Genomic DNA, 72089 nt, shown 5'->3' on the forward strand with positions numbered 1-72089 from the left:
TCCTTAAATACCACTGATCTTAACAGATAGAGCGGCCTTGTTTGGTGTGTTCTCTTAATCAAAAGTTTACGCTTACTCACAACACCTTTCTTCCCCTGCCAAATAAATTCATCCATTATCTTTAAATTCAGCTTTACTCGGGTTCTTAGGACAAAGGAAAAACAAACAAAACAAAAAAAACAAAACAGAAGCTGGATTCTTGGCCAGACTATCACACCAACGACCTCCATCCCAGCTCCCAGTAGACTCCCTATCGACCTCAAGTCAGGCCTCCATTTCCCACCTTTCCTCTCAGCATCCTTGCCTTCTGAGCTCCCACCAGTGGCCATTAAGCCCTACCTACCTCCAGCATTTAATGGCTTTTCTAACCCAAAGCACCAGACTCTTCCATATCCTGCCACAAAACAGTTGCAAAAGCTAAAGAACCACACAGTCAGGTTTTTCCACAGTGACCCCCAATTCTCTGTAGTAACTTCCATTCCTAGTTTACTTTCCTGTTTCTGTAGTAAAATACACAGACAAAAGTTTAAAGGAGGGGGATTTATTCAGGGATATAGTCCACAACAGAGGGCAGTCAAGAAAGCATAAACCTTGAGGTGAGTAATGGGTCAACACATGCATGTCTGTGTGTAGCCCAGAACCCACCCACAATTAAGATAGGTCTTCCCACATCAATACTGTAAGCATAGACATGCTCAGAGGCCCATCTTCCAGGTGATCCCAGATCTTGTCAAAGTGACATCATTAACTTATAATGTGGTTCATCCAAGTGGTCCTGTGCAGCAATTATTAGTCCTGACTGCAGATCACAGTCTGTCTTGTGATGGCTATGATTTATGTATGCACTCTGGTGATGCGTGAGACATTAGATTTATCTCTAGTGTTTGACTGTTAGATTAGTGTGGCTGTAGACATTTTAGTATATAAATATATTCATGAATATAAGTATATTTCTAGGGGCTGGAGAGCTCAGTGGTTAAAATCACTGACTGCTCTTCCAGAGGTCCTGAGTTCAATTCCCAGCAACCACATGGTGGCTCACAACCATCTGTAATGGGATCCGGTGCCTTCTTCTGGTGTGTCTGAAGTATGCTCATATAAATAAAACAAATAAATATGTTTTTAAAAAGTGTGTTTCTATTGAGTGTGTGTCTAGGTGAAGAACTGGTTGGTAACATGGTGTGAGTAGGCTTAGCTTCAAAACTTCAAGGTGTAGTAGCTATGACCTCTGTGTCCTTTTTGTAGAAAAAAACTTGTCAGCTCCCCTCCTCTCCATCCCTCCCTTCCTTCTCTCTCCTCTGATTCTTGCCTGTGTGTTTTATGAAGGCTACTTATATCTTACAAATTCTCTTCAATTTCTGCCTGCATCTGGGTCCTTAGAAGCACAACTTTGGCATCTCCTGGCTCTTGCCAGAAATGTGAAGTTGCAGGCTCTTCCTCCAACCTGAATCTTGGACTCTTTTGTTTTCTTTCTTTCTTTCTTTCTTTCTTTCTTTCTTTCTTTCTTTCTTTCTTTCCTTCTTCCTCTCTCTCTCTCTCTCTCTCTCTCTCTCTCTCTCTCTCTCTCTCTCTTCTCCTTCTCCTCCTCCCTCCCCCTTTTTTTAAAATCAAAACCTGGAACTCACTATATAGACCAGGCTGGCCTCATACGCCGAGGCTTGCCTCTGCCTCCTCAGTGCTGGGACTGAAGCCATGAGCCATCATGCCCAGCTTAAGAAGCATTGCTTTTTTAAGCTTCTTCTATCTATCATGCTGACACAGCTTTCACCTCATAGGGGACAAGAGATAGTTTATTCTAGAGCCATTTTGAGTGACATAGCTGGGTTATCCCAAATTCTGTATTCCAAAGTGGAAGCAGTTTCATGAAATTTTTATAGTTTTACAGAACAAAGAAAGTAATAAATTAAGGCAAGATTAAAATACACTGGTGGGTACATCAGAGAGGCAGTTACAGCAAGATGGGAGGAGGCTTTTCTATAGTCCAAGGATGCTAGCTAATGACATTCTTAATTTTTGGGTTGGAGGAAGCTAGTGGTCTGCTAAGTTAATAGTTTCTAAAAGGATTTTATCTTTAGTCAGTGTATTTGGGGATCCAGCTGTGGTTCCTCATCTTTCACTTCCTCCCTCTCAGGGCGTCCAGAGGGCTGCTATATACCAGGCTAGAAGGATGAAGCAGAGTCTGGAACAGGATCCTGGTACAGCTGGGAGTGAGTGCCAGGGTGTGGGGGAGAGAGAGAAGGCCTTCTCTGATGGTCTTAGTATTACAGCTCTTTTAGATGAAGGCCTTCTCCAACAATCTTCAGTGAAACAGCTCTCTTCAATGAGGTTAGCTTGTGTGCATACTTTTATGCAGGGTGGGCTTGTATTTGGGGTGAACGCTTTTATTTGGGGTGAACCAGGTATAGTGCATAGGGACCTTGGAGAGTGAGAAGGGGTTTTCAGGGTAAATGAAAATTACGGGCTAGAGTTTAAAGTTCTGTGAATGCCTCATTTGTACCGGAAAGGCATTCTAGGAGTCTTAGGTACTTACTGGGAAGGTTCTTATCATCAGGAGAAGAGGAAGGGGAAAACAGGAAGTTGAGCTTGTAGGTCTGCCAAGGACTTCTGAACCTTCCCCAGGTAAAGGGTGTGGGAGTGCTGGGTCCCCAAATGAGGTCTGAGAAGGGGGAAGCTCTCTTGGTAATGGGAGTCTTCCATTTTACACTGAGCTCAGAGAAGCTCTCTGGTCATGGCAGTCTTCCACCTTAATTAGCAGGGCTCCCCACATTAGTCATAAGATGTTAGTTTAGACACAGAAGTGGGTAAAGAATGGCTGTTCCAGAGGGCTGGAACTAGCCCCAAATAATAGCCTTTTGGATCTGTAATATTCTAATCTCTCCACAGAACTGAAATTCTAATTGGCAATTTATCTCTGTACAAACAGCCTCTTTTCAGGAGTTTCTGCTCACAGTCAGCATTTATTAATTGTACAAAATAACGAGTTTCATTGTGAGATTCTCGTAACGCTTGTGACTCGGTTGTTCTCACTCCCCCTTATCCTCCTCTCACCCCATCTCTGTTTCTGTGTTTTCTGTAACAACCCACTGTCTCTCTTTGAAAGCATAGCATGCAGAGTAAAGAGTAATTCTGAGTACAGGGCAGTTCTATGGTTGGTCTTGGGCTGGTGCACTTCTAACCAATAGTCCCCCAATAACTGTCCGTGGCAGCACAGAGCCCTGCGGTCTTGGGGGTCTTGTTGGAACTTCCTAGGCTTTGTTAGAGCATCTCTGGAATCAGGGTATCCTCCAGTGCTTTGGTCATGTAAGTCATATCCGAGGTTAGAGTGCTGTTCTCTGGAGTCCCTGATTGAGCTGTAAGTGGAACATATACAACACACACAAACAGGATTACATCTGCTCCCGAGCTGGTTTCCTGAGCCTTGGCCTTAAGAGCTAGCAATGGGCTTCTGTTGTCCCCTGGTGCCTGTAAGTAAGAATCTCACTTTCTGTTTTCTTCTGGCTCTAGGCTATTCTACCTTGCTGGACTCAAGTTAGGAACCAGTACAAAGTGTACATATTTTACAGAAAACATTACTCAAAATACCAATGCATGATGAATAAGTCATCAGAATGCAGTGTTGTATCAGGGTTCACCAGAGTGCAGTGCTGTATCAGGGTCCATCAGAGTGCAGTGCTGTATCAGGGTCCATCAGAGTGCAGTGCTGTATCAGGGTCCATCAGAGTGCAGTGCTGTATCAGGGTCCATCAGAGTGCAGTGCTGTATCAGGGTCCATCAGAGTGCAGTGCTGTATCAGGGTCCATCAGAGTGCAGTGTTATATCAAGGTTCACCAGAGTGCAGTGTTGTATCAGGGTCCATCAGAGTGCAGTGCTGTATCACCGTTCAGGTAAAGAAATACTGCCAGTGTGGCTCTTGCTCAACTCTGTTGCTACCTATTGCTGTGCTGTGACAAAAAGCAAATTAATGAGGTGGGGGTAGAGGTGGGGTAGGGGTGGGGTAGGTTCATTTGACTTACACTTTCAGGTCACAGTCCATGATTAAAGAAAGTCAGGGCAGGGGCCTGAAGCAGAGACCATAGTAATGCTGCTTTCTGGTGCTCTCACTGGGACACTCACAGGCTTATAAGAAGCTCCTTAGAGCATTGAGGACCGCTTGCCCAGGGATGGTACGGTCCAAAGTACATCCATAATATCAGTTAGTTCAATCCTATCAAAACAGTCCTCTACAAACACTATACAGATCAGTCTGTTAAGACAGCCCTCTACAAACATCGCACAAACCAGTCTGTTAGGCAAGGATTTAGCTGAGACTACTTCATCCCACTCCAGGTGATGGGGGCAGTGTCTAAGCTGTCAGTCCACCTCAGGTGATGGGGGTGGTGTCTAAGCTGTCATCCCACCCCAGGTAATGGGGGTGGTGTCTAAGCTGTCATCCCACCGCAGGTATTGGGGGTAGTGTCTAAGCTGTCAGTCCACTCCAGGTGATGGGGGCAGTGTCTAAGCTGTCAGTCCACCTCAGGTGATGGGGGTGGTGTCTAAGTTGTTATCCCACCCCAGGTGGTGGGGGTGGTATCTAAGCTGTCATCCCACCCCAGGTGGTGGGGGTGGTGTCTAAGCTGTCATCCCACCCCAGGTGGTGGGGGTGGTGTCTAAGCTGTCATCCCACCGCAGGTATTGGGGGTGGTGTCTAAGCTGTCAGTCCACCCCAGGTGATGGGGGCGGTGTCTAAGCGAGTTGACAGTTAATTCTACCTAGGACAGCTGCCAATGCTCCGCTCATGAGCTTCCAGAACAGAACCCCCAAAACTGGGCTATTTATAAACAATAGGAGTATATTTTAGTGTACAGTTCTCAAGGCAGAGAAGACAGGTCAGGTGCAGGATCTGTCCAGACTCTGGTGCCGCCTCGTGCCATTTCCACTCATGGTAGAAATGTGAAGGGAGACAGGCGTGTGAGAGAAGAAGCTCCAAGAGCTGGGCTTGCTTCATAACAACCACTAATCATGAGAGCTGGACCCACATAAGAAAGGCACACTCTACTCACGAGGGCTGTTCCCCTGGTCCACGAGGGTCTACCTCTCTTGTACAGGACTATCTGCTGAGGCGAGGCAAACCACCCCTCAACCCCCCACTATCCTGCTCCTCCTCCCACCAGTTGTAGGAAATTGTGCCCTAATCACACAACCTTGTGGCCTGGGGTGGGATGGGGGTGGGGCTATTAGGAAGAGGGTAAAGAAAGTCAATGGAGGATTAAGGGAGGATTTTGTTTATACAGCAACAGGCAGGAAATCATCACCCATGGGGGATGCAGACCATCCATCGTGGCAATTTACCAGTCACCCATGCATCTGACCGTAATCCTCCATCCATTGCTCTGTGAGCCCAATGAACTCACTGGTTTCCCAGAGTGAACTTTGGTAGAATTGGTTTGTCTTGGGGGACTTTAGAAGGAGGTGGTGGGCATTATTTACATCTTTCTAGGGGAAGGAGTTTTTGCCACATCCCAGTACCTCTGTTTTGAGGAAGGGAGGCTTCAGCTTATGCATGCTAGTGGTGGTACACACGCCCTAGACATCTCAAACACAAATACTTCTATCTTTCCAAAAGGAATGGACCCCTAACACTCTCATTTTTTATTTATTTGCTGGTCTTGAAATTTCCATATTTGGAACAACAATGGCATGTATTTTTTGAGTTTTGCTTCTCGGATTCAGGATAAGTAAATTATGAGAAGATGAGTCATCCATATTGTGTATGACTTAGTTCGTATATTAAATGAAAACAATTTATTTTATGCATGTGGGTGTTTTGCCTGCATGGATGTCTATACACCAAGCTTGGTACCTGCAGAGGCCAGAAGAGGGCATCAGGTTCCCTGGAACGGGATGTTACAATGGTTGTGAGCTCCCAGGTGCATGCTGGGAAAGCTCAGGCCTGTGGAAGAAGAGCCAGTGCTCTTAGCCACTGAGGCACCACTCCTCCAGATCCCTACTTGTTGTCTTTAGGTGGTGTTTATGTAGAAGAAACTCAAAGTGGTAGTGTTGGTGTTATAAAGGACTCACTAATAGATTTGCTTTGGAGACATTAAGTCACATAAGTGGAATTTAGTCAAAGAAGCTCTGCCTCCAAAATATTCCAAGATAAGAAGTAATATGCTAGCCAGGTCTGTCAGAGATGAATTTTAGGATACTAGGAGGTAAATGTTTACTTTCCAGGATTGATCATTGACTGGACTGATTCCCATGACAAAGGAGATAGCATTGTTTTATGACCAGCCATTAGGTCCTGATTCCCATACCAAAGACACACCTCAAACTGACATCCTTGGTGGGGGTGGGGTGGGGAGAGGCTTGCAGGGTCACAACGGTCATTAAGTCTCCTGCAGCCTTATCAGGAAAAACTTAATTCTGCCAAGTGGGCAAGATGATCTGGGTAACAACTATTTGAAAAGGAACAATATTGGAGTACTTAAAAAATAATTTTATTTTTTTATTTTTTTATTTTTTTGCTGTGTGTGAATCTCCTATCAGCCTAAATAAGTGGCCAGACTTGTCTCTTTTTAAATTGTTCAACATATACCCTGGGGCCAGGACCATAAGGATGACTAGTTATATGAAATACAGAAGCCTAAGGCATATATAAGCTAACACCATCTTCTGTTGGTGCCGACTGTTACTTGCGTTTATATAAGGAGCATTCCTTCCTCCTTAAGTGGAGTGATTCCTCACTAGACGTTATGCTGTTTCTAGAACAGTGCATGAGCGTGTGCGCGCATCTTATGCACCATGGTTCGTGGCGTGGAGATCAGAGACCAACTTTGTGTAGTTAATGTTTTCTTTCCAACCCTACATGACTTCTGGGGATCAAACCCAGAACTGAGAGGCAAGCACCCGCTGACCCATCTTGCTGTCCCAGTTTCTCAGTTAAGAAGCGTGCTATTTGGTCTATAAGGACCTACAAATGGCATGAAGACCTTTGTTTCGCACCAGTCACCTTTATTCTGAGTCACCTGCCTGCCAGCATGTTGACCATTGCAGGAGTATTTATCAAGCAACGCAACCTAGCTCAGTTCCCTCATGGCTGAGGCATGAAGGTAACTGGACCGTCTCTGTCAGCTCCTTGCATGCCCTGCTCCTCTTTTTTTTTTTTTTTTTTTTTTTTTTTTTTTTTTTTTAATTTTTTTATTTAATTTAATTAAACTGTAGCTGTCTTCAGACACCCATATGAGGGCATCAGATCTCATAATGGATGGTTGTGAGCCACCATGTGGTTGCTGGGATTTGAACTCATGACCTCTGGAAGAGCAGTCAGTGCTCTTAACCACTGAGCCATCTCACCAGCCCACATGCCCTGCTCCTTATCCCTCAAAGGCACATAAAGTCTCTGGGTGTCCTAAACCCAAAGTCACCTTGGATTCTAGGAACAGCAGAGCCTCAGAGACAGACAACCCTTCAGAAAAGGGCCGTTATCCCTGATAGGCTGTACCCTGGGGTTCTTGCAATCACTTTCACTTGGTACCTCAAGCAATAAGGACTTCTTTGAGGCCCTTGACAGACAGAACACAAACAATGATCAGCTCACCACACCCTGAGGATTTCTCAAAGACCTTTCTTCCCTTGCTCTCACTTTATCTAAACTTAAAGCTCACATCTGTATCTGAAGAGGAACTTGGGTCAACTGACCCTCCTATCTGTTCAGCTCAGCTTGTGTTGATTAAAGCTCCGTGATCCCACGCAGCTTGTTACTGCTACTCAACTCTTGTGTGGCTATTGGGATGGGTAGCCAAGCCTGTGGGGGTGGCAGGTGATGATGCCGGCTACAAGTAGGCCAGCGAGCGTCCTAATAGTTGTGTGTTCTATCGTAGTAACCATGATACATTTTAGTGTTGTAAAATTTTGTTTGCAAATGTTTCTTCAGAAACATTTTTGCCTTTTATAGTCACAAATTGACTTTAAAAAAATTATTTTGTCCTTTTCATAGATGTTGGGAAAATACTTATAAAATGTTGACGATCTATTTCCTAAAAACTTACAGAGTTTACTTGTAAAAGGGGCAATGTCTAGAGTGTTGTGGGTTTTTGGAATATATACTGTTTCAGTTTTGTTAAGGGTTAATATTCGGTTAAGACTTTGTGCTCTCTTTTCAAAGTGAAAAACGACTATTTAGGAGAGTCCAAATTGTAATTTGGAAGTCAGGAGTGTAGCTAGCTGAATGAGTGTTCAGAAGAACACAGAGGGGGAAAAAGGAGACCGTTTGTGAGATCCTGAGTGAGATCGTGAGATTGTGAGTGTAGAGACGGAACAAGGCCATGTGGCTGATAGGAGATACAGAAGAAAAGGATAGAAGATAGAAGATAAACAGGAGGGAAGGGCCTATAAAACAAGAGTCTGATAACCTTTTGATGAACATCTTGAGCCTCTGGACACAATGTCGGAGCCTGTGGTCCAGCGGCAAAGATGACTGGAGTTCATAGCCAGCACCTAAGTCCTAAATAAGTTCCACATTGATGGCTTCTTGACTCCATTTCAAAAAGCCCTTTCAGTGGTGTTTTGCCATTGTTATTATTCTGTCTAAACTCCACCCCCACAGAGGACAGTGACCCAGCAATGTCTCGGATTTATGGAGCTTGGATTTCTGCCCTGTGAATTGTAAAGAAATAAATTTCCGTTTTTGTTTTTTTTTTTTTTTTTTTTTTTTTAAACAAAGGCCCTCACAAACGAATCTGTGTTTGGCCATTCACCTTCACACAAGAGAATGAAGTGGATGTGAACATGCCCCAACAGTCCTTGCATGTTCTTCTTATGCTCCTGCACTTCTGGGGTCACCGTGACAACATGCCTGAGTTAGGTTGCAAGTGGAACAGAGACAATTCACTCTAGTGTTACTGGAGACTATCCAGGCTTGGCCTAGGTCACTGAACAGCCAGCCCTGAGACATATAAACCTAGCCAAGGTCAAAAGAGCCACCTCAACGGGATCTGCTGACTACAGCAGCCTTATTTCTGAATAATATGTAAATATATCACAGTGTTCAGCTGTGACACAGGATCACTGTGGTAAAAGAAGGCAGTTTCAAGGTGATGATCATGACTGGCTAGCCTTTGAAGAGGGAGAGGGAGTCTGGAGGGGCTCAGGTTGTGGGAGAGTGTTGTGTGTTGGGGGGTTCTAGTAATTTCCTAGGAGGCTGACTTGAAAGGCTAGCTAAAGAGGAGGCCTAGAGCCACTGACAAGAAGCCTGGCCCTGAACAGTCAATAAATTAAAGACAGGGTTAGAGAATCAGATGTGACCCTGTGACTCCTTGTTAGGGTCATAGTTATCCTCTGGGTGTGACCTTGCCACCTCCTGGTTATACATGTGAGTGGGTCATGTAGTATTATCTGACCTATATTATCTGTCCCTGCTTAGTCCCACATTTGCTTGCTGGAAGGACAGCCATCATCAGAAGTGGGTCCAGATTCCACAGTGTATCTCTGGGCTTCTTATTAATTGCACCCAGGGCTCCTGGACACAGGATAGAGTAAGGTGATCTTTGGACATGCCAGGCATCCTACTGAGTCATGACTTTTGGCACTGTAGAGTGAAAAATTATAAAGACCATTTTATGAAATATATATAGGCTTTTTCTTTACCCTAAACCTGAGTAAAAGAATGCAAGTTCCAGAAAGCAGAACTGGATGTAAGATTTCAGGCTTTCACTGCCCCGAGACACATTCCGGGTAGAGGGCATTATCCCTGAATCAGAGGACACTTGCTGGATTAACATTCCTCAAGCCTCAGGGTGGGGCTATGGCAAGTGAGAAATAGTTAACCTGAAATAGTTGGTAATGACAGGGTAGGGCACAGTGACATGGAAAAACTACATTCTTGAGAAGAATGAGTGTGTAGAGTGATTTTCATGACTCTAAATCATTTAGGGTGGGTTCCTCTGAAATGTTCCACTGTTCTTGGTTACCCCCCCTTGAGGTTTTCCCAGTGTTACAGCCTGCTGATGTTCAAATTTTGTAAAACAACCAATTGTGTAACCGCACGAAAATGCAACCAATCATGTGTAACCATGCGAAAATTCCTTCCTTTCCCCACCCCATGCTATAAAAAAGACCCCTCAGCTTGCTGGCCTTTTGTCAAAATTCTGTTCCTGTGTGGATGAGCAGTTTTGACCTTGGCTAGCCAACTCTCCCCAACAAACCTCTGCTGATTGCATCCAGGTATGATTTCTTGTGATTTTTGGGTGGTCGTGATTTCCTGAGACTTGAGGAAGGGGCTCCCGAGTCTGGGGGTCTTCAGCACCAGCTGCCTCCTCTGACTGCAATGCTTCCTTTCACTGACTCCCGAGGCTCAGTTCTTTAATGTCTTCAGACCTGTTCTTGCAGGTCACCATCTGCTGAGAGCTCTCCCGAGTTCTAGGGTGTAATCTCCCCATCCCTACCACTTCCTATTGCATTCTCTTTGCTTATTCCTGTGCAACCTACCACAGGTTTTATTTAGTGTATTATGTGTCCCCTAGATATTGTTTAATAAGAATTCCATGGAGGCTGAGATTTTTTTTTCTTGTAAGTGGTTTTATTCTTACCTGGCATATGGCAGGTGCTCAGTAAATATTATCAGGTGCATGCATTATTTAGTGATCTCACCTAGGTTGTTTGCTGTTGGTTAGAGAACACTGACTGGTCAAAGGGTGTCAGAAGGCATGAAGATCCCTCCTGTGCAGGTGGAGTTCACAACAAACACAAGCTGGTCTACCAGGGTGACCACAAACTTAGAAATAAAAGCTCTTAAAAGTATCTTTCAGCAGCCAGGTGGTGGTGGTGGTGCACACCTTTAATCCCAGCACTTGGGAGGCAGAGGCAGGCGGATTTCTGAGTTCGAGGCCAGCCTGGTCTACAGAGTGAGTTCCAGGACAGCCAAGGCTATACAGAGAAACCCTGTCTCGAAAAACCAAAAAAAAAAAAAAAAAAAAAAAAAAAAAAGAAAAAAGAAAAAAGAAAAAAAAATCTTTCAGTGTTCCACTCTGAAATGGACTTATGGCAGATGGCATTAGGGACACACACAATGAACTTACAGGTACAAAACAAGAGGAAAGAGTTGGGAAGGAAACATAAGTCAGTCTTATAAGGACTCAGCATTGGGGTGGGATGGAGAAGGATGCATTATGGGAGACAGAGAGGGAAGCATCCAGGGGGATGGAGAGGACTGTAGCTTGGGAAGAGAGGCAGGATGTGTTGTTAGGCGGTAGAGCATTGACCCAGGTCCACAACATCAGCCTCTGACTGCAAATTTACTATGATGCTTTCAGGACTCATTTAGGCTTCCTGTCAATGACTTATAGTCGTTAGGACTTGGTGGTAGTCAGAGCTGACAGACTTCACTTCCCGTGAGTGCCTTGATGTGACCAGCTTCCAGACCTGTGTCCTATAGTTGGGACATTGAGATCTTGGCATTGAGATTGGTGGCTGGTTAGTTTCCAGTTTTCTCAGGTCTCTTTCTAAGTCTTACAATTTGGCCAAGCTGAGAAAATATCCTTGAGGCAGATACATTCCAGAATAACTCCTTTGTCCCCGGGACTGACGAGAGGGGTTAACTCTCAGTTTATGCTATCTGAAGATTAAATAACTCATCACTGCACACAATGAATATACACCAATAAAAAGGTTAAATAACTGAATACAAGTTTGAAATGTGTTGTAGACAACTAGGGCTGCCTGGCTGATTTTTCTGAGGTTTCTTGCTAGGCGTAAAACTGCTATCCAGGTAGCAGTGTTCTACCAGGAAGCAATCAGTGATTCCCTTATGTTATCCTAAGATGGAGGTTAGTAGGCTTTCCTGTAAAGGTTAAGGTAATAAACTTAGGTTTTGTGAATCAAGAGGCAAAACTGAAGATATTGGATGGCACTGTTCACATAACGCCGTAAAATAGTATTCGTTTGACTTTTCCCCATTTTTAATTTGTGGGTGGTACTGAGTCAGGTGGCAGGCTGAGTTCGGCTGGCAGAATTTTTGGACCCCTTCTTTTAACCATGCCTACTTTCCCAGTCTTTCATGCACGGCAGTCATGTGACCTACCTCTGGCCATTTAGGCCCTGTGTGAGAGCTGTAGGGGAAGTATGGCTCTGGGCCAGTTAATGCTGGGTGACAGGAGACAGGTGCTAGCAGCTGTGCTTTATTCAGTTCAGAGCCTCTCTGGTCTTAACCTTGAACAACATGCCATTGGTCACACACAGGGCAACAAAGGGGAAAAGCTCTCAATGAAGACTATAAAGCAGATGGCACAAGCGTGGCAGTTCCAGCAACCCATTTACCCCTTGTCAGGAGAAAGGTAATGCCATGGATTACGCAGGTGGTGATCAGTGTCCTTCATAGTCACGGTTTCCTTAGCTGATCCATCATGCTGAGAGATGTCACTATCTTCCACCCGCTCCTCCCACTCTCTGAGCACCCCTCCCTTCTCCCATGCTGGTGTACAGATGGCATTTGTCCTCTGTGACCCTCCTACTCCTATCTGCCTTGCCTGCTGTTAAATTTGACCTCATATTAGCTGACCTGTGAGCTGGCCAGTGACCCATGACCTCTTTGGCTTCATTCAGTGGATGAATGGGACCAATCTGATTCTCTGATTCATTCTCAGGCAAAGGAACTCTCAGGTGACAGGATGATTCAGTGGGAAAATGTGCTTGCTACATGAGCCTAAGGACGTGATTCTGACCCCTGAAACCCATGTAAGAGGTGGAAGGAGAGAACTCCAGTTATCCTCCAAATGTACGCACGCACGCACGCACGCACGCACGCACACATGCACGCACGCACGCACACAGAGTAAACCTCCATTTGGTCAAGGCATGTTATGAAAAGAACAGAAAAGGACCTGGGACTTTTCCTTTGGTTCCTGGAAGGGTAGAAAGGAATGAACGTAAACTCGGATGGAGCCAATGGGTGGCAAAAGAAAAGTTGTGCAGACAGAGCAGCTCCAGTGCAGGTCGATGCTTGCAATGTGTGCTTCCTTCCCACCCTTGTCTTTCAAAGCCCAGCTTGTGTGGCTCCATTTCCGGACTCCTTATTGATACTCCCCACCTCTGATCCTGGGGATTGAAGCTAGGGCCTTATGCATGAAAGGCACACACTCTTGCCATGGCCACTCCCCTGAGCTCCAGGTCCCTCATCTCCATTCCAAATGTATCCTTCAGTTTTCCGGGGGTCCTTTCAAACCAGTCACTTTAGAATGTAGGTCTCTGCCCAGGTCACATTTCTTAGTTCCCTTGTTCTTTTTGAGGTTAAGTTTCTCGATGGGGGAAGGGAAGACAGGAAGCCCAGACCACTGGAGGGCAGCACCAAGCTCCTTCTCAAAAGGCCCTGTCTGCACCATGTGGTTCTCTGTGAGCTATTTCCAGGCCGAGAGGCTGAGGACTGATTTAGCCTTTTGGAGCATCTGGATTTGTACTTCTCTGGAGCCACAAGAAGCGGGGCAGGACGGGGGCCAACTAAAAAGAATTCTTTCCAAGCGGACAGACGGTGACCATGTAGTCCCCTGGGGGTATAAAAAGATGGGAATAGAATCAGGGTCAAGGGGGGCTCTAAGGAGTCAGAACTGATACAAGGAAGGATGATGGAAGTTTCAGACACTTCCCCTTGGCCTGTCAGCGACTGGAACAGGAGGGACCCAGGGACTGGTTGGTGATGGAGGCCTGAGGGGGTGGGGTTGGATGACTGGAATGTGGATCATGTGCTATCATAGATGTGTAGGACATATCTGCTCTTGGGGACATAAGGACTCACATCGAACTGTAGACAGGCTGGGCGTGAGCAACCTGAGCAGCTGCAGTGTGCTTGGTGCCTGTTCAGAGCTGGGAATCTGTGAGGGAGATCTTGGAACAATGCCGAACCAATATGTTGGAGAGAGGAGGAGGCAGGGCATGCTCAGGGGGCTTTGTGGGAAGTAAACGGCCTTGAGGAGTACCTAGGAGGTTGAACACATATCTGGAGCTCAAGATATCAAGACCTGGACGTCATTTATGTGTGATCACTGACAAGTGAAGTGGATGAGATTATGTGGGGAGTTGAGAAGAAGAATATAACCCTGGGGAGCACTTAAGGGTAGACAGGGGAGTCTGTGGGGGAAGGAGGAGAAAGGAGAGTGACGCATAAATATGGATACCAGCCAGCTCCAGCAGACTGCATACATCAGAGAAGAGGTGGCACCAGGCTAGATGTCATTAACATGGGGGATGAGCTCAGAGAAACTGGAGGTCCCTGACAAGTTGCAAAAGCATCCCAGGAAGCCTGTGGGAAGGAAAGGTGAGTGGGTAGATGGCAGTGTCCTGGGGTGGGAAGCAGGCTAAGGACAGGGATGGGACGTAGACAAACCGCTTCGTCCTTTAAAGCTTGCTTCAGTCTTTGTCACATCTAATAGGACCATCCTTCACCCATCATAGATGCCTCAGGACTTATCTATCCTTTAAGGTCACCTGAGGGCAAAGGCCTCGTCTTACCTGTCAGGGACAGTTTCTACTCAGACTCCTAGGATGGGCTGAGAGGATGTAGGAGGACCCAGGGACCCAAGAGATGGTGCGTTCTCCCTGTTTTTCCTGAAGTCACTTGTGATCTCCCGCCCACCCCAAGGGCATCACAATTCCACCCACTCCTCTCGGCTGAGATCCTGTCATTCAGGAGTGAGGTCAGCAGCCATACTTTATTAGCTACAAAAACAAGATCCCTGGAGGCCTCTGCTGAAGAGACCCTTGCTCTGGGCTCTGCAGCCTTCTGCACCTCCTTCACACTCAGTTCCCGGTGTGAGCATCAGCAGTGTGCCCAGGGCATAGGGCTGAAGCCTGGCCATGAAATGACTACTGTGCTTGTACTGGATGGGACCTCAAAAACCCTGGCTCTCTTCTACCTCAGAGGTCAATGCTCAGTAAGTTGACACCAGGGGCTACCAACAAACTGATTTCTGACTTGACCCATGGATCCTTCCTCTGTGAGAAGCCTGTCCCCTAGCTTCCAGAAGGCCAGTATATACAAAGGGGCACTTATGTTGGTGTAGGTAGCACACTCCCAGTGCCTGCTATAACCACTTCTCTGTACCTGGATGCTTAGGGAAGGCCAGCTTTGAAAACTCAGACCCCAGATTCACTTTGTAAACCATCTCCTTCCAGTCCCTGCTACCCTTCCTTTTTGATCTTGTAAAGTTAGCGTGAAAGGTTTGGACTTCAGGCAGACCACCTCCTTAGTGAGGGACAGAAACTTTTGGTTCACAACACTGATCCTTGTTGGTGCCAGTCACTGGTTCTTCCAGTTTCAGGTTTTTGTTTGGAAAGCTGTCCTTCTGAGGGATGATTGTTCACAGTTATCAGTCCCATGCAGGTTAGATACGTGTGGTTGATATTTTCTTTTCAGAGATTAATTGGAATGACCCTTGGGATGTATGTCTCTACCACAGCTAAGTATGGCTTTTCTCGCCATTCACAGGCTTGTGAGTGGACATCCCCTGTGATGTTTTGTCACTTGCATGATGGAGCCACTATGCTCCTCCAGGCCCTCAGGGCATCACAGATACATCTGGGGGAGGGGGGGGGCTGATAGAAAGTCTGTGCTTATGTGACTCTTAAAAGCCAACAAGGCTCCGAAATCCTTTAGTCTTGCTAAAAGAACCAAAGGACAGTAGTGACCCCATGAATAAAAGAGAGAACCAGTGCCCAAAAAAATGTTTCTGACCTATGTGCCCCTCCCTTCACAAGCTAGCAAGCTGAACATTGACTGTCCTGTGATGGTCTAAGGATTTCAGAAGGAGGAGGTTCTATATGCATTACAGGCCAAAGATGGACAGTTTGCACAGTCTGAACAAAATATAAGTACTCTTACCAATAAATAGGTTTCAGAATGATAAATAAGGCTCTCCCCTGTCGGCAGCCTGGAATCCCAGTGAGAAGTGATGGGCACAGACAGGCACAATGAACTATGTACACAGTGTAAACAGTAAGACCCCGGGGAGGGGCGATGGTGAGGGGTACATACAGTTAGGAGTGTGGGGAAGTGGGCAGCGGGCCCAGGGAGGGAAAAACAACAGATTTGTATGGCAAGCATCCAATATGCCACCAAAGTTTGCTGTTTGGCAGGTCCTACGGTTGGTCCGTTGACTTCCTCCAGGTGGCAGTAAGGAGTAGAAACTGTCTTTTGTTTGGGAGCAGCAAAACAAGAATTTGTACCTCTTCCTCCCCAAGGGGAGAAGCCATACCTCAAGTCTTCTGCCTAGACATCAGGAGCTGACCAAGCAGTTTCCTAGAGTGGATGAGAAGGGCGAATTCTGCAGACCTTCCCTTTCAGGAAGAGCTCTGGACAATTATGTCCAGCAGGCGGCACCATAACTCACCACCTTCAAAGTGCTCCGACCCCAGGTCCAGCTCCGGTTGCTCTGGGGTGAGATGGAGCAACCACCCTGGTAGTCTTGGATCCGAAGGCAATATCCCACAAAGCACCCCACCCCTGGCCCCAGCACCTCTCCCAGCCTGAGTTTCGGTCCTTAAATGTCAGTCTCCCGGAGGTTGCTGTAGTCGCCCGGCTCACAAGCCTGGCAGATGACAGCCTCTGCCCCATCTTGGGGAACATTTAGGGACACTGCTTCTACCTCTGAGCGCAGGGCGCACGCAGTCTCCGCGCGCCGCGCTCCCCCAGAGCGAATCTTATGGGACAGGCTGGACATCTTCGCACGCAGCTGGGTCGTGGGTCTCTGTAGCGGCCCGAGCAGCCTCCAATCCAGGAGGGCGGAGGCTGGTTTTCGACTACTGGAGACCGAAGCCTGAGCCTCTGGCGTGTCTGCGGAGCCCGGGCCCGGGTGTGCAGTGAGGGCTAGGGGGGCCCCAGGGGGCGCGATGCGAGGGCTGGGGGCGCAGTCGGAGCGCGGGTCGCCGGTCGAGGCTCGCCAGTGGTGGCCATAGACTCGCCAGAGGCGGCGGCGACGGCGGCGACATTGGCAGCGCAGGAGGCGGAGAAAGGCGCGCTTGAATTCGCGACTGGAGCAGGGGTAGATTAGCGGATTCACACAGCTATTGAAGTAGCCCAGCCAGAAGATAACCTTGAAGACGCCCTCTGATGGTTTCAGCTGAGGGAACAGAGAGCCTGCAGGGAACAGAGAGCAGGGTAGTTAACTGATGGGGTTAGGAGGGAGGTTGACAAAGGACTGCTGCCGACCTCAGAAGCTGAGTCACGAGGTAGGTGCTATCAAGGGGACGGGAGTGTCTCTATTAACGTAGATGGGGGAAAAAAAGAACCATCTTCTTCTTTTCCCGAGTCCGACCTGATAGAAAACTATTTGGGCACAGGCAACAAATTCCAACCAGAAAGAGACCACAAACAACTTGCAACCAGTTTCGTGTAGAAACTGGAGACTGCGTGTGTCCTGAGCTCCAAAGTTGGAAGCAATGTCCCTAAACGTTCCCCAAGATGAGGCAGAGGCTGTCATCTGCCAGGCTTATGAGCCGGGTGACTACAATAACCTCCGAGAGACTGACAGAAATCTTTGCTGTGGAGCCTAGATACTGCTGCCTGTGTGGCAGTCTCTCTGCTGAGGGCAGTCTCTAGAAGACACCAGCAGGTCTTGTTCTTTAAGATGTCGATGTGGAAGCACAATTCTGCTACAAGTCTCATGTAAAAATATTTTGACAACCTTTTCCAGGAAATGAGTCCATTTGCAATCTTTTGTATAGCATGTTATGACACTCTGTAGTGTGCTGCCTAAGTACAGAAAGGGACAGGTTTGTCCAATGCTGTGTACTGTGGAGGAGTCATGAAACGTGGTGCTGGCTCTGGGTGACAGTGTGACTACCAGTGGGGCACAGGACTGCTCGTAGGCTCAGCAACAGCTTCCAACCATCTCAGACTCAGACAGGACAGGACAGGCACGGAACTATCCTGTATCCTGTGGCTATCCTGTAGCATGAACTCAACACATCTCATCTAGGCTCCATACTGAAGGGCCTTGAGTGAAGGCATAGCTTTCCTTCTGTGGGCAGTTAGGAGCCCTGGGTATTTTCAAGCAGGTGAGAGACACAATCTAGAATTAAGCTTCAAGAGCACAATACCCATGGCTGTCAAAATGTAGCCCTGTAGGGCTGTCCCTGGGAAAGTATTGAAGAAAAGCTGAGATGGTTTTAGGTGGGGGAACAGAATACCAGACAAGTGCAAATGGGCACTAAGACCTTGTCTTCCACAAATATCTCCATTTGTACCCCCAATATGGACCCTAAGGAAGCCATTCTGAGAGAAAAGGGACTGAGTGCAAAGCTACAGTCCAGAGGCCACCTTCTCACGGGCCTCATCCTCAGCAAAGGCTTCATTCTAGACAAAGCCTGTAGTATCCGAGAAACGGAGAAGGCTAAGCATGGCATTCTTTGACAAATCATGGCATTTTCTCTTTGCCCTTGATTTCCCCAAATAAGGCAGAGGCCCTTGCATATCACCTACTACCTACGTGGAGAAACAGTTCCTGACGCTAAGAGATGGTGGAAGGAGAGGCCAGAACCACACAGCCCAGCCATTTAAAACTTGCACATGCTGCCCTTGGCAAGCTACTTGGCCACTGAAAGTCTCACTTTCTTTTCTGTGAACTGGAGACAATGATGCTTCTCTGGATGGGATTCATAAATTTCAGGGCTCAGTGCTTCGCAGGATTTTAATCTAAATGTGTTGGGCTAGAGGTATCAGATTAGTACTAGAGAACTCATGCAGCATTCGAGAGCCTCAGGTTCAATTCCCAGGACTCCAAGCAAACCAACTGACCAAACAACCCACCCACCCACTCACTCACCCCTAGTATCTACTTACCCCTCCCCCATTCTGTGGCTTTTCAGAGAGGTATCACAGACTTGGGAAAGGACCTACTGTCTATATCTAGAGAGTGGTCAGAAACAGTAGCTGAAATACGGTGGGGTCATGGGTACCAGGGCTCAGTAAGTCATTTCCCCTGGGAGAAGGGTTAGGCAGTCCCTGGAAAATGCCTGAAGGACCCTGTCCTGCAGGAAGATTGCCCTCAAGAATAGCATCCCTCAATGGCTGCAAAGTCAGGCCAAATGCTGGAAATACCATTCTGACTCAGACTGCATCTTTTCTGTTTAGCTGTGGCTGACACATCAGTGGACTATGTTGTCCAGTAGCTGTTGCCAGCCTGGATTTATTCAGATCTATGGACAACATGACATGTTTTAGTGTTGTTCCAGTCTTACTGCAAACATTGATACTTTAATTTATGCACAACTGACTTGTGCAGAGTCTTTCTGGAACAGGGAATTTCTCACACCCGAAGGGGCTGAGATTCAAAGGCAGCTTTCCAGCCCCAACAGTTGCCTTCTGCTTCCCTTGAGGTCTGACTTATTTTGAGTTCTCTCAGAAGCAAGCTCCGAGACAGGGTTCGAGTGTAAGCCTTTAGCCTGAGAGGAAAACACCTTGGGTAGCTGCTGACACAGGTGGAGGGATGCTAGGAAGTCAGTTGCTAATGTGGGAAACTGAGGCTTAACCCCAAAGGGGCTCTCTGGGTCTCCACACCAGTGGGGAGGGATGTGGGTACCTAACATTCCTGTGGTAAGAGATGCAGGCAGGCACATAGGAGTGAGCCTGTGTAAACTGAAGGTCTGAGGGAGCTGGATGGGTCCCGCAGCCTCTGCCACAACCAGCTCTTACTCTCTTTGTAACCACTGCGAGCTTAGAAAATCCAGGCTTCTTTGCTGCAGATGGCAGACATGGTTCTGCATCATGGGCAGCAGGTTCTGGGAGACATTTTTGTTGTCACTTCTGCCTGGAGTGCTTCACCTCCATCTCCCTGTATCCCTCCCCCCTTCTCCATGCTTTCTCCGAAGCTCACACACTTTGCAAGGATCTTGGGTCTGAAGGGGTGTAGGCGTGTCCCTTCCTGTTTCATGATATGTGTGGGGTGAGGGAAGACACAAGGGGGTCCTCCTACTTGGGCCTCCCTCTAGCCCCTCATGCACACCCCTGCTCAGTTTCCATCCAACTGGCTTGGTTGCACCCGCCTGCCTTCCCACAAGTCCTGGATGAGGGTTGCTAGTTTCCCAGAAACTGTGGTCCCCCAGTCCATGCAGCTACTGGGAGGTGGAGGAACCTTTAAGAAGTAGGGACTAGCTAGAAGATTTAGGCCACTAGGGGTGTGTGACTCCTCTTCTGTTTTCTAGCCACTCACTTCGCCATGACATGCTGCCCCACCACCTGCCCCCAAATGATGGGCCAGCCAATTAGACTGCAGCCTCCAAATAATGCCCCAAAAGAAAGCTCTCCCCTTTTCAGTAAGCTGTCTTAGGATTTGTCACGGAGCCTGCAAAGCTAACACCAATGTGGTGTAAGAGATCTAGCTTAGTGTCCTGCAATGTGGACACTGCTGGTCATGAAAGCATCTGTCTGGTCAGCAGGTAAAGGTGCTGGCTGGCCCAGCCTGGCACACACTGGGCCAATGAAGGCAGGGGCTCCTTTTAGCCTGGTTTATCCCAGGCCAGTGTTATCTTTCAGGGAGCAGAAAGGCGGGCTGAGGAGGAGCTCCTGGGATCTGGGGAAAGACAGAGTGACACGAGCAAATAGGCCAAGCCCTGGGGAGGATGGACAGCTCTGAGGCCGAGGGGCAGGCTCTGTGATTAACAGTCTCTTCTGGCATCCCCAGAAAGGAGCATGTCCTTGGCAGGTTGTCAGAACTCACAGCCAGCTCTGAGCATAAGTTGTGACTGGCCATGAAGTATCAATCTGTGTCCCCCCAACCCCCTGCTTTTTGCACTCCCTTCACTACTGACCTCTGTTGAGAGCATGCTAGTCCTTTGGCTGAGAGATCCAAGGAGGTAAAACCCACCATCTTCTGATACTCATGCCTCTTCCCACCAGCAAGGTCAGGAGAGAAGGAACACAAACCCTAGATGCTCCCTACCTTCCACCTGGTCATTTGGTGGCTCTTACACTGGTGCTCACAGTCTCTCCTCCTCAAGAGACTCTGGCTTCTGTCCCTTACAGCCAGACAGATGTCTCTGATAAAGTACTTGAACTGAGGACCTGTAAAGGGGACCTGATAAGGAGGGAGCTAGACGTTCATCTTGGGGAAATGAATTCTGGGTAAAGGAAAGAGCATGAGCAAAGGTCCTGAGGCAGCAAGAATACCTCATAGTGTGGAGGAAAATCCAGGAAGTTCAGATGGCTGTAGAGGAGAGGGAGGGAAGGGGAAGAATGAAAAAAAAAAAAAAAAACCACTTGAAAACAATCATGGAGGGCTGTCAGGAAGAAGCAGCCTAGGTAAGAAAGATCTGTACCCCATAGAGATTAAGGGGACACAGATGGGCATATTGAGGGCACTGAGGTGAAGGGTCACTGGCAGTCTTCTTGTTTGAGATAGATCTGGAATGGACCTGATGTTCTTCTGCGCTCCAGGATTGCCTGCTTCAGGACAGTTGGGCTCTCCAGAGCTGGCAGAGAACCCTGGCCTCTATAATGGGTTGAGGGACATAGGACATGCATGGTAGGGCAGCTTTCAGAGTTCATGATGGATGTGGAGCCCAGGCTCTCAGTCTCTGGCCTCCTGTAGGTGTGTGCTGGGTCCCACCATTTATCATGCTCTCTTCTCACCCCTCCCCACTGCCTATCTCTTTATGTTCCCACTCTGGTCCTGTTCTTTTCCCCCTTACAGGTCTCCCCTTCTCCAATCTGTGGCCTCATACATGTTGAATGACAGAGTCTGCAGGTCTGCCCAGTGGCCCCTGTGCTCAGTGAGTCTGGACTGGCTCCAAGAAGAAGCCTCTCTGGACAACACTGAGAGTGCTCCCGGGTTTGTGCAAGGGAGAAACTTCTGCTTAGGACAGAAGGTTCCTCCTGGAAGTGGTCACCATGGGCAGGTGTCCCTGCAGTGAGCAACCTGGACACTGCCCAAGCACAGGGCCAACATCTGTTCTGTTTTGGCACTGGCAAAGTGGGGAAGGCAAATCATCCACTACTCAGGGCTTAACTCAAGAACCATGCGGTTTCTTTGGTCTGTCAGAGCCCAGGCTACCCAAGAAGAAGCTATGCTCTATGACCACGCTCAGGTCTTCCTCATGATCAGCAAGTGTAGGACATCTGGCACAGAGCCAGGGTGATTTGTGAAGGGTCTGAGGGGCTGGGTGATGTTTAAAGCTCAAAATATGGCTACCGGCTGACATTTTACCTTGGCCCAACCCAGTCTCTCATTCAGGAAAAGCAATAACAGGGACTCTGGGGCCAAAGTGCCTGGGTTCCAATGCTAGACCTTACACCAAGGGAGCTGGGAACTTTGGTCACATTATTCAGCCTCCTTGTCAATTTTCTCACACGCACAGCAGCATTGACCTCGTGGCATTGTGAGGAGGGTCAGCTCCTGCTAGGAAGGCTGGCAGCAGTCAGCACAGAGGACACGGGTGATATTTGGCTCATTTGTTTGGGCGGGGTGGTGGGAATGGGACAACGGGCTGAGACAGGCTGAGGGAGACATGCTCGGTGGGTAGAGTGGGGTGGAAGAGGGAGTGAGGCTGATGCACAGGCTGTGGGATCCTGAGGGTGCCGAGATGCCACTTGCCATGTGGGAAGACAGTAAACAGCAGGCTGGAGAGTAGAAAGGTGAGCCCAGGGAGGGAGGGTAGTGTCAGGGTGTGAGAGTGCAGATGGAGTGAGGCCCCCCCTCCCTCCCCATGGCCAGACCTTTCATGGCTGTTGCAATTAAGTCAGACTGGCACAAGGAAGTCACAAGGGTTCCAGCAGGGGGTGAGAATCAGGGGTGATGTGATGGCGGACACTACAGAACTCATGCAAGGAGGAGGGACCAGAGTTGTCTTTGAGACTGCAGAAGGTCAGCTGACATCTTTTCCCTACATCCTCTAGGGAGACAGCCCTGCCAGGACCTTGATTTGAGGACTTTTGACCTTTAACCTCAGAAGATGATTCATTGTTTAAAGCCACTAAGTCAGTGACCATTTGTTACATCGAGACAGGAAATTCATATGCTCTGAAGGCCTGGAATGTGGACCTGAAGTTAAATGGAGATCCGTTGGAGGGGGAAGAAGAGCCCCCTAGGGAGGCTGAGGGTACCACCAGAGAAGCGTGCATGCAGGATAACACCCAAGGAATGCTGAGTGTCCAAGAGGCAAGGCTGACACAACAGGAGAGGATGAAAGGACTGGCAAGCACCCTGGAGTGTGACTACTGGGTTGCCACTGGTGACGGGGCCATAGGCAGTTATGTGCCTCGGGGGAGAGAAGCTAGCCCTGAGTGGGCTGAGACATTGCTGGCTGGAGGAGGAGGACCAATATCAGAATATTCTTTAGAAAGTGACAAGGGATATTTTACAAGTAGCAATAAGGGAAGAAAGATACCAGTGAGATGGTAGGGTAGAGCAAAGGAAGTAATCATGTGGGGGTGGAGGGCGCATATCTTAAGACAGCTCTAGGTAGGTCTAGGTGCTACATGTATGAAGGGAGACAGAAGATACAGAAGCCTGGCAGAAACTGGCAGAAGCAGTTTCTTCTACTAGAAGGAAAGAACTAGAATTAGAAAGGAAAGAACTTAGGAGAATTAGAGCTGAAGGGAACCGACAAAGGCTCCCGAGGACACCCTGAGGCTGTCCCTGGGCAGAGAGCTAAGTAGTATTGATAACTCTTTGGCATGCTCAGCTGAATGATTTGTACTGGCTCTTAAAGCTGACTGTTCTATTCCCAAGAATCTTATAACCTGGGCATTGGTGTTTTTCAGTAACACGACAATTGGCTACGATGAGAATATTTACACTACAGGAATGGGCAGATGGTACCAATCAGTCTTTCCCAGAGCCAACGAGAATGCATTAATCAGTATACCACTGTACAACCTGGGAGAATGGAGGGCCCAATTCTGGACTAGAGACTCACAGGATGTAAGTGATGGGAAAGAGTTAAAGGTGCTCAGAGCAAACGAAGTGCTAAGTCATGGGATTGGCTGGCTCTCAGGAATGGGAGGCATGGGATTGGCTAGCTCTCGGGAATGGGAGGCATGGGATTGGCTGGCTCTCAGGAATGGGAGGCATGGGATTGGCTGGCTCTCAGAAATGGGAATCATGGGATTTGCTGGCTCTCAGGAATGGGAGGCATGGGATTGGCTGGCTCTCAGGAATGGGAGGCATGGGATTGGCTGGCTCTCAGTAATGGAGGCACAGTTAGAGACAGGGAGGTGAGACCAAGCTGAAGCTGAACTCAACATAATGAGCGAGCCAAGGATGGAGGACAGAACTGGTGGACTCACACAGACACACTGTGACAAGTGGGAGGAGCAAGGTGGGCACAGGGACTCCAACAGGGCCCGGAGAGAGGGAAAGTCAATCTAGTCTGGAGGGCGAGGTGCCATCACAGACCAGACTCAGCGCAATGGTGCCACTCCGACGACTAGATCAGGAACGAGAGTGCGGAGACAGTTTGTGACCCTAATATTTAGGTATGATAACTGTTTCTGGGTTTCCTGAAAGTATTGCATTTCTTAGTTCTGTCCTGACCCTGAACCTGGACCAGAGCTGACGGTAAATGAGATGCCAGTGCCAGTCAGCAGCTGAGAGCTCCCGCTGTAGCTTGTTAATTGTCATCTCCCCATAAAAGAGAAACAGTGAATGCCAGGCCTGGGGCCGGAAAAATACCAGCCGAGCCTGAAACTCGCAATCGCCTGGAAAGCAAGGGCACATGTGGATCCCAAAGGCTTCTCAGAGGTTCCTCATGCAACAGCACTGATGCCCCTCTCCCCAGCCACAGCGCTGCCATTATGCTAGAAAATGCCTTGAATACAGGATGTCTGAATTCAATGGATGGATTCAAATGGATGTCTCTTGTGGGTCCTCAGTTTCTCAACAGGAGCTGTTAAAGCTTGAGTCTGATAAGATGACAGGTGCTAGGGACCAGCTGTACCACACTGTCCCTGTAGTTAAGAATATTGTGGGCACACTTATGATTTTAGTATAAAACAAACAATGAACGCCACAATACTCCGATAAAATAAAGGGAAATAGAATAAGCTACGATGCTGTTCTAGCCCTCCAGACCCTTGGAACACAGGATATGCAAAGCACGGGCTCTATCACTTCCCCGAGCTGCACAAATTTGCTGAGCACCTACTCTGTGTAAGGTGCCACACTGACATAGACCAGGGTTTTGGATTTGCATGCACTAATATAAGTGTGTATGCCTTAAATATATAACACGATGATGACACTTGCATCTGTCTCTGAGCAAGAAAGATACAGAACATTTCCAGCACCACAGAAAGTTCTAGAACTCGCTTCCAGTTGGCACTCATTGTTCCCATTCCACACAGCACTATTCCGATTTTTTTTTTTAAATTATCACTCTGATTGGATTTTGCCTGTTTTTTGAATGCCTTACACATAAAATCATATAGTGCACACTATGTTCCCGATCTGGTTAACTGTGCCCGGTAGAATGTCCATAAAATTCACTTGTTATTTTTCCTTGCTGTAGAGAAGACTAGTCTATGAATAAATTGTTTATTTCTCCGTTCTCCTGTCTGGGCTTCATCTCTGGATATGTTTTCTCACAGAACTGCTCATTCCAGGTCTGTCAAGCCTGGGTATCTCACCAACACCACCACTCTTCTGTGCTATCAGGTAAGACTCCTCAGCCTTCACACTGATACACACTGAATGCTGACAGCACTGGGGCAAGCAATGAACTATGTCTGAGGGTCAGAGATATTCTCTGTACCATGGGGACAGGCTATGAAAGAGAGGCCCAGTTATGGCTCCCAGATGGCGGAAGGGGTTCATGAGTTTAGATGACTGTGTGGATTTCTGCCAGAGCCTCTGAAGCTGCCCTGGGTGGTGGCATTGAGAGGCTAGCAATGGGGTCCAGGGGTGTCATTCAGTGGTGGAGCACATCTCTTAGGGTTCAGTCCTCATCACTGCAAAAAAAATAAAATAGCCTCAGAAGCCAGTGATGCTTAGTAAAGAACCAGAGAGACGGAAATGAAAAGCTAGGATCTGTCAGTGCCACCAGAAGGCAAGAGGTGAGGCGGGGTCCTGTATGTGGAGGTTTCCAGGGCAGCCCTACTTCTGGGCCTCACTGAGGGGCACTTGCCATATAGATCATAGAGCCTTGAAGACTCTGAGGACAGGTGTGACCCCCCCCAAAGGCTCCCTGAAGATAACAGATGCTCTCCTGCAACTGGTGCTTACCAGAGGATGTGGTCCCTGTTCCCTGGCTCCCTTTGGCATAATGGGTATATAGGAAAGGCTGCCTTATGTCTAACCAAACCCCTACCTTAGATGGCTGAGGGTGAGCAGACCCATGCACCACATGTCCCAGGGACAACAGCTTTGATCAGGTGGCAGTTCCGTCCTGGCAGTGTAACCCTATGCTAGCCATCCTCCATCTTGAAAATTTTCAGAGAAGTCCTAGGTAGTGGCTCTGACTGCTACCCTTGCCCATACACACCAAAGTTTGGGCTGCTTGTAACCAGGGTCCATTTATATAGCTTTTTATGATGTTCTTCATGGCACATAGCCCTGTGCCAGCTTGCTTAGGACCAGAGGAAATGTGTCTGTCCTTGGCAGGGCTATCAAGAGCTCTTTTTTTTCCATGTAGGTTATGTCTGCATTCTTTCCAGTCTGACTTGGAATGCCTCTGTCAGTGAACAGGAAGCACTACCCAGTTCAGCCCTGTCACATGTGTGTGTGTGTGTGTGTGTGTGTGTGTGTGTGTACTCGCACTCGCACGCACGTGTGCACTGCCATGCTTGGAACAGACACACAGCAAGAAGGCAGTGGCCATTCACTGGGGCAAGGGTTGCCAGTGTGCACACACAGCAGTGGCACCGAAAGCTCCCTTCCTGTTCTGCCTGGAGCTGTATGTAGTACCAGACAGATGGTGTCTAAGGTTCCTGTTAAGTTCCCTCTGCCTCCCTCTGTGGAATATATGCCCTATGCTTATTTTGCATGGGGAGAGTGAGGCAGACATAAGTGAGGTAATAAGATGACCCATTGCTTATCTGGGACGTTTATGATTGTGTGTACCTGGCATCTGTCCTCAGGAGGCCTCACAATTCAGTAAAACTGTTGTTGGCCCCTCTTTGCAGGATATTTGCTTGACCAATACCTCACTGCTCTTTTTGGAGGGGACGAGGTCTCACTAGGCAGACAGCTTCAGCGTCCTCAGTGCTGAGGTTACATCTGCTATGACCAGCTGGCCTGGTGGGGCTGGTAGGTCACAGTCTACAGCTCTCAGTTAAAGCATCGTCTGGGATTCCAGACTTCCCCCTCGGGCTCCAGCTACCCCACATTTGTTGTCTCTGCTCACCAGCCACACCTGCATTGCTGCTGGGTCTCTAGAACACAAATGTGTGAATGGGAGCACTGTGGCTCCCAGAGAGTGGCCGTGTGGTATAGCCATGGCCCTTGTAGACACACATGGTGCTTTCCCAGTGCATCTGTGTCTGGTGCTTGTCGCAGCTGGAACACTCTTATGGACCTGAAGGCTTCCCACCTGTGCAGCTGTACCCTTTCCTCTCGAAGCTGTCTTTCTTGACTTCTGTTTGGTTCTTTCTAAATAGGTGCTCCCTGGCTTCCATCCTTCTGCTGCTATCTTCCTGGGAGACTATACCCCATGCTCCTGCAAGTGCCCGCATCCCAAACCTCTCTGCTCAAATCCCCTCAAGCCTTTATCCTAGCACCTCCAAGGTAAGACACATTGTCCCCTTGAAGGCCATATTCCTCACAAAGTGCTACAGCTCAGAATGTTCTTTCAAGGACACATCTTCCCTCACAAGCCTTGGGCACGTCCATGCCTCCTGGCCCCCTTCCTGCCTCAACAACCTCCAGGCCACTCTCTCCCACAGCAGCCTCTGCCCTCCTCTTTGCCCTCCAAACCACATAGGGCAGAGTGGAATATTCTGCTTCTTTGCTTGGCATCTGTCCTGTTTGCTCATTATTGCCAACTCTGCCAGGAGTTTGAGTTGGCATGCACATCCTAGAACACACAGCTTAATAGCTTTGCATATTCATACATCCATGCAATCCCTTCTTGGAGCCAGATTTAGACATCTTTAAGGCTCCCATAGCATGCGGGAGGAACAGCAGAAATACAGGAACAGAGAAAGAGCAGTGCATGCCAGCAAGGGGCAAGAGTCACAGAGATTTAGAGATGATTTCCTGGAAGATGAGAACATGTGAGCTGGGCCTCAGAAAACAGTAGCATTCTTTGGCTATGTTGATTTTAACCACGAAAGAGGAGAACAGCCTAATCTTCAGGAGGAGACTGGATCGACACACCATGCAGTACTTTCAAATGCTCCAATAATGGCCCCACACTGCATGAATCTCAAGGACATAATGTTGGATGAAAAACTCAGATGGAAGAATGAGATGCACAGGGGGTGCTATTGGTACAGATCGAGACACACGGAACAGTGCTGCAGTTTGAAGTGAATGCAGATGCCTGCGGTCCGAGCATCAGCTGTGCATGTTGTCCAAGCATCAGACATGCATGTCGTCTGAGCGTCAGCCATGCATTGGAGCAGTAAATGTCAGCATCCTCTCTGGGGAGGTGGAGGAGGAAGGGGGGCACTGAGTTCAGCTGTCATCTATTCTGTGAAAGCAGCAAGGAGAGGGGATAGAAGGTAGATATGGCCAGGTCAGCACATGCTCAGAGTGGGTGACCATAGGCCCATGGGCACTTATTATATTAGTTTCCCCCTCATTTGTGCTTTATTCTATAACATAAAAAATTATTTTTAAAAGAATTAAAGGAAAATGTAAAAAAGGTAGGTGGTATTTTCTACCCAGGCTGAGCATTCCCTGTGGGGACTGGGGTGAGCTAAGACACACACACAGGTAGAGGAATAAGGAGCCTTTAAACAAGTTCCAAAGGCTTTAAACAAGTCCTGCCAGGGCAGGACTGTGGGGGATGGCCTTGGAGGGAGATGGAGAGGGAGAGCACACAGGTCATGCAACATCTTTCCCCTCCTCCAATGTCACTGCTGTCACATTCTCCAGTCCCAAAGTTGGCTGGATGATTTTTTCAAGTGGGGGATTTATTCCTTTTCCTGAGTTGGGGGGTGGTGGTGTCAGTGTATGACATTCATGTATGTCTCACTTACATTCATGCTAACACTTCACTGGCTCTTACAAAACTTGTTGAGGTCAGGATTGTCATCACCATCACCATCACCATCCTCACCTAAAGATGAAGAAACAGAGGCCCAAGGCTGTATAGCTAGTGAGAGACAGAGCTGGAATTTGAGCTCAAGCTGCCTGACACCAGGGCCTGTGCCCCAATGAAGAACAATATAGCTCCCCATATGCCAGGCACCGTTCTGGGTGTTCTGGGTTCAGTGACGATACAGCTGGAAGGAAAAGCTGAAAAGCCAGTGAGGGAAACACAAGCCAAAGGGGCATTTAAGCAGAGACCCATAGATTGGGAGTTAGGTAAGAGGTCTGGGAGCAGTCCAGACTGAGACAAGCAAAGAGAAGACCAGAGATAGGTAACAGACTTGGCAAGGAACTAACCCATTGAGGGTCAGGGCAGGGCAGGGCAGAGAGAGGCAGCCCTTCCGGGAATAGTCCTCTTCAGATGGGGAGGACATCTGTTGGGAATTCCTGCAGTTCACACCCATGGTCTTACCGTAAATACTAATAGTGACCTGTTTCTGTATGGACAATAATAAACTTGAGGGCTACCTTCTGTAGACTATGGAAAGAAGTTTGGATTTTGTTCCCGAGTAGTATGAAAATATACAGGGATTTGTAGAAGGGTTATACAACCGAGTTACGATATACAAAAGTCACTATGGCTGCTGTGTGTGTGTGTGTGTGTGTGTGTGTGTGTGTGTGTGTGTGTGTGTGAGGCTTGCAGGGGATCAGGAGGGAGACCATTATTTCTTCCCCGTGTTAGTCTTAGTCTCAGGTACAAGCAGCCAGAGAGGGGAAAGGGAGGCGAGATCCTGGTTGCACCGGGAGAGGTTGCAGCCAAGAGCAAAGTGACTCAGAGCAAAGAACCTTCGACATGCTGCCTCTTTCTCCTCTCCAAGCTGGTTCAGGCCTTTGGGCCCTGCTCGAGGGCCTTCAGAGAGGTGGGAAGAATCCTTTGAGAATGGTTGTACTTCCCCCAGGACTGCAGAGCCCTTGTAAGGGAACTGGTTCACTCTGTAAATGACTATAAACAATAGTAACTGTCCACTTGACGGACTTCCCATTCTGTTCTTCCCATCCCCACAGTCCCCTCCTCCAACCCCTTCAAGAAAAGATTTCAGAAGGGAAAGCCCACAGGGCTCTCCCAGATACCAGATCCAGGGGCCAACTGAATGGATGCCTACTGGAGAAAGCAGCTTCTGGTGTCTGCTGCTAGTGAATGAATGCATGCATGTGGGCTCATGCACAATATATCTATTTCCGGAGATGGGTGTACACAGGGATCGTACACACTGCTGGTCACATAAGACAGGCTGATATTTGCCCAGATTTCCAAGAAACTAAAGCAAGACCAAGGTTTGTAATGGCTACAAAGGGTAAGAAAGAATGAGAAGCCTGTAAAAGGAAAAACACATTACTATCAAGAACCCCTTACTCTCTCTCCAACAGTAAGCGACCAGGACATTGATAAACTTCCATAGTTGTGGGTCATCTAAACCGTCTAGGAAAGAACTTGCTAGAGGGGAAGGGTCTAATGTGAGGGAATCACTCACCCAGAGGCAGGACGAAGAAGAAAGGGAACCAGCACAGGACGAAGACACCCACGACGATGGCCAACGTCTTGGCAGCCTTTTTCTCGCGGGAAAACTTGAGCAGCCTTACGGAGAGCGAGCTGCGCAAGGTGTGGCCCTTGGTACTCTGTGTCCCCGGGTTTCCTTTGGCGCTAGTGGCTGCGCCACGACAGTGGATCCTCAGAACCACCTCAGAGGCCTTGCCGGGCTCCCTCTTGATGCCCGCCTCGAGGCTGCGCGTGGTGCTGCGCGCGACCACGTACACGCGGCAGTACATGACCACGATCACGGCCATGGGGAGGTAGAAGGAGCATACGGAAGAGAAGATTGCATAGCCCACCTCCTCGGTGATGCCGCAGCAACGCTCATCCGGGGGTACTGGCTCCTTCCAACCTAGTAGCGGTCCCACAGATACCACCAGGGCCACCGCCCAAAGCAGAGCCAGAATGGCAGCGGCCTTGCGCTCTGTCATAATGGCTGGGTACTTGAGCGAGTGGCGCACACCCACGTACCGGTCCACAGAGATGGTGCAGAGGCTAAGGATGGAGGCAGTGCAGCACAGCACGTCCACCGCGGCCCATACGTCGCAGAAGGTCCTGCCAAAGGCCCAGAAGCCTAGAACCTCCATAGTGGCTGAGAAGGGCAACACAGCTGCACTCAATAACAGGTCAGCCACAGCCAGGTTCACGATGAAATAGTTGGTGACCGTCTGCAGGTGGCGGTTGCAGGCCACCGAGAGGATGACGAGCAGGTTGCCCGCCACAGCGGTGAGGATGAAGGCCGCTAGGAAGACACCCACTCCCACGCCCTGCGCACTCACCACTAGCCCCCCGACGGCCGCCGAGCCATTCACCTCGCCGCTTGCCGCGGCCCCCGGTTCTGCCGTGGAGCTCTGGTTGTCCTCGCCGCCGCCTGTGGCACCCGGCACGCCGCCCACTGCCGGACCCTCGGGGCCAACCGTGCCAGCTCCGCCGCCCCCGCCGGAGCCCCCAGTGCTACTGCTTGACCGGGGTCCCTCGAAAGTGACGCTCAGGATGTCGCGGAAAGTCATCTCACGGCGCAGCCGTCGGGGCCCGAGCCCAGGCACAGGGCGAGCAAGTGGAGGGGAGGGAGCCCGCGGGCATCGCCGCAGCGCCCGAGCCAGCCCCGTGCGCCGGTCCCGTCGGTCCTGCCCAAGTTCCCGCGGCAGAGGGGCCGCAGGGGAGCGGTGCTGCAGGGAGAGCGGGGCGGAGGCCACCGGGCAGTGAAGGTCCCAATGGGAAAGTGGGCGTTAGGGAACGGGCTCTGATGGTGGCTGCGGAGTCACAAGGAAAGAAGGGCCGGGGCTGGCTCCGTGCTCCCCTCTCCAAGCGTGTCCCGGCGAGCCGCGGCTCCGGGAGCGGCAGTGCGGGCGGCGGCCTCTGCAGCGCTGGGGACTCCGCGCGGGGGCGGGACGGAGGAGGGGCGGCCGGGAGGGAGGAGGGGGCGGCCGGCGCGAGCGTTAGCTGCGGGCCAGCGAAGGGGCTCCGTGCGTCCAGAGGCTGCGCGGGTCCTCGCCGGTGCTCACGACCGTCCTCCGACCTAGCTGTCCCCTTGTCCTCCTTTCCTCAGCTCTCCTGTACTCCAGCCTTTGCCCCAGCGCGTCTCGCAGCCTCCCTTCCTCTCTCTAGACTTGCGGTCACTCTCTGCTTGCCCTTGCCCTAGCAGAGCATACAAGGTGCGATTTCCCCAGGGCTTCGGGCTCCCGGCTTCTGCCGCCAGGGAGCAGCAAGAGCCCAGGAACTGTGGGTTCAGCGCTGGATGGTAAAACACTGCCTCTTGAGATGTTGTCTTCTGGATGTTGTCTGATGCCCCTTCTCTTTTCTCTAGTGGGCCTGTCCAGCCCAAGATCTCAGTGGTAGCACTGAAACAGCCATGAAGGGGTCAAGATGCTTGAGCGTATGTTGAAGATGGGCGTGACTGGCGTGAGACCAGATGGTGTGGCCACAGCCCTAGGACCTTGCCCACACTCTGAATAATACCAACTTTGGCCCTGCTACTTTACTCTGCATCAGAGGTCGGAATAAATCTTCCTGTTGCTACTCGAAGTACTCGGGACTCCCTCTGGGCAGTAAAGGTCAAGTTCTGGAGGGTGGGAAAGGTTATGCAGGGTGCTTAACGGGGAGGGAGCAGAGTAGTTTGCCTCCACCACCCAGGCTCCGCCCTTACTGGCCATTCCGTGTGCCTCGGTTCCCCACATGTGAATTTTCAGAGAGTAAGCTTCACTGTGTTAGCAGTGCCACCGAAGAGGTGCCCACACTTCTCAAAAGAGTGGAGAATAGTAGGGTAATGCCTGAACACGAAGAACAGAGGACGGAGGGGATGAGGCAGTGCAAGGGAGCAGACCCAAGGGAAAGAGAAGGGAGGGAGGAGGAGCCTCCTATTGGCTAACAGGACCAATAGGGAGAGACACAAGATCATTTTGTGGGATTGTGGGGGTGGGTACCTGTGCACACTCACACATGCACTCCTGTATGTGTGTGTTTGAAGGGTTGAAGGTCCAGGACCTTGCACGTGCTAGGCAAACACTGCCATGGAGCCACATCCTCTGCCAAGCGTGTTAAAGATGGTTAGAGCGGGACAATGGGAGACCTGTCTGGGGTGCTTCTGAAGTCTGAATTCCTGGACCAGGGAATTTGGTGAAGGAATGATCTAGCCACTTTGGGAGAGCAAGTTCCTCTGGACAGTGTCTCCTTGTGTGCAAGACTAAAACACAAATTTCAAGTGAGAGTCATTTTGGGTACAAATGCCTCTGACATTCGTGTGTTACCCAGGTAAACCTCAGGGCCATGTGGCCCAGTCTCAGAGAAGCACCCACTTTGAAAAAACAAGCATGTCATCATGCTTCCTGGAATGACCTCCTGTGACCCTCCTTCCCCCTGATATGGGTCCATGAGGGTAAATGGAGCAAAGAAGACAGAGGGTTTGGAAGCTCTGTGAGTATGTCAGTAATGACGACACACTGGGACCAGCTTCGGGGAAGACATCAACTTTTTACTCCAAAAAAGGCTATGACTCAAGGGCTGTGTAGTTTTGGGTTAAGGGGTCAGGAATATCCAGGGTGGGCAGAGTTATTGGGTAAAGGCTTAAGGTACCAAAGAAACCTCATTAGCATGGGGAGGTGTTTCGGGAATCTCAGGTGCTAGCTGAACGGCTCTCATCAGGAGAAAGGAAGCTGAACCTGTAGTCTTAAGCAAGGCTATGTGTTATTTTGAAGGTAGAGGTGTATGGGGGTTAGGGTCAGAGAAGGGGAAGCCCTGCTGTAAAGGGAGTCAGTCCTCCAGTTTGCACCAAGCCCAGAGGACCATCCAGACAATGGTATAGTTTGGCCTTAATTATCAGGGCAACAACCTCCCACACTAACCACTTGATTTCCACCATTATTGCCACTCCAATAAGAGAAACAAAAAAGGCCCGTGCTACAGGACCAAGTCCTTCTAAATATGAAGGACCTCTTCATATTTAGAGAGGCTAACATGGAGGAAGCATTACTGGGGTGGAGATGGATATCGGACTGAGGGACGATCGGGGCCATGATCTCAGATAAAGTTATGCAGAGAAAAAGTAGATTCACAAACATCTGCAGAACTGGCGGTGACCTCTTCTCAGAGAGAGGAGTCCCTTCTTTTCCCCTGCCACTCCCCACCCTTGGATTTGAGCATCAAGTGAGCCAGCACAGGAAATTGGCACTCTTGTTCTTCCTGTTCTCCCCTCCCCTCTAAAGCCCTAGAACCTCCAGAATTCTTTTTTTTTTTTTTTTTTTCAGACCTTTTGCAGACCAAGGCTGACGGTGACATGAGGCTGAGGCTCTTCACTGCCGACCAGACAGGGGACAGGCTCTTACTTCCCTGCTACGACTTAAGCACCTCTGTCCTTCACCTAAGCAATGGCTTCTGCTCCTCTCAGTCTCACCTTCCTGTCAAGCCCTAGTGCCCAGACTAATTTCCACTCTCCCAGAGACCCCAGGTTCAGTTCCCAGCACCTACACCAAGTGGCACATGACCACCTATAACTCCAGTTCCAGTGCCGCCTTCTGGCCTCCTCAGGCAACTGTACATACATGTGCACATAAACTCATGTAGGCACACACATGATGTGCACACACAGAAGTGCAGGCACAAATCCATCTTCAAAAAGCTGTCTTTCATTCTTCACTGTTTCTTCCTTACCTTGACTTGGCTGATGGAAGCGAGGCCACAGAGATGTTGGAGGATGTTCTGAAAATGTCATGTGTATGACCTTGGCGCCTGGTTTATTCCCTGTTGTAGATGGTGGGATAATAGGAACAATGAAAGCCTCAATTGTGGTGTGACATGAGCTTTCCTCTTCTCCCATCCTGCCAACCATTCACTGGGCTCTGTCCACAAGAGCTGAGCCCTTGGCAGGCAAAGTGTGACTTGCACACACACTGCCTTCCTAGGGCAGTAATTGTGATAGGAACTCGTCTCTGGGGAGTGAATGAAAACTGGGATTTTCTTACTGTACTCTCTTCAGCAATTCTTACTGTACAATCTTCAGCAACTCTCTGGGACCATTGCCTTCTTTATAGCAGAGGGAAAATGGAATTGAACTAGAACAGAGTAAAGCAATGGGATTCTGACTTCAAGGCAGACTTTCAGAAAACCTGCATCTTAGAGACGTGTTGGCTGGACTGGGGTAATCTAAGTCTGACCCTCTGGGCACCCCTTGCAAGCCTCTCCACTGGTTCTCAAAGCACTGTGAGCTCCAGAAGGCTCATGGGCGTACTGTTGGCTCTGTGATCCTGGAGAAGCTGCTTGGTGGTCCAGAAAGACATTTTAAGATGGAAGACTAGGTTCATGCCATGCCAGAACGAGACATGTTTGTCTTTTTATATGTCAGGACTTGTTGAATAATCAATAAAATCACAAGCTATGTTAGCTTAATTGATTGAAATTTGCTGAATAATGCTGGTTTTGCTTGATTGCCAGTCACTGGTTCTCTCTCTCTCTCTCTCTCTCTCTCTCTCTCTTTTTCTGGTGTGTGTATGGTGTACATGTGTGTGTACATATGTGTGTATGTGAAAGGAGGACAGAGATTTACATTGGGATGACTTTATTAATAGCTTCTATATTTTATTTATTTTAAAAATTGTTTTATTAAATGTATTTTAATTTTATGTGTATGGTATTTTGCTATGGGCTATATATATTAGCACCCAGTGCTCAGAGAGGTCAGGAGAGGGTATTGGATATCTTGGAATTGGAGTTACTGATGTGGGCCAACATATGGGTGCTGAAAAATCAAACCAGTGCTCTTAACTGCAGAGCCATCTCTCCAGCCTCCACTTTAATTTTTGAGCCAGGGCCTCTCACTGACCCTGGTGCCTGCTGGTTATCTAGACTAGCTGTAAGCTCTAAAATGTACAAGTCTCTGCTACTCCACAACTAGGGTCTCAGTATACACCACTATACTTGCTTTATCAAAGTACTGGAGATCCAAACTCAGGCCCTCATGTTTGCACAGAAAGCTCTTTACCCACTGAGCTATTTCTTCAGCCCCAAATTACTGGTTGTTTGAGTCCAATCTTAATTATTAATATTAATTCTCTGGTCCTATTTTTGCATTTTATGTTACAGAATGTCTATGAAAGGGTTAAAGAGGCCTCAGAGTTTAGAGACACTGTCATGAAGTTGGAGGCAGAGTGATTCTACAGTTGTAAGAGAACATGTGTAGGGAATCAGAAAGAAAACCTTACAGGTATGGGTGCAGAGTATACAATATGGGTCCAGTGGCAGGCCACTTGAGGGTTGGCTTGCTGGCTGAATGTCATGGGCAGGAGAAAGTTCTCTGGAGCAGGAGCCCAAGGACAGAGTCAGGAGTCCTGTACTACACAGGTTTCTTGGATGAGGCTTGTGCTGAGTGACAGGGTGACTAGCCAGTATGCTTGCTTCATTTCAGTCTTAGGGTGTGCTTTCTTTTATAGTCCTAGGTGAGAGAGTTACATCTAATGTTATTGATAAGCTTGTGAGTTTGGGGTTTCTGATGTAATTTGATACATTTTCAGGTATCAATATTTATTAGCGTCAACAAATTTTCAGTTTGTGCCTTTGGGTATGTTGCAGGTGGCCGTTGTTGCTTCCTTGTGTAAAAAAAGACGGAGTAATTTCTAGTCATGCATACTCAAACCTGGGTAACTGAGGTCAAGGCTGTTGCCTAATTCATTCAAGGCTAACATTCGTTCATGTAACTTGCCATCACCCAGAGCAGACTCAGCCTGCTCTCCTGAATCGGTATTCATCCTTTTCTCTGTTGTTAGATCCCTTTGGAATGTTAGAAATCAAAAGGGAATGACTTGATTCTCCAAGGCTGACAAGTTACCATCAAGGTTCACAAGTTCTAAACTCAGGTCCCCATTGAGCAGACTTGAAGGAGCTCTATAAGAAGTCATGTGGAGTCTGAGGTGTTTTGGACTAGTGCCTCTCCTGTGAGGATGGTGTAGGTTAGTTGGCACTGTCAGAGTCAGAATGTCAAATGGCAACAGTGTTGATAGAGAAGGCATTTTGGCAGATACATCTCATTTACTGGCACCATCCAGCCAACCTTCACTAATACATCACAAGCCCTGGGCACCATTAATTAATTTGTTCAAGATAAGTTAACTAAGCATCAGCAACATGTTAAGATATGTTCTGGGCACTAGGTACAACGTTGAGCAGAGTTGCAATGGCTGATATTTGTTCTCAACTCAACTGCATCTGGAATCAACTAAAACAATCCCAGGTACACTCAGACCTGTGAGGGATTTTCTTTTTAGATTATTTGAATAGAAAGACATATTCCGAATGGGAGTGGTACCTTCTGGTGGCAACCCAGATAAAAGTACATGGAAAACGGAAACTTCACTTTTTGCCTGCTTGCTCTCACGCTCACTGGCAAGTTCGTCTATCTGTTGCTGTGGCATTTGCTCACCAATATTAGACTCAACTTCTTTGGGATTCCTGCAAAGACATAACACCAGTAGCTTTCTAGAAGTCCTTGAGGTCTAGGTCTAAGCACCAGATTGGGACTGGTGAGACATCCAGCCTTGTAGAAAGCATAACTACAGAATTCTTGCCTTGTTGGATTTGTTGGATTACCTGAACCATATCCTGTAAGCCAACCTAATAACTCTCACACGATGTGCTCGACACACACACACACACACACACACACACACACACACACACCACACCACACCACACACCACACACACACCACACCATACCACACCACACACACACACCACACACACACCACACCACACACACCACACCACACACACACACACACACACACACCACACACACACACACCATACACACACCACACACACACATACCACACATCACACACACACACATACCACACACACACACACACACACACACACACACACACATACACCACACCACACACACACCACACCACACACACCACACCACACACACACACACACACACACACACACACCACACACACACACCATACACACACCACACACACACATACCACACATCACACACACACACACATACCACACACACACACACATACACCACACCACACACACACCACACCACACACACACCATACCACACACCACACCACACACCACACACACACATACCACACACCACACACACACACCACACCACACACACACACCACACCACACCACACACACACACACACACACACACACCACACCACACACACACCACATACACACATACACACACACACACACACACACACACACACACACACACACACAATCAATTCTGTTCCTTTAGAGAACCCTGGGTAATACAAGAATCAAATCTCTGCTGTTCTGGAGCTTGCATGTTAATGGCAGAAAATAGTTCCAGGACATCTAGAAGGAGTCTGTCTTTGCCATGAACAACAGTTTTCTCTGGGTTTGATATCTGAGCACTAAAGATTTTCACTTCAGTTTCAGTGAACTCTTCTCCATCCCGGGATAGCAATGGGAGCTGATCATGGATTCTGAAAGGATACAAATGCATGCGTGTCACTAAAGCTGCCACTTTTGGAGAGTGGGCTCCTGTGAAGAATGGATCTCCATTCTTTTTCTCATCTCTGAGCTGATCTCTATTCCTGGCCCTGCTAATGACCTGATCCTAATCTGTCCTGATCCACAACCTTGACTGCCCCACCCTTTCTGATTGTCTTAGTTAGGGTTCCATTACTGTGAAGAGACACCACGACCAAGGTAACATTATAAAGGTTATAAAGGCAAGCAGTTAATTGGGGCTGGCTTACAGTTTCAGAGGTTCAGTCCATTCTCATCATGGTGGGAAGCATGGCAGCATGTTGGCAGACATGGTGCTGGAGGAGGAGCTGAGAGTTCTACATCTTGATCTGAAGGCAGCTAGGAGGAGACTGTCATCTTCAGCTAGCTAAGAGGAGGCTGTTTTTCTCAGACAACCAGGAGGAGGCTATCTTCTGCAGGAAGGTCTCTCTTCCACACTGGGCCGAACCTGAGCACTAAGAGACCTCAAAGCCCACCTATACTGTGACACACTTCCTCTGACAAGGCCACACCTATTCCAACAAGGCCACATCTCTTAATAGTGCCTTTTCCATGGGCCAAGCATACTTTTAATTGCATCATTTTAATTGTGCCATCCTTTTTCCTTTGGATGCACACTTTGGATAGCAGGGGCTCTGCATGAAGACGTAAAGATTCAGTGCCCCCTTCTCCCACCTTAAGGACAGCAGACTGCAGTGCTCTGGGTTGGCTGCCTCTCAGATGATGGGCAGAATATTGTTTCTGCAGCCAAGGAGATACCAGAGTCACTTCTTCATTTCTAGTTATGCCAACAGGAGCTGGAGGACACTTGATTATGATTTGGTTGGTTATGATGGTATATGACCAAACTCAATGGTGTTGGAAATAAAGCACCGTATCTCCAGTATAGTGGAAACGTGGAGGGGGCAGCAGAGTGATGCTTAAGGCTGATAAGCAGTCCACGGTTCTGGGGACCCTGAGGGCTTTGGTTTGCAGCTTTGTGTGTTTTCTTATGCTCTTAAGAGACCTTCTTTTATTTCCTTTTACTTCCCTCAGAAGAGCAAAGAGGCTGGGAAGCAGGATATGGGACAAAGTGGTAAGATCCAGTAGAATCCCTTGGGGCAGGGAATAAAATCTGAAATAGGTATCCCCTCAATTTCAGGGCTGTACTGTACTGTAGTGAGATTCTCATTTATTCCAAGTCTGGTAGGATTGGACCCAGCTGAGCAGGTCTTGGTAAATCTCTTACCTGGTTGGGACCCCAGGATCTACTGCTTCCAGTGTGTGACTGACCCCATTACTGCTAGAGACATAGAATTCTCCAGAGCCCTGGTGCCCTCTTATAGAATATCTACATTGGTGTCCAAACACAGTATGGAAGATGACATGAATCTTTTAGGAGTCAAACACATTGGTTTAAGTTCTCCAGTTCCACGTACCACATATGTGTGAGGAAGAAAAGTGGTTTAGCAGTGTGTTCAGGGACAGAGAATGGGTTTGCTAACAATCCAGCCTCCCATGCTGCCGAGCTGTAGGCAGAACAGATTTGTGCATGAGCTGGGCAATGCCAGAGGGTTAAACTGTGAAAGGACCAGTTATAATGGCTGCTCTGATCCCCAGTGAACATTCTACCTAGGCCCAGGGATACTTTTATGATTTTACGTGAGGTCATTCCTTTTGGATTGGGCTCCATATAGACACATTCAGCTTGCATGCTTATATATATATATAAGCTTATATATGTATATGTATACATATATATGTATGTGTATGTGTATATGTATACACACATATATGCTTATATATATGCACATGTATGTATGCATATATACATATATACACATATATATGAATATATATGCATATGTACATACATATACACATACACACATATATGTCTATGTATGCATATATGTATGTATACACATATACATATACATATATGTATACATATATCCATATATACATATGGGAAATGTCATTTGGGAATGTGCTGGTGACAGTTCTAGCCCTCTCACCCCTGTAAATGAGTTAGAGGTTGAGGGATCAGCTTGCCCTGTCTTAACCTCCATGGAGAAATTTCTCCTTATGGGGTCTACCCCATGTCAATGGGAATCTCCACCCTGCTTATCCTAGTCTGCTAACTCCATGCTTCAACATGATTCTCATTACATTGTGGATTCTTCATAACTCCCAATAAACGTGATATACAAGGCAGCTGACTCCCCATTGTGAGGTGGGGGATTGAGAGACGTAAGGAGAGCACCTCATGGTAAATTCATGTGGTGAGCAGAAGTTCCAGGGATGTGATTTGCTGATTTGACAAATTCTCTGCCTCCTAAAAGGAGCAGCAGATGGTAATGGAGGAGCCTTCCCAACACAGATAGATATAGCTAATCCATTTAGGGGAAATGATCAAAAATCAACTGGTGAGACCAGGCAAGCGGGGATAACGCCATTCCTAATTATGGAGGATGAGACAGCATCAGCTGGGATGTAAATACTCCGGTTCAGGAATGAGATGGCCTGAAACCATTTTCCATTTCCGTTTTCCCTGAGCCAAGATTCAGTCTCTGGAGAAGTCAGTGAAGGGAGGCGGATTATCCTTAGTAATTATTCCTTGGAGAAAAAGGAAGGATAAAGGGAGAAAAAAATGAACAAACTTCTCCAAGAAAAAGAAAAAAGAAAGATAGTGGCATGGACCGCTTCAGTCTTCTCGGTGGGATTTCCCCGGTTGCTAGAATTCTCCCCGTTCCTTCTCTTCGTGGATTCGTCCAGTACTTGCTTTGGTGTTCCCTTTACTCATTGTAAATGGTGACAAAATCTTGCCCAGCAATGGGATTGGGAGTAGAAAATCTCATTTACCCCCAACCTCTGTGTTTCCATTATCTTCATTTATCTGTAGAACAATGTCTTGTGATTTCATTGTTGACTTATCTAGAGATAATGGGCTTCGGTGCATTTCAGTGATGTGACACATTTATCTTTTAATGCTCTTAAATGTGCTTTGTCAATCAATGTCAGTTGACTCAACTGAAGCAGAAGTTAGCAAGCAAACGAATGCCTGGAAGTGGGAAGGACTGTGCACCTCTGAGTGTAACTGAGAATAGCTGTACATCTATGTTCTAGGGGCTCAGACCTTCTGCAAGAGATGCCTGAGGAGGACTTGGGCAGGTAGGAGCTTGATCTCTCTGTGACAGGAAAGACACCATTCTCCTAGGAGCCCCTGGAGAGGTACCAACAGGGAGTTAGAATAGGAAATGCTTTATGTTTCCCCATTCCAACCTGGGAGTAACCTGGTCATGGAGTGGAACTTAGTTCCATATGCCACAAACCTTCTCTAAGAAGCTAATTCTTCGGGGAGACCTCACTTTTATGTAGGTAGGTCTGTCTGGGTATAGTGATGCCACATATCATTGGAAGAAGCCCTGGAGCTCAGTTAACAGGCTCACTCAAGCCTCAACCCATGGGCTGCGTTCTATGCAGCAAACTGCATATGTCTGCTCCAAGGAAGACAAGACAGCATATTCTCTAAGCAGTTATGACAAGGGAAAGATTTGTCTGCATGCCTGTGAAGATTGGTTTATTGATCACTAAGTTTCACTGGCCTCCTGTCTGAGAGGGTAACTGTCTCTGCCTCTTGTCATTGTTTTGGTTCATGGGTTGTTAGCAGGGTGATGGAAGCAGAGGGTTGAAATGTGCTTGTGTGGTTAGACTGGGTCTTGTGCATTCACTGTCACCATGAGAATGGCACAGTGGGATGGCTATTGCATCTTTGCTGCAGCACCAGAGTGAGACGCTTGGAGTGAAAGTATACTTACTGTAGTGGTGTAAATATGCTTGGCCCAGGGGGTGACACTGTTTGGGGGTGTGGCCTTGTCGGAGTAGGTGTGTGACTGTGGGTGTGGGCTTTAAAACCTTTGTTTTAGCTGTCTGGAAGCCAGTCTTCTGTCTGCCTTTCAATAAAGATGTAGAACTCTCAGCCCCTCCAGACTCAAGCCTGCCTGGATGCTGCCATGTTCCCACCTTGATGATAATGAACCTCTGAACCTATAAGCCAGCCCCAGTTAAATGTAATCCTGTATAAAGGTTGCTTTGGTTATAGTGTCTGTTCACAGCAGTAAAACCCTAACCAAGGCACTGACCAACCAGTAGACTATCATGGTGAGAAATGAAGACTTCTTGTACCTTGCCATTGAGATTTTTTGTGGTCGTTTGTTATATAGTGAGAACTGACTGATTCAAGGAGAAACAGGCTGTTCTGATTTCAGGCTTGTTGATATTGGCAGTTGGGGAAATTATTCTCTGCAAAGCAACCCACGTTAGCACTTGATATATGCATAGCCTGTGACTTATACGTAGCCTGTGATGTATGCATAGCAGACTTATTTCCCAACACACATGCATCAAATGTTTATAGTAGTTTCATTTGTAATACCAGAAGCTGAAAAGAACTCAAGCGATCTTCACCATGTTGCGGGAGGTTGAGAATGGGCTGAAAATGAGAAAATAGAGAATGCAATTTTTGGGGTTGAAAGACAAGGGAAGAACAGCAGCTGGAGTCAAGCAGGGGGTGACAGTGGCCTTTTCTAGCTTGACTAGAGCCAAGTGTGTTACAAGCCTGAGGAAAGAGAGTGGCAGGAAATAGAAGCTGGAAGCTCAGAAGCAGCCTGTCAGTGAATGGAGCCAGGATCTCTATAGGAAGCAGGGGTAGAGATTTAGGGTGTGAGAATTTTCTCCCTGGGGAAGGAGGGGGAGGCTAAGCAATGTCTGTTCCCTTCTCAAAAGGTCCTTGTGACAGATGTCCATTCCAGCAAAGTCTACCTCGGGGTATTGATGACTTTATTAGGCTTACTCACAGATCATGGATTATGGATTACTGACAGATCTGTGGTGATCTTAAAGAAGCCCCATAGGTCTGGATTCAGAGTGGATGATGGTTGGCATTATGTTATTGTGCACTGTGTAAAGATTATCCTTGTATTATTCAAATGCTGAGTTCTCTGCCCCTGAGTCCGGTTGCAATCTGGACATGGCATTGTAATACTTATTGTAAAAATCTTATGCTTCAATATTATATTAACATTGCTCCCTAATTATCTTATTTGTGAATAAAAATCTGATCAGCCAATGACTTGGCAGAGAAGGTAATAGGGCTGGACTTCTAATCCCAGTCAGGGGAAGTGTAGGGGGAAAAGAAACAGGTTTTTGTTTGTTTGTTTGTTTTGTTGTTGCTTTTTTTGCCATGAAGTAAGGGACCAGAAGTCACCATGAGAACACACAGGGAGCAGAGAGAGCCACATCAATACTAAAATGCAAGTATCTTGGGGATTTCGTCTGGGAAGTAGTTCGATTATCTTAGAGGAGTAGAATAGACTAATATCTGCTCAGTTATCGTGCCTTAAAACTTGTTAAATAAATCCAATAGTCTCTGTCTCAATTATTTGGGAGCTAACTGGATTAGAGAAAAATTGTCACTTTTAATTTGCACTAACAGATGATGAATTTCCCCATGATTGTGCAGACAGAGCCCTCCTTCCCAAGCCTTCTCCAGCCTATATACTTTAGCCCTTCCTTAAGATGTCCAGACCATATGCAATTAGGGCAGAATTGCATACAACTGGCTGGAAGGAGAGTGATTATATACTCATCTGAGCATTTATTGCCTCTTTCTCCCTCTTTCTTCTATGGGGGAATGTCAACAGTCAACAATCCCAGTGTAATGATTTCTCTCTCTCTCTCTCTCTCTCTCTCTCTCTCTCTCTCTCTCTCTCTCTCTCTCTCTCCCTCTCTCTCTCTCTCCTTTTTTGTGTGCAGATACAACTGTTTTTATGAAGATGGTAGTTGTTCTGCTGGGAGAATAGCACAATACAACAAAAGTCCAGATGCAAACGAGCAGACAGGAGGATAATGTTTGTGGATTCTGGGTGGAGGGAGCCTAGAACACACTGCCTGAGCAAGGTGGTGGGGTTGGGAGATTTGAAAACAGCAATGAAAGTGTCTAATAACTTCTGAAAGACCCAGGAAAGGCTCCTCAGTATCTGAGGGTCCAGAAGAGAAGAGTAACTGGAGAAACCATTGCTTTCTAAGATCTAGAAACTTTTATATGGGATTCAAGAAATAGAAAGATTGGTCTGTTCTATGGCTGGGGCTTTATGGTACAGGGAAGGTCAAGGGGCTAGGGACTCTGTTGGAGAGAGGCACAACTGGGTCAGTGTGCCTACCCTTTCTGTGTATATTAGAGGAGAAGAAGAATATATGCTAAACATTCAGTATTATATGCACCTGAGTGAGTCTCCCTGCTGCCAGGCACTGCTAACAGCCTGAGAACTACAGGGCTAAGAGAGACAGAATGCGTCGTGTTTTACTGGGTTCTGCTCTTTGTGCTCCTGCTGGCTTTGGCTGAATCTTTTCCCTCTTACCTGGGGAAAAGCAAATGCCTGTAAATCTACTTTAAGAAATAGTAGATACAGCTATCTGTTCAGACATCAAAACCCTATTTCCTTAAGCAAGAATGTCCTAACAGCTCCAGGAATGCACATGTCTGCAGACACGCTCGGACTACAGTAGATGCTTCTTGTGAGTGGTCATGGGACCCAGAGAGCACCCTCAGGTGGTCAGAGAGTCCAACACTGTTGCTCAAACTATAAAACTACAGGGAGGGTGGGACTCTGCAGAGCTGCGGCTGTCCATTGCTTGCCAACACTGCATGGATAAAACTGAGTTCTCCAACTCTTGGAGTATTCCATGGTTTCTCAAAATCCAGATTTCCACACCACTCTGAGCATATGGGTATCTTAGAATCTTGTGGGTTGTGGTTGTCCACTCTTGACTTACGGCCCGGATGCAGCCGAGGATAGGAAATGAATGTGATCCAACATTACTTAAAACAGCATCAGCTTTTTTTTTTTTTTTTTTTGTGGGATTCCTTTTTGTACTTCAATCATATGGTTCTTGAGCGGGAACTTGTCAGATGACAAAACCATGTTACAAAAGGTTGGACACATTTTGGAGGGTACAAGAAGTCCCATAAAGTCCCATGAGGTCATGGAGGTTTTCCCTGCTTTGCTCCAGGAGAGTGGCTCAGCTATTATCTTTTTGGTAAAGTGGATTCCCCCTCCCAAAATCAGTTTATTGAAAAACAATTCTCACACAAGCTACTAATTTAAAGTGTGTGGTTTGATTAGTTTTTTAAATCAACTTATCAAGGGCAAGTTTATATATATCTATCTATATATCTATATCTATATATATATCTGTGCATGTGTGTATGTGTGTGCGTACATGTGTGTGAAGCACCACCACACTTAAGACAACCAACATGTGCATTACTCTCCAAACTCCACCCCCATTCTCCTTTGTAATCATTCACCCATCTGTTTTTCCCCATTATGAACAAATTTGTGTTTTAAAAAGAAATTTTGTACAAATGAAACCATGTAGTTTGTGTTCCTTTAATCTAAAGCTCTATTCAGCATTAGTCTTGTTTGACACATTGATAATTCATCTGTTGTTGTGGTGTACGTGTGTGTGTTTGTGTTTGCACATGCACACAGACTACAATATGTATATTCATTCTAGCCTTTGGTTATTAAAAAGAATTTGTGTTTAAGTATGGAAATATGCTCTCATGTACCCATTTTTTTCACTGGGAAAATATCTAGGACCAGAATGGTTGAGTTTTAAATAGTGTTTGCTTAATATCTGAAGAGCGTGTCATACTGTTTCCAAATGGTTTTATATCACTTAGAATTTTTATTAAGACCCACTCAACAGAAGGGAATTCCTGCCTGGTACTGTAAACCCACCAGGTACCTGTGGCTGGGGAGGCCATGGGCTCTAGAGGAGAGCCCAGTACTCCACTTTCCTAAAAGTTCTAATCTCTTCTTATATCCTAAATACTTATCCTTACCCCCACAGATAGGGTCGTTCTCATTCTTCATGAAAGAAACTTCTTTTTGCAGCAGAGACCATAGCAGAAACCCATAACTGGTCAAAATACAGAGACAAACTGACTGTGGGTGTTCAGCCCCAGATGATGCATCTACAGTAGGATTCTATACTTAAGGAGGAGGGAAACAGAGATTGAAAGAGCAGCTAACTGATTCGAGATTGTGTCTTCTATACATGATGGGAATTCTGCATCCATGAGAAACCCACAATATGGTCACCTGAACAAAATTGCCCAATGATAACACTAGTCAGCATGTTGGGGCCTAGGCTGGCCCACTTTTGGCAGCCTAAAATGTTGAGGCCCTCTCCACTCCGAGCTTGGCAGCCACTGTATCCCGGCCGAAGCTGATGCTCCGGTCCGAGGGTCGGTTTCAGCAAGAGAGAGAGTGAGGATGGACTCGAAGAATGGAGACCAGACAGAGTGTGTTTCAATCCCATTTATTCTTCAATCTCTCTTCCTAGTCCAAGTCCCAAGTCTTGAGTTCCTAGTTCCTAGTTCCTAGTTCCTAGTTCCTAGTTCCTAGTTCCTAGTTCCTAGTTCCTAGTTCCTAGTTCCTAGTTGTACTCAATGTTGTTCTCTTCCGAGTGTCTAATGTCTACTCCTACTCCTAGTGTCTGAATCTCTGTTACTCCAAATTGTTCTCTACTCTCTGGTCTGCCTCTCACCTTTTATATGTCTCACTTCTAAGCCATACCTTTAGGTCATGCTTTTAAGTCATGCCCTTAGGTCTTGTCTCTAAATCTGATCTCTAAGTCACACCTTTAATCTCACACACCTTTAACCTCACACACCTTTAATCTCACACACCTTTAATCTCACACACCCAAGGAAAGTCCTGGGTATCTAAAGCAAGATGTTATCAGAGTGTGCTCAGCTGTTGTAGGCTATTGTAATCCAAGTCTCATGTCAGGGTATATGGCTCAAGATGGCTGCAAAGCTGATAGCCGCTTTCTGCTAAAAGTCGGCTCCCAACATCAGCACACTAACATGGATGGGGAAACATCACAAGGCCTTGTCACTAGATGAAGAGCTAAGGGCAACTAATGGCTCCAGAGACAGGGAGTGTTGGGCCCCATTTCCACCTTGGTTTGGGCCTTGTGGACAAACCTGAGCCTTGTGGGAGAGCCTAAGCCTGGCTTGAGTTTTGAGTCCTGTCTCAGTCACTTCCATACCGGGGTGACTCAACAAGACCCATTTGGCCCTGCCTCTGCCCCACTGCTGCTGATGTAGAGCTTTGCCTGTCAGTCCTTCCCCACCCCCTACGTCATCTCATCCCACCAAAACTCCACTCCCTATGCTCCAAGTTTATATAAGTGAGAGGCTGATGCAATAAAGTTGAGTTCCTGCTTCCCTGCTCAGTGTGGTTTTTCACGGGCCTCTGACACTCACCATCCCACTCAGCCCTAGAGAGAGCCGTCTGTACAGGGACCTCTCTCCTCTCACCTGGACCTGCTAGCAAGGAGCCGACAAGGGAGACTCAGTCTTCTCCAGGGAAGAGCTCCCTGATAAGTTACCCAATCTCAAGTGGTTGACTCTAAACACAAACGCACACAAGCAACCAAACTAGAGTAGACTGGGAAGAATACATATCTATACACCAATAATAATTAGAGGTCAGAAGAGGTTATGACCTTGCCCCTTGCCGGCAGTGGTAATGCGTGAGCTAGCCAGGGCAGTGCTGTTGAGTTTACCCTGTGGTATGGGCACAGGAGAGCTGGTGAGTTGACCAGTTCAGCTACCTCCAGGCCCAGATCCAGTGCTTTGAGTTGGTCCATTCCAACAACTCCCCCATCTACAATCTGCTTGAGCACATGAAAAGGCCAGTGCTGCAGATCCACAGCTGCAGGATCTCTATGACACAGGGCGGGTAACAACAGGACATCTGAGAGGAGTCCGGGTGAGGATTCAGTACTGATAGTGTAGCAAAAGCCAGAGGCCTTGAACCAGATCAAGGACTCACTGCAACGAACATATGTAAGTAAAGACGTGTTGGACAAAATGGCATACTGTGGGACACATTGTGACACACTACAGCTTCTGCGAAGAGCCTTTTTATTTTTATTCTATTTGATTCTATTTTTCCTTTTATTATTTTTGTTTCTTTTGGGGGGGGAGTTGCAAGGAAGGAGGGTGGATGCAAAGGGATGGGGAGATGAGTGGGATTGGGGTGCATGGTGTGAAACTCACAAAGAATCAGTAAAAAGTTAAAAAAGGAAGAGATCATGAATTTGGGAGGCAGTGGAGGGGGCAGAGGAGTAGGAGGGGCCCAGGAGGGGTGGAAAAATGGTGGAAAGGATGCACACACTGCACTTACACATGGAATCCCAAAAGAGACTTCCACCTGCAGCTTGGGAGACGCAGCTGCTTCCGTCTCCCTGTCACTCGTCGTTACGGCAGGGTTTCTCAGAGATCTGTATTTCTCTGTGCTTTGAGCTTGCATTTTCTCACCAAGAGCTCGTTTTAGGAAGCTTACTTGCCATTCATGAACCAAATCAGATCCTTCCCTTTGAAAATGGGGGTGTCTCTTAGTTTCCAGGAAGTAAGAACTATTTATTCTTAATTAGAACCTGTTTTTTTTTTTTTTACAAATATTTTATAGGATTTCTAGTATTTCTTCTGGTCCAAGTCCATGCTTGTTTTTAAATTAGCAAATTGTGTATGTGAGTATGAACACATATGCACATGTGTCTGAGGGTGCACTTGCTGTCCAGGCACAGAGGCCAGAATGCATGCTGCATGGCTTGCTGCAGGAGTTAACAGGTGTTTGTGGGATGGTTGGCTTCGTATGTGGTACTGAGATCTGCATGAAGGCCCTTACATGGCTGCACAGCAAGTGTGTACAGCCATTCAACACCCCTCCAGCCCTGGAATTTTGTTTCTTTCATTTTGTTTGTTTGTTTGTTTGTTTCTTTCTTTCTTTCTTTCTTTCTTTCTTTCTTTCTTTCTTTTTTTTTTGAGACAGGGTTTCTCTGTGTAGTCTTGGCTGTCCTGGAACTCACTCTGTAGACCAGGCTGGCCTCGAACTCAGAAATCCTCTTGTCTCTGCCTCCCAAGTGCTGGGATTAAAGGCGTGCGCCACTCTTTCATTTTCTTAATAGTGTGTTTTGAAAAGAAGACTTTAAAACATTTTCTGAATCTCCAAAGGATTCCCCATTTCCCCTCTACTGATCATGTATTTAATCTTGCATTTGATAAATCTTCACCTAATTCAAAGCCAAACAGCCTGTGCTACGGTTCAATCTGGGGAGATGCCCCCCTCCATCTTAGCTCTCCTGCTCCATAGTCAGCCTTTAGCCTAGTGAGGGATGCACATCTGGCCGTTGATCCAGCCTGGTGAGTCTCTGGAACTTGGCCTGCTTGTGCTATTCAACCCTTAGGCTGTACCATACAGATTGTATGCAGGCTTAGCCTGAGGTAACCTAGAATCTCATAACGCATATACATAACCAACGAAAGAAGTTCACATGCCCGGTATCATCACAAAATGCAAAATAATGTAGGCCAATACCATATATTGCTCCCCTCCCCAAGTCTACCAGTCCTATAGACATGTTCTCCAATGAGAGTTACCTAGAACAATCATAAATTTCATCAAAGTATTTAATGAGTTTAAAGGCAAAAACAAAACAGCTCAATGAGAGCATTAATAAATGAGAACTTAATAAGAACAGCAATACATAAATGTCTGAGTATATGTAAAAGAATATATTCACATACAATTCATACACATTGAATGAAATGAGGGAGACAGTCCAGGATTTGAAAACTGAACCCAGGAAGGTGACATAAATATTGAAAAGAATTCAGAGTGAAATGAAGGTGGAATTGATAAATTCAATAACAACTGGTAAAGTCAGAGGGAAATTTTTATAAGTAGAATAGACTGGTTAGAAGAAAGAACACCAGTACTTGAAGATAATGTGGGCTACAATGTAGGGATGACTCTTCGATATTGGCTCAATCAGCCCCACTTCCAACCGGCTCTGATGTAAGGACACCATCTTCCTACTTTTCAGACACCTCTTTTGACATTGACTCCTCTCCTAGCTTTACCTGGTCCCTTGTTGGAATACTTTTAGACCTATTCTAAGCTACAGAGAGGATGTGGTGTGGTTTTGATAACTGGGAACCAGTGTGAAATTATATCTTGTGGGTTCCCCCTGCTGTGTGATAAGAGCGTCATCCCACCTGCACCGGAAGACACTTAGAGCTTCACCTGCTCTGACAGGCCAGAACTGCCTCTCGCATTGTATTAAGAAACAAGATGTTACAGTGTCACAGATACCCCAGGTAGGCAGAGGTGTGAGAAGGTAGCAAGAATGACAAGGTCTTTGTTCCTTTCTTTGTGCTGTTGAGTTATTTCCTTCCCCATGGAAGGATTGACCATAGGAGTAACGATAGTCTATAATTTCTGGGTATTGCCCATCTACCCGTCTGCTTAAGGGAGGAGGTGAACACAGCAGAGGAGTTGCTCCATTCCACAGAAAACACGCATGTGTGTGTGCGCACACACACACACACAGGGCTCATGCACTGTGGATTCTTGAGATGCATAGTTAAGTGAACCGAGTTGAGAGGATGCACAGGTGGGCCAGCCAAGTATCAGTGAATGGCTGTATTATTTCTTTACTCGTTTGGGTTTGGCATGATCTTTATACATGCCACAAACATTTATTATAGGTATAAACTATGTCTTGATTGCCATCCTGGCCACTGGGGTGGAAATGCTGAGTTGGAGAAGCCTTGATTTTCATGGATCTTCTTGTGTGGAGATGGATGGTGAGAACGAAAGTGTGATCAACCAAATGCAAGAAGGAACACACCCAGGTACCACAGCAGCACAGTGGAAGCTACTGGGTAACTTAGGTGAACTGGTGGGGGAACGCCTTCTTGTAACAGTGACATGTGAACTGAGTGAGAGTCTGAGATGTTGGGATAACCTCTTGAGTACAGCGTCAAAGTTGGCTTTGTCTTATTCAAATGCTGACATCGATACCAGCAGAGATTTGAGTACAGGCTGGACTTTGGTATTGTTCTTTTTATGAAGCATCATCTGTCTTGGTGTTTTGTAAGCATCTTTTCCATCATCTTCTGATTGGTTTAGTAATGAGCTGAATGGCTTATATAGCAAACCAGGAGAGGAAAGACAGAACTTCTGAGCAGAGATAGGAACTCTGGGAAAGACAGAGAGGCAGGAGATTCACCACTCAGACATGGAGGAAGTTGGATGCATCGGGACTTAGTGAGAGGTAACTAATGGGCTATGTGGCAAATGCAAATTAGATTAGACAGGTTAATTAAGTTATATGAGCTTATTGAGAAATAGATTAAACTAAGGCCTAAGCTTTCATACATAAGTAAGTCTCTATGTCATTATTTGGGAGCTGGTGGGTTGAGATAGTCAGGTGATACTGAGAAAATGTGTATGAAGAGCAGACGCATCAGACAAGAAAAGGGCATAGGAAAGCCTTGGCATTTCTAGTGGCAAAGGAAGGCTGGCAGCAGGAAGTGTGAGGGTTGAGGGCTTGAGGTGCAGCTGGAGAGGCGTCAGGATCATGTGGAAAGGTGTCTTTTGAATTCCAAATACCTAGTCGGAGGTCATGGAGGAAATTGTGGTTGGGAATATTATATGACAATGATGTTTAAATTCAAAGCTGATAGAGATTTGAATCAGATATTTATGCTTTAAGTAATTTTGCCTTCTAAAATGATACTTACCTTTGTCTTTATAAAAATGATCCCTGCGAGGCTAGGGAGATAGCTCAGTTTGTAATGTGTTTGCTGTGCACTGGGTTTGAGGCCCAGAACCCAGGTGGCAAAGCCAGTGTGGTTGTGCATAACTGTAATTCCAGCTCCGGGGAAATGGAGCAGATGGAGCCCTGGGGCTTGCTAGCTAGCCAGCCAGTACAGCCTGTCTGGGTAGCTCTAAACCAGTGACAGACCTTGTCTCAAAATAATAAGGTGGACAACTTTAAGGAAAATTGCCAAGGTTGACTTTTGTCCTCCACATATAAGAGCACATGTATACACACACATACACACACACACACACACACACACACACACACACACACACGTAGTCACATAGATATATAGTCTCCTATAGATATCATCATCATCATCATCATCATGATGACAATATCACAAATGATCCTTGTTCAATCTATTCGTGATATGCATTAGGAAACTGCATCTGTAGAGAAGCAGCTGCACATGTTGTTACCATATTTTAACCCATTCCTTTGGATCTGGCTGAGAATGGTAAAGGTAGAAACACATCTAAGAGTCAGTGTCCTAGTTAGGGCTTTATTGCTATGAATAGGCACCATGACCACGGTAACTCATATAAAGGAGTTCACCAGTCGTTTAGTTGAAGCTAGCTTACAGGTTCAGAGGTTTAGTCTATTATTGTCAGGGCAGGAGGCATAGTGTGGCTTGTCATGGCATGCAGGCAGACATGGTGTTGTGTAGAAGTTAGGACTGGTTCTTCCTCCCAGCCCCATGCTCCCAGAAATAAGACTCAGACTCACCATATATTTACAAATACCTTGGCCATATAGCTAGGTGATTCTCTGAGTAGATCATAACTTAAAATAACCTGTATATTTTAACCTACATTCTGCCATGTGGCTGGTTACCTGGGCTCAGGTATCATGTGTCTGTCTTATCACATCTTCCCCAGGTGAATCTCCCACATCTTGCTCTATCCCAGAATTCTTTCTGCCTCCTGGATTTCCCACCTTCTACTCTAACTTTTCCTATAGGCCAATTGACAGGTGATGCATCCATATAATACACAAAATATTCTCTGTAAAACTTCCTTTTTAGTCCAATAATAGGTGCTTTTTCTTGTAATAATAACACACATTAGAAATAATTATGAAACAATTATGAAAACTATTAGTTTTCATTCAAAGTAACATTCTTCATTCAGAGTAACAGTCAAAAAGTCCAGTCTGTTTGTATTTGGCAACTCAGGAGAAAGTATTCTATTATCTAGCCTATCTGGTGAGTTCAGAGTTCTGTAGCTAAATCAATTTTTATCCTAACTTGCACTATTAACATAAAAACATCTTCTTAGAGCTAGAACATCTTCTTGAATCTTAAGCTTATAGTAAAACTATGACTATCTAGTCTTCAACCCTGTCAGAGACTGGAGAAAGAATAAATATTATTTGAGTGTGTATGAAGTACAGGGACACAGTTTCCAAAAATTATAGAAATGACAGAGACAGCTAAACAGTCTCCAACATTCTCTAAAATATTGGACAATCATCTCCAGCCCTCTGGTCCAGAATATCTAACAGACCTTTTGTGAAGCAGGAATTATGAATGACTTGCTTACACTATCTTGGCAGAGCTTGGCTGTTGACTTCCTTGTGTCCATTTGTCTTTTCTGGACAGCATTTTGTCTGTAGATGTAGAGCCTTTTCTTTGCCCAGTGGCTAGCTTGACACAATTGAAGCCATTCCCAAATGGAGGCCCTTTGATGTTCATCATCATCTTCCAAGCCGAATGGGCTACTGCCAGGAGTTGATATGTCTCCATGTCAAAAAAGATCTTAAATTATTAAGAACATGTTTAAATGTCATATTCTGTGAGTTTCTGAGGTTTTTTAAAAACCATCTATTTATAGCATATCTGAACAAGAAAACATTGTCTGTTTCTAGCTATTTATTATCTGTTCAACCCAAGATGCATACTTCTATGATAATCCAGACTAGTATCTGACATAACAGTGAGTTTGATTGACTGACCATTACCTTGCATTTCTTAACTATCCCTAATAGTTTGCCATAGCAGCTGTTAAATGGACTGGAATTAAACTTTGCATGTTCAAATGAGCTGCAAAGCACAACTATATGAGTCAAAACATACATATATTGTATTGTAACAAAATTAACATTAAATTTGTATCAATATACAAAGATTCATACCAACGAAAACCTTAAATCTGTATCAATACACATTTTATAACAATGTAACAAAAATAACCTTATTTGAGAATAGCAATAACTCTAAGCTCAGGAGTAGATTCAATCATCTACTTTTTATTCTATTATTTCTATATGATAATTCTACACTCCCCTCTTTTTTGTAGCAACCTCCTGCCTTTATCTAAGAAAGAAAGGATAGAGAAAAGGAAAGGAAAGATAGAAATACCTGAGTCTAGCTTTCCTATTTTGTTTCCTCCAATAACTATTTGTAACCATCTCCTTAAATGACAACATATCTATACTTTATAAAATGACCAGAACCATACACCCCAATTTAGGGGACTGGGAAGGCAGTCTTCTTATAATTGCTTTCTGCTGATTTTGGACATAGAATTCTTTTTTGGGGATCCAAGAAAATCAGAAAAATGGTTAGTCTTAAGAAAGCTAGCTGTAACATTTGTTGTCCAGCCTCTGTGTGCTGAGAAAATTTAGGGCTCAATTAAAGTCCTGACTGGATCAGTCTATAAGGCTGGACAAAATAAGGTCATCTGGGGTCAGAATGAAGCCTTCCTGAAGCTGTTCTGTGAGCAAGTCTCTCAAGGAAACAGTATCTGAGCAGGCTGAGGTAGGATCAGGTGTCCTAGCATCCTTGATCATGGATCTTGTCAGGGCTGCTTTTTTTCTCATTCTGCAACATACAAACTGTTTATAAGCAGTATATAATTCTATAAAGACATTTGTATGGAATGTGCTGTGTGCACAGATCAAGTAAAGATTTTCTGCTCTCTGTCTGAGCAGGTGTGAAGACAACTGTCTTTCTTTAGAAGTTAGTTTGATCCTTTAACCAAACTGCAATATAAAACTTCATCCATGCCATATGAAAGGATAGCATGCAATAAAAAGTTATGAGAACTCTACAGCCAAGATTTATTGGCTATGTAAGGTGAAGTTTTGGCTGAAGACATTTTTTTTTTTTTTTGTCTTAGCCAGTCTCAGAGCTGTTTCTAGATTGCAAGATCACCTATACAAGTTACCTGTTTTTGATTTGTTTCTTCTTGTCTGTATCCAAGGTCTTCACGGAGTCCCCCTCTGTCAAATCTGGTTTTTATTATTTTGGATGGAATCCAAATCCTTTTCTCCTTTTCTGCCGACAAAGCCACAAGGACTGACTTCCAACATAGCATAGCCTTTGTCCAGCAGTCATTGAAAGTATAGACTTATCCAATCTAGCAGCCTCTTTTCTAGCCAGGTCTGCTCCATTTTGACCTCTCTCAAAAAGGAAGTATAATACCACCATTACCATTGAACATATAACAATTTCATTTTGATGATTTTAAACAAGATTGCATGAAGTCCAAATATCATCCTTTTCAATGACATATATTTATTATTATTTATTGAGACAGTTATGTGTAGCTTGGGCCGACTTGGATTTGCTCTTTAGATTAGGCTGGCCTTGAATTCACAAGGAACCCGTCTCTGCCTTTGTTTCCCAAGTATTGGGATCTAAGGCATGAGATTATTTATTTAGTATCTATGAACCCTTGAAAACATTTATATCAATTTTTATTTTTTATCCTTTCTTTGGAGATTACTATCTATGTGGATTTAAATATCCTACCTTGCTCTCCTTTAATTTTATATTCTTCTCTGTATTCCACTTTATTTAAATTCCTTTCAATTTTAGTGCATAAGCATTCTCCCAAGCAATACTGTATTTGCTCAGAGGCCTTGGTCTGGGTTATGTGTCATGCGCTAGGCTGTGTAGGCTTATATATATATTTTAAAACCTACATTAGTAGGAATTCTTAAATGATTTAGCCTCCCTTCTAGCCCACCACCCACCAGAGGTAGTGGAAAAGAAAGGTTAATAAGGCAAAGAGGGATGTGGACCTGTTTAGACATAGTTCTTTTGGGTGATTTCAATTTTCATTGTCAGGATATCAGCAGTTCAGTTCAAATGAATCAGCAGCTGCAGCTCAATCCACTTGCAAACACCATTCATGAATCAGCAATGGCAGTTTGAACCAGAAGAAGCCATGAGTCTTTGCCAATTGGCTTAAATCCACAGAAGTGAAAAGAAGCTGCCAGAATCTCATGAGAAGCTTTTTAGTGTGTTTCTCTCTATGAAGTCACACCAAACGATGATAAGCAAAGAAGGCCCAGTGAAACAATGCCACAGCGTGGTCAGTGAAGACCAGCGTCAGCAAAGACTGGTAAGGTGAACCAATACCACAGCATCATTCATTGTCTGTTGGGTTATACTTATGCCCTTTCCAAACATCAAATGTCCGCTCAAGTGTTCACTCTAGCAAAACATCACATGCCCTTTTTACCAGGCAGCTTTCAGAAAAACACCACATGACTGTCCTCAACAAAACATCCTCCCACATGTCTACTTCAGCAAAAATATTCTCTCATAAGACAGTTTCCAGAAAAACATCACATGACACAGCTGAGTCTCCAAAAAAATCCAGAAATTTCCATGCCATTTAAAACTAGACAATTGTTTGTCAGTGTATCCAGTTGGATACTATGATGGCATATTTACACGTCAATTGGCACTGATTTCTTGTCTTTTTAAATTTAAAACAATATCACATTGTCTCTATGACATGTGTGTTTATTTGATTTATTTATCTCTTCTGACAAAAGGCATTTTGTATTCTGCATTGCCAAGCTGATAATTAATGTGCAGTATAGTTAATAAGCTTAATGGTATTTTTTAGATGTTTCTCCTTTCCAGTGATCTCTGGATTCCTTAGTTGGACACTTCCTTTTCCTGGAAGAATAAAAGCAAACAACCCTGCCTCAACTCTAACTTTGGGTTCTTACATTGACTAACAGAATATATCTTTCCTAGGGCAAAATGTTCTTAGGAAATAAGGGAAAATGTCTTTATTTCTGGGAGGTTCAAGCTCCCAGAAAACAGATTCAGACTCAAAATATATTTACAAATACCTTGGCTATATAGCCAAACTCTTCTCTGATTAGATCATAACTTAAAGTAACCCATCTATTTTAACCTACATTCTGCCATGTGGCTCAATACTTATGCTCAAGTACCATGAGTCCAACTCATCACACCTTCCTGAGTGAGTCTCCCAAGCCTGACTCTATCTCAGAATTCTTTCTGCCTCCTGGGTGTCCCACCTTCTCTTCTAACCTTTCCTATAGACCATAGGTTTTTTTGATTGACAGGTTCTACATCTGGATTGGTGGGCAGCAGAAAGAGCAACACTGGGCCTGGCTTGCGCATCTGAAACCTTAAGGCCCACCCCCAGTGACACACTTCCTCCATCAAAGCCATATCTCCTAATAGTGCCACTCCCTATGGGAGGCATTTTCATGTAAATGACTATAAATATTTAACAAAATGTCTGTGAAACACCTACTGCGTCACATTCTTCTCACCTGTGTAGGGATATGGCAGCAGAGCAGGCCCAAGAAAGAGAGTCATAAAGATTAAAAGATAAAAGAAACCAATAAAAAAAGGCTGGATTCTTCTCCGACCAGGGACCACAGGTAAGTGGCTCAGCAGCTGGAGAAAATCCCTGAGCCCTGTCTACAAACATGGAAGAAGGTGGGTGCTATGTAAGTGACCCACAGAGGGCCAGGGCCTTTGAGCTAACTTTCCCCAGCAAGTTGGCTACTTTTATTCTCAGAAGTGGTCTCTTAATCAACCATCTTCTTTTTTTACTACAGTTCATGTATTCACGGTCCAATTCCTTGTTATGAGAACCTGGAGATCCAAGCAGATACCCTCTAGATTCTGATCCAGGTAGGCCTTGGAATGTTGCTGTAGGCAACAAGGGAATGAACACAGCAGAAGGCTTCGGTGTTTATGGACAACCAAGCAAATAAGTGAGCAAGATGGTTTAGCTAATGATGATCAGAATAAGAACCCCGCAGGCCAAGGTAACGTGGAAGCAATTTCTTGAGATTCACAGTAGAGAGTGGGGACAAGAAGGAGTCAAGAAAAGCAAAGGCTGTGAGGCCAGAGATCTCATGGCAGCTGGAGGAGAGAAACTGTGGTAAAGAGTGAGGCTTTATTACAGATGCGACAGGAGGACCAAGGCAGAGCTGTGTGCATATCCAGGCAGGAACTGGCAGCAAAGTTGAGAGGCAGGCAAATGTGCAGATTTGAAAGACATTTTGGAGGCAGTATGAAGAGGCTCCTGATGTTGGATGAGGAGGGGATTTGGGTGTCATGGATGATCACAAGTTTCTGAGTTGTATAGCTAGCTGGATGGTGACGGGTACTGGCTAGTGACTTGGAGTCAGGAGTTGTATCTAGGATGCAGCTGGTTGGAGATGTTCTTAGATAGATGTCCAGGAGGAATACTGTGGAGAGGAGTGAGGGTATCAGTCTGGGTAGGATGGCACCTAGAAGATGCAAAAGAGAAATGCCTTTAGGCACAAGACTAAGGAGAACCTGGTAAAGGCATGGGAGAGGAGCTGCTGGGGAGGGGCTGGAGCTGGGGAGTGCTTTGTTTGGTTAGTTGTGTTTTAATGTTCTCTGGACTGAGCAAAGACCAGAGCAGACAGACTTGCAGAAGGATCTTCCCTGGAGTTACCAGACAGGACAGAAAACTGGAGTTCCTTAGGCCCGAGGATTAGGCTGTGCTCAGCCTTGTTCCTTCTCTTGTGGGGATGGCAGCTGCTCCTTTAGACTGTGGCCACAAAGACCCCTGAGCCTGGAGAGGGCAGATGGGAAAGGGAAATGCCAGAGAATCCAACATTCTTGATGAGATTCACTCCTGTTTTTGAATAACTGTTATATGACTAATATACACCCTGGTTAAATTTCAGAGTCCTGAAAAAGTGGCCAGTTTCCTCATTATTGTTATGTGAGAGGATTTTCAGAGGTCTGTCTGTACTCTGTGGCGTTGCTAATGTCACCCCATTCTGTTATTTTTAGTCTTAATTGCTTTTTGTGGTGTTCGGGATTGAATCTATGGTCTCATACACCAGTAAGTCCCCCTCTGCAGCTGGAGCTGTGGGGAAATGGATAAAGTCTGGCATGAGTGAATGTGTATTGTTGACATGGGCACCGCCCTCTCAAGGACTCACACCCATGGGAATAGCAAAGCCTTTCCCGACGCAAAGACTCAGGAAGTCGGCAAAGCTTTCTTCCAGTACATGTGTATATTTTGACAGTGTGTGAAACGGCTTCCCCCTTCAGGATGACTACAACCCGAGTCTGCTCTACGACAGAGACTTCATACCCAAACTAGCTAAGCTGTCTCTTTGTTCCATACATAATGTGCTCTGAGCTTCCAGGTTGCCTAGTGCCCTCCACCAGAGCAAGCACAGCCCACTGGATCCAGGCTTTTCTGTACGCATTCCTCTCACTTCTTCAGTGTCTCTTGCTTCTTCATTCCTGTGTCACTTAAGGTAGATTTTCAGGAGCACGATGTGCAGGATGTAGCCCTTGGCTGGATCTTATGGAGGCATTTTTTCAATTGAGTTTTCTTCCTTTCAGATGACTAGCTTATGTCAAGGTGACATAAAACTAGCCAGCACATACATACATACATACATACATACATACATGTAAAAAATTAGATGTGTGTGTGTGTGTGCTTGAGCAACTGTAGATACTGTGCACACTGAATTTTTATAAAGAGCCCAAGAAACTGGTAACATGCTCCCCTTTGTTGGGAGAAATGGCCAGGGGCAGGGCTGTATAAGAACTCCTTGAATTATTTTTCTTGTTTGAGTTTTTCACTCTTTGACTTTGCATCTTTCATACACATTATGATTTATACAAACACAAACTGAACAACAGAGTTAGATACATGTTGGGAGTGATAAAGGACTTACATGAATTATGGGAAAAACTATTGGTGGAGAGGCAAAGATAAGGATGTTTTTCTAGGATGCCGTGTATCAGGTCACAGCAGAGAATGGGACTCCTGAAGAGAGCATGCCCATTACAGGAAAGGGACAGAAACAAGAAGCAAAGGCACAGGATGCTTTCCTGAGATGGGAAATCACCATAAGAGGGGAGCAGTTTAAACACTGCTGATAACTCAGTGCCTTGGGGGAGGTTTTCATAGTTGGAGTAAAAGGAAAAACAAATCAGTCTGTGATCCTTGGAAGGCTGAGGCAGGAGGATCTCAAGTTCAAGGCCAGTCTAAGGCATGTAGTCCGATCTTGTCGGAAGAGAAGAAAGATCAGTGTTGACTGCCACGTCCCCTGATTGAAAAGGTGGGGTAGATGCTGCCACAGTGTCTTTGGGAAGATAGCAGGCAGCATGGGCTTGAGAGGATGTACAAGACAGACCAAAGGCGGAAGTGCTGCTAACTCGGCTCTTTCTGTGGAGATCTACACAGCACACTAGTTTAGGGTTTTTTTTTTTTTTTTTTTTTTTTTTTTTTTTTTTTTTTTTTTTTTTTTTTTTAAGTTTGCCTTTATGTTCAGGTTAGTTTATGTCAAATTGACACATGTTAAAGTCCTCTGAGAGGAGGGAACTTTGATTAAGAAAATGACTCCATAAGACTTGCCGTAGGCAGTCCTGTAGGGCATTCTCTTAATTAGTGATTGATGGGAGGAGTGGGGAGGGCCCAGCCCACTGTGGGTGGTGCCATCCCTGGTCTGGGACTCCTGGGTTGTATGAGAAAGTAGGCTGAGGAAGGAGGAGCAAGCCTGTAAGTCGCACCCCTCCATGGCCTCTGCATTGGGCTCCTGTTTCCAGGTTCATGCCCTGCTTGAGTTCTTGTCCTCGACGCTTTTGGTGATGCACTTGCTTTGGTCATGGTGTTCATCACAGCCATTACAACCCAGACTAAGACACTTTGTTACTTATGTTTTCCACCAACAAAGGTTATGTCTGTGTTAATTTTTACAGGTGTGTTTTCCAGTTACGGGAGAATAAGTAGCAAGGCCCCACGCTTATGGCCCAATACTAGGCTGTTTAAATGTAAAGGTAACAGGAATAATATACAGTCTTGACATACAGAGTCTTTGAGAATGTATCGGCTCCTTTAGGAATGCTGACATCATGAACTTAGTACTACATCACTATATGGGGTTTATTTAGAGAGGGAATGAGCCAAGGCAGAGCACCACGCTAGGACCCAGCAGTGCCAGGAGAACCTTTATAGTTACATGATCTTTAATTGTTCAGCCTTTGGAGTCTTGGTTCCATCAGCTGAAAATAGGTAATAATTTCTATTTTCTTAGTCTCTTAGAGGACTAAATGTTGCAAACCATAATCTCAAAGAGATAATAAAAATATATGTAATTACCCCAATTTGCATTCTCTAAGAAGTAGACCTTGAGATAAAGGCTTAAATACAAGTTGTTTATTTGCAAGCTATTGGATGACTTAACAGGAAAGAGATACCAGGCAGGGTGGGAGTGGGGGTGGGGGTGGGGGTGGAGGGTCAGGGTGGGCATTCAACAAGAGCATTTCTAAGAAGTTATGGAGGCTGCAGTTAAGCTCCCTGGAGGACTCTGGGATTTGGTGGAGGGCACACACCTGGGAGTTTCCTTCCTGTGGGGTGAGGGGGGTGGAATATCTGCACACCACTGCTGTCAGTCATAAATGCGCACTGCTGCAGTGGAAGCGAATCTTCTGTCCTTGCTAGTCTGACTCCCACTCAAGCATAGAAGGCCCTAGCATCTGACGGGACATCCCAGGAATAGGGTGACAGGTGTGGGAGACTGGAAGTATGGGAAGGTTGGTCCTGTGTGTACACAGAGGTAGAAGCAATTCTTACCCTTCCAGGTCCAGTACAATAATTATAATAATAATCAACAAAATTAATGTTTGGATACAGACTTTGGCATTTAACACGGTCCCCTTTCTAATCAGTATCTCAAGATCTACCTTGTAGATTGCTACCACTTTGGATAGCTCCAGACCCCCTCCATCATGATGGACCCCTATGGCTGAGCTGTTGGCTTCTGCTTCCCTTCTGCACCTGCCACTGTTCCAGTGAACGAGCAGAAGCACATACATGCTGGGGAAGGGATTAAAGTCAGGATGACGCATGGGTTACCTCTCATATGTCTCCATTTAGATCCAGAGGTTTCATTTCTGAGTCAGATTCATCCTAAGAAGAATGGTGTGTGAGGGAGGCCCGCATAAATAAAACCCACCTCCTTAAAAATTAGCTCTCCCTGGTTTTCCTCAGCAAAATGCTTAGTGGGACTGTCCACATGGAGAAAATGTAACTGGCTTTAACAGCTACATTGAAGCACTCCTCTTGGGACAGCAGTTTTACAAGGATCCTCTTCTTTCAGAACCTTTCTTCCCAGATGCCAGCCCCTCTAGTCTGGCCCCATCTGTGGATACTGCCCCACATGGTAGGGTAGGGCTCCTGTAACATTTGCTGGTTTGACTTCCCTCTAATTCACATGGAGGTCTCCCAAGGTTGCTGGACAGATGAACTTCCCATCAGAAGACAGCCCCTGGCCTAAACTGTGAGGATCAAGTGGCAGAGATGGGTTATCCTCTAAGAATTTCTGTCTTCCATTCCTGCTTTTAAGTCTGGTGTCTTAAGGTGGTACTTTTAAGTCTGGTGTCTTAAGGTGGTACTTGCTCCTGGGAAACAACTAAGGTCCTTGATTTTCCCCCATTGTTACTGTTTTTTGGTTCACAGGAGGTAAAGGCCCCAGGAAAAATCAAAACAGTGCCTGGAACAATCCAGTGCATGTTCTCAAAAACACCAGTGATCTGCCATTGGCTTTATTTTTTGATAATATAAACCAGTGCTTTCTGCATTTTTCCCACTCGATTGAGTGACTTTTTGATGGATTTGACTGGTTGTTTTGGCATCGCGTAGGCACAAACTGGAGCTGGGGCTCCACAGAGGCGGCAAAATCAGACATGAATAATAATCACAATAAACTTCCACAACACTGAAGTTCCCAAAGAACTTTTTCTACATTTACCTTACTTTGTCCTAACATAACCCGCGGCAGTGAAGGCACCGTGGCTCTCCTTGTTGTAATGGAGGGTGAAGAGGCCCCAGATGGGTACTGGCTCTTCACTGACCTTATCAAACCTGGGATTCTCATCCAGAAACACACACACACACACACACACACACACACACACACACACACTGTGCTGGATAGTTTTTGTGTCAACTGGACACAAGCTAAAGTCATCTGAGAGGAGCAAACCTCAATTAAGAAAATGGTTCCACAAGATTGGGTTGTAAGCCTGGTGGTGGTGCCTCCAGGTTCCTGTTCTGTTTGAGTTCCTGTCCTGACCTCCTTCCATGATGAACAATAATATGGAAGTGTAAGCCAAATAAACCCTTTTCTCCCTAACTTGCTTTTTCATCACAGCAATAGAAATCCTAACACACACACACACACACACACACACACACACACACACACACCAGTGAAAACTATGGCTGACCACATTAATGACTGCCGCAGTGACCATATTGATGGTCAGTCAAAGTAGAAACTAAAGTGACCACCAGAGTAACCACTAGAGTGAATATAACAATGACCACTATGGGTTACCACAGTAATGACTGCCACAGTGACCATTTTAACTGCCAATACAGTGTACACTAAAACTGACCATGATGGCTGAGCACCACAGTGTATACTGCAAATGACCACCACAGTAACCACTAGAATGACTACATAAATTACTACCATAGTGACCACTATGACTGACAGTCATAGTGGACACTACAACTGACCATGGCACTCACTGTAATATTGATCATTGCAGTGTCACTGAGATATTCAGGCACATTGGTCACTATGGTAGTCATTGATATAGTCAACCATACTGGTCACTTTCATGGTCATGTTGGTGGCCAGTATAGTGTCCACCCTGATGGTTAGTCATACACAGAAATACTCTCTCACACATATACCACCCACACAAACACACAGACACAAGCATGTAGCCGCCTGTGGCCACAAGTCAACTGGGTTCACCTGAAAGGGGGGCTGGGAATTGAAGGGGGAAGGAGGGCGAGAAGAGATGAGGCCAAGACAAAGTTCTCTGATCAAGGCCCCAAGCTTTAAAGTTCAGCTCTCAATTTAAAGGGGAAGACCCAACCCACAACCCCTACTGGTTTCAGATGGGTGGGATAATTCACAGTTCCAAGTCACGGTCAGAGATGTCTCAAGGCAAGCCCAGGGGCAGTTCTGCTTCTGTGTTCCGGGCAGCCAAGGTGGGTAACTCCACCTAGATCCTATCACTTGACCTTGTTGTGGTAAACAAGGTCTCTCAGGCCTGCTCATGGTGGGGGGAAGGGTACACAAGCACAAGAACATACATACAAAGACACACAACCCCCTCCAAAGACACACACAAACACACAGACAGACACACAGCACATGTATACACAAAATCTCCCCCTATAGGCACATACAGAAACAAACACATACAGAAACAGATGAGAGAGACAGAGAGAGACAGAGAAAGACAGAAAGGCAAGAGAGAGAGACACAGAGAGACAGAGACACACACAGAGAGAGAAAGACAGAGAGAGAGAGAGAGAGAGAGAGAGAGAGAGAGAGAGAGAGAGAGAGAGAGAGAGAGAAGAGGCTGGTGAGGAGGACTCCATGGCTGAAGGCTAGGGCAGAGGCTTTTCTTGCATAAATGGATCTAGGGCTGACCGGCAGTGCTCCAGAGAAGCAAGTTCTCTGAAGGGAGGTAGCCCTAGTTAGTGAGTGGAAGCCCCTGGGAGATAGTCCACTGTGCCATGCCACCCTTAGAGGCTTTCCCCTCTGTCTTTAGTTCACTTTCTGCTGCTGTGATGAAACCCATAACCAAGAAGAACTTGAGTTCATTTGGTTTACACATTCCCATTTAGTCCACTACAAAGGGAAGTCAGGGCATAAATGACAGGCAGGAATCTGCAGGCAGAAATTGAAGCAGAGACCATGGAGGAGTGCTGCTTACTGGCTTGCTCAGCCTGCTCTCTTAGAGAACCCAGGACCACCTAAGGTGGCACCACCCACAATGAGCTGGTCCCTCCTACATCAGTTATTAATTGACAAAAAACGCCCCACAGAAAACTTGCCTAAGGGCCAATCTGGTGGTGGCATTTTTCTCCATTGAGCTCATGTCAAGTTGACTAAAACCCTAACCAGAACACTTTCCTTTCTTCCTCCTGCTTCCCCAACAGCAAAGGTGCAGTCACTCATCAATAAGATGCTGAGAGTTGGTCATGAGAGGCTCGTGATCGTGCAGCTCACCAAATGACCGTTTCCCCCAAACAGAATCACAAAAATCCTTGTGAATTCTTTTCGTCAATGTTGCCTTATACAGCAGCTCACCAGCAAGCTGTATTCAATCGAGGCCTCTCTGGATTTTCCTCTCTTACACCAGCCTTGCCTGGCTGTTGGAGACAACCACACATTTGCAGGGATTCCGCCAGTGGAAATAGATGACTCCAGGCTCCTTTAGTACCTTCTATTTCTTTGGGGGTTTCCTTACCTCTCCTCTCCCTTCCATGCTGTGATCACATGCTCATCATGACCCTCTAGTGTCTTCATGGTCTCCACTATTCTTGTTACCCCAAACCAGGCATCTGAATCTCCAGACCTGGAGGAAGTGGAGGAATGGAATGGACTATTCATGGAGGGTTCTTGTCCTCTGAGGCAGATTCTGGTGAGGTGCTGAGTCTATCTGGAAGCTTCTGAAGTAACCAGAAGAGAGAAGAGCCAGGGTTTGTGATGATTACACTGAATTGACTCTCTTTTAAAAAACATATTATTTATTTATTGATTGATATTCATACATCTTGACTCTGATCCCTAGATGATCACAGCAGACAAAGAGCTCCTGCCTTCTCAGAGGGCATGGTGGTTTGAATAACGCCCTCCATAAACTCAGAGATTTGAATGCTTAGTCACCAGTGAGTGGCACTATTTGAAAAGATTAGGAGGTGTGGTTTATTGGGGGATATGTGTCACTAGAATAAACTTCGAGTTTTCAAAAGCCTACCCCAGGCTCAGTATCCTTTTCTCTGTGTGCCTATGAATCAGGATGTAGAACTCTCAGCACCATGTCCCCCAGATTGATACCATGCTTCCCACCATGGTGATGGACTAATCTCTAAAACTCTAGGAGTTGCCTTGGCTATGGTGTTTCTTCACAGCAATAGAATAGTAACTAAGACAGAGGGCCATCACACTGACGGGCTGTGCCGTGTAGAGCGCAGCAAAGACGGAACAGATTCAGCAGAGCTCAGTGTTGCTCCTGGTAGTGCTGCCTCCCTTGGAGGCAGACATCCTTGCAGTGGCTTCAGCTCCCAAGCTTCCCGTGTCCTTCCCCTCTCACATACACTGAGATATAAGCAACCAGCATGGGTTGACCTTGGACTTGCAGCTGGGAAGCTGAGTGCTAACAGTAGCTAGTGCTGGCTGCTCTGCTTGGTACAGGGACTAGGCTCCAGGTTGCTCCTGGATGTGATCTGTTTCTCTGCAGACCACAGTGACTCTGTCCCCTTTAACCTGACCCTTCTCTAGTCACCCTGTGAAGGGCCACTGCCCCTGCTCCACAGTGCCAAATATAAATCACATTTAATTTTATGGCATTTTTCTTTCAGTGAAAAACACATAGTTTGCCTCTTTTAGACTAAGCCCCTGACTGAACTGGAAGTGACTGGAAAGGACGTCCTGTCCCCATGGCCAACTGCCCCTCTTGCTTCTGTTTTCTTTTCCTTGGTCACGGTTCAGATTTAGAGGGAGTAAACTGTGGGCACTCGGCTCTGGATGGCTGCTGGGATCCACATCCCAGCAGAGTCCTTCTGGCCCCGGACATTCACACCCTGTTCATCTGCTGGTGTGGACAGAGTCCACTGAACTCAGAGAAGTTTAGCAGTGATGTAAGAATGAGAAGACAGGGCAGAGTGGGCATAAGGGGTAGGGAGAGCACTCTTCTGACTCTGGACCTGCCTCAGGTCTCTGTCAAGCCTGCTGGAATGAGGAACTATGAATGCAAGCAAGTAGTGTCAGGATTGGTGCTGAGGCTAGGGGTGTGCACATTCATGTGTGTGTGCACACACTCATGCATGTATATGTGCATGTGTGTGTGCTTGTGTGCCTGTGTGTGTGTTTACAGTGGCTTTGTACATCCTAGAGGTGGGTCTAAGGCAGAAGAGGGAAGACTTGTTAGGTGTGACAATGCATTGAAGGCAGCAGATGGGTTTCTATGACAGTCACTCTGGGGACTTTGAGCAGGGACAGGATATCCTGTGTGAGTAGAGAGGCAAACACCAGAAGCATGTGCATTCTTACTATCAAGTGAACCCTGCTTTTACACAAAGGCTTGGGAGACCTGGGAAGAGTGAGTTGTAGGAGAGAGGCAGAGGGAATTCAGGTGAATTTGGTAGACATCTGTGTACCTGGCATGCTTTCAGGAAAGTCCTACATGTCTCATTTTATTTTACTGAGACCCCATTAGCTTATTCATTTGATGTTTCAATAAACATTTACTAAGCAAAAGACCATGCTGGAGCATGCTTGTAATTTCAGCACTTGGGAGACTAAGGCAGGAGGATGCAGAGTTTGAGGCCAGCCTGGGCTACTATAATGAGACCCTGCCTCAGAAGCACACAAACCACACTAAAAACACACTTCCTAAGAACCTCTCTCACTTATTTGACATGTTTCTAGACTCTAGGGATAGAAGTCAATAGAAGTTAAATGACAAACGTCTCTCCTTCAAGAACTTACAGTTCAGAGGGAGGCATGTATAGACCTTGTGAGATGGTCCAGAGGGAGCCTTGCATTGGCTCTGTTAGATGAGTGGTCACAGGTACCTCCTGAAAGAGGATGCCTCTAAGTAGTATCTGAAGAGTTTAGTCAAGAAGTAAAACAAGACATTCTTAGTGTTCATGGAGAACAAAGAGTGTGTGTACATGCCAGAGATGTAAAGCTATGCTATTTTCCGGGAAGCACCATTGGTTTCAAGGCCTTGAGACAGCTTGGAGGCATGCGGCAGTGTCATGGGGCCTTGAGGAGGCTGAGGGGCTTTAGTGGGGAATCCAATCATGATGGGGGCTTGTAGTATGTATTTGCTTATCTGTCATCTGTCTGTATGTCATGTGCCAAGTTTATATTCTTAAAAATTATGCCCTGACATCAGTGTTTGAAAGGTCACATTGGTCTTAGAGAATCCTGTGACTATGCTGAGGAAAGGGTGACCAGGTCTGGAGCAGGACATGGCTTCAGAGATGTAGAAAAGCAGGTTATGGAATAGAGCAGACATGATCACATGGAGCGTGGCCCTGTGGTGATTTGAATAAGAATGTCCCCCAGAGACTCATATATTTGAATGCCTAATCATCAGGGAGTGACACTACTTGAGAAGGATTAGGAGGTGTGGCCTTGTTGGAGAAAGTGTGTCATTTGGGGTAGGCTTTGGGGTTTCAGAAGGCCAAGCCTGGCCCAGTGTCACTCTCTTGCTGATGCCTGTGGATCCAGATGTAGAACTCTCAGCTCCTTCCCCAGCACCATGTCTGCCTGGGTGCCACCATGCTCCCTGTCATGATGATTATGGACTAACCTTCTGATATTGTAAGCAAGTCCCAATCCAATGCCTTCCTTTATAAGCAATGCTGTGATTATGATGATGTCTCATCACAGCAATGGAATACTGATTAATGTAAGGGCCATATTCACATCTTTTAGCATGCAGTTGGCTTGTGAGCCATGCTGTGTGTGGGTGGGAGGAATTGCCAGAGAGGGTTGCAAACATGGCAACTAGAAGGGAAGGCAGTGAGTGAAGAGTGGCCAGTGGCCAGTGTGGTGCTTGGTGGAGCAAGGGGCTGGCACGTCTCTCTAGTGAGATAAGGGGCACCAGATTTTGATGAGGAGGAGTTGAGGGAGAGGAAAGAAAGTAGGACTTGGCACTTTTCCTACTTTCAAAAATGGCAGGGCCTCTGAGGGGGCCTTGCTGGCTGACGGCCAGCACACACTATGAAGCACACACTACATCAGAACAGCAGAGCTGCAGTTGGCAGTGAGCTGAGTCCAGGGAAACTTTCATATGTGATGTCCATAGTGGATGACCAGAAAATAAAGGTGTCTCTTATCACAGGGCTCTGGACTGCAAATTCAGGTTCAGGTCTCTCAGTCTGCATTCAGTAGTAAAGCTATGGCAGGAATCATGGGAACGGTCGACCTTCCCTCTCTTTCCCTCTCTCCTTATCTTCTTATTCTGCCCCAGTCTTCTCAGCTAAAGCACTACAGAATTCTAATCAACAGATCTGTGGGAAGACAAAAATGCATACACATAATATCCAAACAACACAAGGTGTAGTGACTAGCACATTTTCCTCTCACTCCTGACCCCAAGTAATCCTGCTCAGTCCCCAGTGCTGAGCTAGACTCTTACATATTTACCCTTACATGTTCTATGTCTGTCACACAATTTTATGGGGGCTGGAGAGATGGCTCAGCAGTTAGGAACATTTGCAAAGGACCCGAGTTCAATACCAGCACCCAAGTCAGGCTGCTTACAATCCCAGAGAAGCTGGCCCCTTCAGACACCTACACACACACACACACACACACACACACACACACACACACACACACACACATTTCTTTTTTTTAAAATCCAACTTTATATAAATGTTAGAACAGTATGCTTTCTTTTCTTTAAAATAAGTATCTTAGCTACCACTTCATCTTGGTACTAAAAATCTATTTCCTTTACACAGCTATATAGCGTTACATATGCACAACTCATAACTTAATCAAACAGCTCCCTATAACCAGAAATCTAGAATATTTCTATGTAAACACTATTGCTAAAATATCCTTGCACACATAAAGTTATTTAGGGGCTCATTTTGGCTACATGTGATTGAAAATACACACAACTGGGATTTATTTTTCTAATGTAATGAGGAATCTAGCAGATGATGGCATTGGTTTAGTGGCTTAGTGAAATCCTGGTGAGTTCTCCTTGCCATTTCTGTGGTCACAAAGGAGCTGCTCCAGATCCAGCCACCAGGCCATGCTTCAGGTAGGTGGCCGTGGAGAAGAGGAAAAGTGGATGGCACTTGAACCTCTTCTCTTTTCAAGGTTTCCCAGAAGATTTCTAAGCAATTTTTCTTAGAGTGTCTGTCTTAGTCAGTGTTCTGCTGCTGTGAAAAGACGCTATGATCGTGGCAACTCTCATAAAGGAAAAGGCATTTACCTGGGGGTGGTGGGGTGGTGGCTCTGGCTTACAGTTTCAGAGGCTTAGTCCTTTATCATCATGGTGGGGAGCTCGGCCGCACATAAGCAGATATGGTGCTGGAGAAGGAGCTGAGAGTTCTACATCTAGATCTGCAGGCAGCAGAGAGAGAGAGAGAGAGAGAGAGAGAGAGAGAGAGAGAGAGAGAGAGAGAGAGAGAGAGAGAGAAAGAGAGGAAGAGAGAGAGAGAGAAAGAGAGAGGGAGAGAGAAAGAGAGGGAGAGAGAGAGAGAGAGAGGGAGAGGGAGAGAGAGAGAGAGAGAGAGAGAGAGGGTTAGCTAGAGCTTTTGAAACCTTGAAGTTGATTCTGAGTGACTCACTTCCTCCAATAAGGCCACACCTCCTAATCCTTTCAAATAGTGCCACACCCTGATGACCAAGCATTCAAATCTTTTAGCCTATAGGGGCCATTCTCATTCAAACCACCACAGTGCTCAAAAGGTTTCAGTTCCTTTGTTCTTTTCTTGTTTGTTTGATTGTTTTTCCTTATTGCTTCTGGAATTTTTCTTTTTCTTTTTGCTGTAGAGAATGGGCATTGATTAGATGTCATAGATTGATTAGTTGATCTTATCTCTAAAATTAAATTCTAGTCTATCTCTAGAATTAAATTCTTAGGATTTTGGTTCTACCAAATTTTCTTTTCTTTTTAAAAAAGATTTATTTATTTATTTTATGTATATGAGTACACTGTCGCTGTCTTCAGACACACCAGAAGAGGGCATTGGACCCCATTACAGATGGTTGTGAGCCACCATGTGTTTGCTGGGAATTGAACTCAGGACCATTTCTCCAGCCCCATGCTAAAATTTTTTAACCTCAAAGGGTTTTTACCAAGCACACTCCTGTTGTGCACCTGAGGGCCACTTCCACATAGCTGTTCAGAATCCTGCTTTGTTAATCTCATGAGTAAAGATGCTTTATCCTTTAAAATCCGCTCATGTTTGCTCTGAGTGAGGCTGAGCATCCTTGCAGATAGGCATTTGGAGGGTGATGGACACTCTGTAAGGGACAATTAGAACTGCGGACTGGAGGGTGTGAAACAGGACAGATGAGGGTGAAGAGGAACATCCCAGAGAAGAGTGCACAGAGAAGGTCGTGCAGTGGCCATTGAGGTGACAAAGACAAAGGGTAACATGCGAGCCACTGTGACTCCATGAAAGAGAAAGCAAGTGCCACTGGTTCCTGCAGAGTGGTAGTGTTTGTTGGATGAAAAAAATGCATCCAAAGGGTTAAACAAATCCTTCAAAGTCAGGGTGGAGTAGCTGGTGG

At 46.3% G+C, this 72089-nt stretch overlaps 1 protein-coding gene and 1 long non-coding RNA gene across 2 annotated transcripts; one reads left to right on the top strand and one right to left on the bottom strand.

Annotated features, from left to right (window-relative positions):
- Positions 1-10559: 10559 nt before the first annotated feature.
- On the bottom strand, positions 10560-31948 carry Adra1d (adrenoceptor alpha 1D). The gene is made up of 2 exons (XM_034495671.2): positions 30680-31948; positions 10560-17098 (listed from the first exon to the last, which is right to left on the bottom strand). The coding sequence occupies exons 1-2, from the start codon at positions 31746-31748 to the stop codon at positions 16503-16505; spliced, it is 1665 nt and encodes a 554-aa protein (XP_034351562.1). The 5' UTR covers positions 31749-31948; the 3' UTR covers positions 10560-16502.
- On the top strand, positions 17051-29836 carry LOC143441432 (uncharacterized). The gene is made up of 4 exons (XR_013108816.1): positions 17051-17190; positions 23720-23879; positions 25544-25610; positions 27551-29836. It is a non-coding gene; the product is annotated as an uncharacterized LOC143441432 (long non-coding RNA).
- Positions 31949-72089: the final 40141 nt, after the last annotated feature.

Source organism: Arvicanthis niloticus, chromosome 2 (genome assembly GCF_011762505.2).
Source record: "Arvicanthis niloticus isolate mArvNil1 chromosome 2, mArvNil1.pat.X, whole genome shotgun sequence".
NCBI lineage: Eukaryota > Metazoa > Chordata > Mammalia > Rodentia > Muridae > Arvicanthis > Arvicanthis niloticus.

Bases quoted from the DNA above. Each gene is read 5' to 3' on its own strand.
- Adra1d (XM_034495671.2), bottom strand. From the start codon at position 31,748: ATGACTTTCCGCGACATCCTGAGCGTCACTTTCGAGGGACCCCGGTCA. The intron at 17,099-30,679 runs GTGAGTGATTCC...TGTTCCCTGCAG, and splicing joins CTTCTTCGTCCTGCCTCTGG to GCTCTCTGTTCCCTCAGCTG.